Consider the following 72,089-nt stretch of genomic DNA (forward strand, 5'->3'; position numbering starts at 1 on the left):
TAACTTATGGAACTAATTAAGGTTACACTTTTTTTTTTAATTTAATGAAGAGACTCTTCATTTTGTAACCTTTGCCAACTTTTATGAGTTTTATGATTCTTAAATGTGACTTTTCATATAACTTGAGGACAAGTTACAAAAACACACTTTGGAATCAACTCTTAGATTAAAATGGATTGAAAACAACTATTTCACACAACTTTTCTATTAATCTAAGAACCTCATAAGAACAAGATAATTCAAATCATCAATCTTCAAGAAATTAGCATGAACATACAAACTAATACAAATCTTGAAATTATGACAATTATCTTAGAAATTGGATTAGCATGAACATTACCACATCAGAAACAATATTATAAGTCCAAAAACATCTTAGGGTAATGTTCCTAGTCCAATTCCAGCCAAAACAATCGAATATATGCATCCAACTCGATTTTTCAGCTACTTTTGCAAGTATAACAAGAAAACAAGCCTAGGCTCTGATACCACTGTTGGGTTGTGAGCATTCTAACACTCCTAAGTGTACATGCAACCCTAAATACCTTGGATCTATGTTTTCTCTATTATACATACAATTATGAACATCCAAGGTATTATCCTAATCTAGCATACAAAATAATAAATATAACAAGATAGAATACATACCTCTTTGATGTAGAATGTCTTCATGAAGCTTGAGTGCCTAGTGCCCCAAGTGTGACACCTCAAATGGTTCACACAACACCAAATACACTTGGAATAACTTGAGAGAAACTTGAACACTCCTTGAAATCGTCTAGCCCTCACACTCACACATTAGTGCACGATTTCTTGAGCCATGGGATTCTTTTATATGGTGGCTATTAGGGTTACACCATGTAACTCATAACTTTTCTCATTCCTTATGCTCCATGGATTTTAACCTCCATGGAGTATCCATGGGTCACCCCATGGACTTAGTCTAACATAAGGAATCTTGGATCAGAAGCCCACATATATAAGAATGAATGATTTACACAATCAACCCATATATTTAATTAGTCTCCTTTTGATCACTTAATTAATTCCAAATTAATTCTTGATCAATACTAATTAAATAACCTTATTAATATATTAGAACTTATAATATATTAACCAACCTTAGGTGTTATTTCTCTCATTATAGTCTATCCAAATGCATGATGCCATGCAACCCAAATGGACCATGACGGGTGGGGTCAAGTCTTACCAATTATAGTTATGGACTTAGACATTAATCCAACAGTTAATGAGGTGCCCAAGGAACTGGACCTTTCGTAACAAAAATTCACACTTCGAGAACTTGGCATAAAGTCGTTCCCGCCTAAAAAACCCAAAAGCTCACGAAGGTGCTCCTCATGTTGCTTTCTGGTCTTGGAATACACCAAGATATCATCAATAAACACCATGACAGATCGCTCGAGCATCGGCCTGCATAGCCGATTCATTAAATCCATGAATACATCAGGCGCATTGGTGAGCCCAAATGACATCACCACAAACTCGTAATGCCCATACCGAGTTCGGAATGAGGTCTTCTCCACGTCCTCCTCTCTCACTCTCACCTGATGATACCCAGACATCAGATCTATCATAGAGAACCAAGATGCAACCTGCAACTGAACAAAGTGGTCAACAAACCATAGAAGGGGATAACGGTTCTTCACTGTTAACTTGTTCAACTCCCGGTAATAAATGCACATCCGGTGTGAACCATCCTTCTTCTTGACGAACAGTATCAGCGCTCCCCACGGAGAACTGGTCTGTCTGATGAACTGCTTGCCTAGCAACTCCTCAAGTTGAGATGACAACTCCTACATCTCAGGCGGTGCCAAGCGGTACAACGCCATGGAAATCAAGTCCGCCAGTGGCACAAGATCAATCCTGAACTCAACCTACCTCTCAGGAGGCACACCAGGTAACTCATCCGGGAAAATATCAGCAAACTCCCTGACAACTGGTACATCTGAAACTGATGTCTGCCCCCAACCCGAGTATCAACCACATAAGCCATATAACATGCACACCCGTGCTGAATATACTTTCGAGCCCTGGCTGTCGAACAGAATCTTGAACCAACCCTGGTGCCCTGTTCATAGATGATCAGTTATCCCCCATACATCCCCATGGGGATAGGGATCAAATCAATCAAATATGGCACCTCGAAGATCTCCAATACACAACCCTGATACACTGCCGATGTAGAAACCCCATGTTCATTGGCGATAGAAACCCGCAACGGACACTCTAACTCCCCAATAGTCATATCAAACTTCCTACTGAAAGATCAAGATACAAAGGACCAACTCGTGACCGAGTCAAATAACACAAGAGCAGCCAAAGAGTTCACTAAAAATGTACCTATTAGTAGCATATACATGAACATAACATAAAACATAATCAACAGAACAATAAATAGAAACATACCAGTCATGACGTCTAGAGCTGTTCTGGCCTCCTCGGTGGTGGGCAGAAAAGCACAACCTCGAGCCCTCGGGGGCTCCGCCCTCCCCTGGCAGCCATCGGTGATCCTCAAAGTAGCCGGCTGGCGACAATCCCTCTCATAGTGCCCCTTTTTGGCAAAGTTTTAACATACACCGACAGATCGGAAAGCCCCCTCATGAACCTTGCCGAACTTCTCACAAGTGCGTCCCCTCTGACTCCCAGATCTAGTATCAGCGTCCTTGAACCGCTTCGGCGCTGGCTGCGACCGTGTCGGGCCCTGTCTCTGCTCCCTCATCTGGAGCTCCATCTCAATCTCTCACCGCCTGGTAGTCTCCTACAATTCCAAAAATGAAGCATAACGGTGCATGGACACAAACTGCCTGATGTCCATCTTGATCATGCTCAAGTAACGGTTCATCTGAGTTTGCTCAGAAGTAGCAAACTCAGGACAAAACATGGCCACCTCCGTACACATCTTGGTGATCTCCGTCACCGAATCAGTCCCATGTCTCAAATCCAACTACTCCTAGGCTGACCTCTCACGCTCCACCAGCGGAACATATCTAGAACGGAACATCTCCAAGAACTGCTCTCAAGTCACAGTAGCCCTCTACTAAGAAGAATACGAGCTAGTAACAAGTCTCTACAAATCCTTCGCCTCGGACCGTAGAAGGCTCAAAGTGCACTTCACCTTATGTTCAGCTGGGCAAGAGTAAGTGAAGAAACATCCGTCGATGTCAGACAGCCACCTCATGGATATGATCGGATGCTGAACTCCATCAAATGTCGGGGGCTTGTATTATCGAAGTCCCGATACTGGAAGGCTCTCCCAACACCGATTCGGCAGCAACAACGACTATGGTGGTTGCAGCAGCAACAGTCTCAGAAAGTGCAGCGTAACCCTCATCAAAGTACTCCACCATGGCAGTCTTAATAGACCCAAACATCTCCGGTAACTGCGCCCGAAAGAGGGAAGCAACTTCCTCCTACATGATCTCCCTAACTCGCTCCTTAGTCAAAGTTGGCCTATCCTGGCCACCAGCTCCCGATCTTGATCCAGATCCTGCCTGAAATCATCACGTCATCACCATACTAAAAATAAACCAGGGAGATATCAGATAAAATGCATATCATACCAGGGGTACCAACTCCCAACAAAGCCCTAGGCGTTGTGACTTCCCTGCTATGCGTACAGGTCATGTGCTTCCAGTAGTACGGGCCCATACTACCTTCCACACCTACACGTATTTGTCTTAGAGGATCATCACAACAACCCTAACAATACACACTAGCATACACATACACTCCATCCTCACTTCCTAGAGGAAGGCTAAACATTGCACGACTTGTCGGCAGACCCCTCACAACTGATCCATGAAATTTCCACCAACCCTGAAGCACTCGTGTATACTAATCATACATAACATTGGATCCTATAGACAGTCGAATACTCGATTCTAACCTAAGCCCCTCATGAAACAAGAACAAGAAATAAGGCTAAATCAAACAATCTCAGTCTATAAAATCTTAGTTTTGTATAATTCTGATGCATACACTAAGCAACTACAGTAATGATGTCAATTTCATATAAGGAAGAACCATAGGCTATCAGTGTGAGAAGAATAAATAACGATAGATTCTATATTTATCAGATTAATTGAAGACTAGAAACAATGATGATAAAAAAAAGGTGCTGAAAAATTGTATTAATCACTGCTCTAGAAGAGTTCTTGAAGATGGAACTTTTATGTAAGAGCTTCAAAAAAGTAACCCTAAAAGTTACATGCACACTATTTATAGACTAACATAATGACACTAATATTGATAATGGACATGCCCATTTCGAAATAAACAAAAATTTAATAGCATACATTTGACACAACACATTATTAGACCTAACGATCTCCCCCATTGTGTCAAATCGGAAGAGAGTCTTCACTGTTGTCTTTGCGCTTCAAAAACCTTAGGCGTTATTTTCAGAAGGGATGCCCTAACTGCCAGATACCACTGAACCATATCAGACACGCATTTAAATCCGAATCAGTGTTGGCCTTGTTCTCTTTAGCCCTTGCCAGAATCTGATTCATTGCGCTTGTGGAATACAAGTGTTTGTCCCCTAAAAAGAACATGTGATTCTTTAGAACACCACCTTCCTTCTTCTTATACACGATGCTCCAATATTACTAGTCGATCAATCCACCTGGCAGATCTTGGATGTTCTCAGGTTCATCAAATGACTTAATTATGGGTCTTTTATTCAAAACTGAGGCGTTCTTAATATCCATCTTCACAATCTCCAGGATGTAGCATTTAATCATCCTCTTTAGATGGTTGAAAATTGGCTTGTATTTATTCATGTCCTTCACAACTATGTTGAATAACAAAATCCAATCATATGGATTCATGAAAGGAAAATAATCCAAAGTAAACTCATGAAGCACATGATTCGAACCCCCATATCCTTTGAAGTGAATATTCGGAAAATCTTCAGTTTCCACAGGAAGTCTAACCTTCAAACCTACAATCCTCTTTAGACTCCAAGACTCGTACTGAGGCTTCCCATGCTTAAGATAAAAGTTGAAGATTTTTCTGTTGATCGTGTTATTGGAGATTTGAGTCTTCTCAATCTTTTAGAAGCATCGAAAAATAAATGCTCGTGAGGTGAGGGGAAAGTCCAACTGACATTCGATATCATTGCAGGTATCAAATGATGTCTTTAGTTCCAACCAGTATAGTTGTTGAACTTCAATGGTTTCCTTATGAATTCGCTGAATAGTCCAAACAGGAAACAAGGACTTTTGACTTTCTGAAATGAAAGCTGAATTTTTGACTTCAGCGTCTTCTGCATCAAGCTTCTGTCCAAGAGCATTGAGATCATCAAGCTCTTTATCCCATTACTTTCTTACAAGCTTCTCTGATTTGGACAAATCTTCTTCTTCATCGTCTTCATCAATTTCTTTTCCTTCATCCTTCGTTGATCTAGAAGCTACATTATCCTTCTGATCAATATCTTCTTTCACCTTAACCTCCTCTTCTCCCCCTTGTTTCGAAGAAGCACTGCTTCCCGAAACACCAAGGAGTTGATTCAGTAGAGCGAACACCAGCTTAAGTTTTTTAGATAGAGCAAGGCGTATTGTATCGTTGAATGGAGGAGACTTGGTCTCAACGATTCTCAACAGTTGTTGATAAATTTCGGAATTTTGAGCCTTGACAAAAAACTTCTCCTCTTGCAGCCTAGTGACCTCAGATTTAGCTATCTTCAATTTTTCAGTCAACACTTTTGCCTTCTGAGTTTACTCCGCTAAGGCATCCATGATCTTAATTTTTTGCTGCCAAGTCAGCCTTTAACTTATCAAGCTGAGTGGTGATGGGTGAGTTCAGATCGACATTATCAAGCTTGATATCTGCACGGATTTTGGATCGAGTTTTTTTCTCAAATTTTAACGAAGAACTGATACCTTGAATAACCTTATTCATGTCTGTTGTGCTCTTGTTCGAAGAGGTCCTAAAATCTTCCATGAAGTCTTTAACTTTGGTTTGTAGGAGTAGAACCTTTTCCACAACTTCGTTTATCTTCTTGTCTGAAGCTTGAGCAGCCTTAATGTATTCTTCAATGAACTTTGAATTTTCAGATGTGAGCATCTCCACAGTTTCTCGATGAGTGGTTGGAATATTTTCCCACTTAGAAGAAGAAAAGGCTTGAGAGTGTTCTAGAGGGAGTCAAGCTTTTTCTGTTAACTGCTTTACCTGAACCTTTGTCATGGGAGCTTTGTCTTCATCACTATTGATGTTAAGATTGAATGGCTGAAAAACGAAGTCCTCTATTGGTTCTTGTTCATCTCCGAACAGTATTTCTTCATCCACACCGAAAGGAGAAGTTGTTGATGTACCAGGTTCGGAAGTCACACCACTATTTGCATTTCCCCGTATCAGATACGTTGACATGGATACCTGAAGTTTGTTCCGAAACACATTTGATTATAGTGAATTCTGATAGAGTTAAGACTAATGATGTAGTAGGAGTGATTGAATCAGTAAAGATGGGTGAGGATAGAGGGATTGAAATCTGAGAGAGATAAATTCCAATAGAACTCATTGGTGGTAGAGAAGCGACAGATGAGATCGGAATTGTGGATGTAGAGGGTGTGGATGTCATTGGTAACGTTGGTGGAATAACAGGTGGTGATGATGGAGTAGTAGTAAGGTTCTGAAATGGTTCTTTTAGGATGTTGCCAAAAATATCAGAAGTTGGAACAGAGGAAGTTGGTGGAGAAGATACCTTCGGAATGTTGTCAGTAAGGGTGGGCTGTGAAGTTGCAGCTGTATCTTCCTCCTCATCTCGGAGTATGTCATCCTCTTCAACTTCAGTGATGTTCTTTCTTATGACTCCTCTTGAAATACTGGAGATGGAGATCTCGGTTTCTTTGCTTGCTTCTTCATTTTCTTCGGAACTCTGACACTTTGAGACGAGCAGCCTTTGCCTTCCTTTTACCACCACGCTTCGGTTTGTTGAATTCATCGATCAACTTCCTTAGTTCAGTAGGCATTGGTTGAACACTAGAAGATGGTAGTTTCCGATACTCCCTCACAATAGCGTTGTCTAAAGGAACCCTTTCCAATATTTCATCTGGAATTAAACCATCAAAATTGAAGTTTCTAGGATCCGACATCACAAATGTAGAAGTTTGAAGTGTTAGAATGCCTGCCATCATGTAATCTTTCAGTAGAGGAACTTTGAAATGAACAAGAGCACGGTTTACTACTATCGACCAGAATCGGGCACACGAGGTTTCTATGTTGCGAGAAAAGGAAAGTCTGTTCTCAATAAGTTGAGTCTAAATAACTTCCCCAAAGTCAATATTGATACCCTGTTATAAGCTATAGATTAGAGTGTAGAACATCTTGCTTGCACTTTCAGACCCAGAAACTCTCTCTCACTTGCTCTTGAACAGTAAAGTAAATAACCCATTCCACATCGGAGGAAAGAAGGGTTTCTTGAACTTGGATAACAGAGTGGTGCCGCCATTGTAGCCCATTTGGTAAAACATCTCAATAATAGAAGTGGTTGGAATCGACTCAGGATCAACAATGACTTCTAGCAAAGCAAGCCCTAGAAGTTTGCGAAAATGGGCTTTGTGATTGAGGTCTTGTGATTAAGAGACTTCAAAGTGGATTACATCGCCTGTTTTTTTGTAGATAGCAGTGGAAAATGCTTTGGAAAGATGAACGAAGGGTACCTCTTCAGCCAATGTTAACGCCTTCACCAGTGGCGAGAACTTGAGGCACTCAATCATAGGCCTGATTTGTTCATCGTAGTGTGTGGCATCTAGGTGGATGGTCATGTTCTGGTTGGATTTGACAAACAGCATGATGACAAAGGCAGACTGGTCGGCGAACAAGATATTTTCAGATTAACTCGCCATTGTTGTTGTGTGAGAGACGATGAATAATAGAGAGAAAGAGGGTTTTTGCTTTAAGACTTTGATAATTGTGTTTGCAGTAAGAGAAAGTGAACCGTTTGAAAACCCTTTTATATCGTATATGATGAGTAGTGAGAGAAACAACCGTTTCATATTCGTGCATGCTGAGAAATCATCCAATAAAATCGTGCCAGCTATTCAATGATTGTCAGAAACCGTTACAACACCCACATGGTGTCAGGGAAATTCAAAAATCGCAACAAGATTTCAAGTTATCCAAAAGTAATTAGACGTTTTGTAACATCCACAAATTTCATGAAAAATTTGAGCGTCTAAACAACCCATAAATCATCATTGTTTACAAATAGTTTTCAAAACAGGTTTAATATCAAAGTTTTCCCTGAATCATAAAATCAAAACTCGAGGAGGTGCACCATCATGCCTTCGCCTTCCCGCGATCCTCTAAGGTACCTGAAACATAATCAAAAACTATAAGCCCAAAGCTTAGTGAGTTCCCCCAAAATACCAATTCACATACAAATAGCACATATACAATAACAACATTCAATGGGTCCACATCTAACAGACTGGATTATCCCTAAACCCACAACATAAGTCTAGCTTGCCCTTGGCCTACAACTTATGTCTGGCTTGCTCCCTGAGCCCACAACATATGTTTGGATTGCCCTGGGGCCCACAGTTTATGTTTGTCTTGCTTCACGACTTGATTAGTCCTTGGACTGAATACCACTAAGCCCTTAGTTTGAGTCTGGCATGCCCTTCCCGGCCCTCAACTCGTATCTGGAATGCTCATGAGCCATCAGTATGAGTCTGGCATGCCCTCCCCGGCCCTCAGCTCATCTCTAGTTTGCTCTAGGGTTTGTTAGCTACGGCTTAGAGAAGTACAACCTCAACCCAACCCACACAATATGTAAACATCTAACAGATAATAACTTATACAGATAAACAGACAGTATCACAGGTAGTCCTACAAATCTACCAGACTAGCATATCAAAACTAGCATGCATATCTATTCCATACTCAACATCTTGATGCATGCAAATAGCTACACCTAATTTTATATTTATAACCTAACTAACTTAACTAACTAAATTGCACCTAGGCAGTATACCTAGTCAAATTATAGAATAGTCGGGTAAGTCGGTTGTCGATCACAGGGAACGGTTTTGACTAATTAATTTATCTACTACTAAATTAACCTAATTACTAACAAAGAAATGGGATTTATCTAATTTTCCAATTTTAGATGAAATTAATTCTTTAACACAAATTCAATCAATAAACAAAACACTTCTGTTAGTTCGAATCCACTTTCCCTTAATGGTTTATAAATTAGCTATGACAAGTACTGTTGGTTACCAATTAAGATAGTATTAGCAATTTAGTTCTAAATCTACTAATATTAATTAATTCATGTAAATCAAAGTATGTTCACACTTAAGTTAACACAGAATCAATTATTTTATGAATTGGAGCTATGTAAGATTGATTAACAAAACACAATTATGGTCATAATATGAGTTCTCTAGCACAACCTAATTCAATATTTAACTGCTTAACTAAGAATGGTGATCCTAGCTCTAATAATTTAATGTTCACTAAATTACCAGGTATTCTAATTCATGCAGATTAATAATCACTAACTACACAGAACAAGAATTAAAAGCAATCAAATAATAAATCAAATGTGCTATGTAAAATCAATCAACACAAGTCATAACCAACAAGTACATCAAATCAAAAATATTAAATCCAGGAGTTCCAGCTTCATCTAGCTAAAAGAAGCAGCTAGATTTAGCTGGACATCCTAGCAAAAAAGTTAACACAAATCATATTCATAAGCATGTTGAAAAGTACCAAATCTAAAGTGAAATTATGACCTTCTCTTCTCCTTTGTTGTTGAAATCCTATTCCAGACCTTCTCCTCTTCTGAGAATCGTCTCCAGGAACTTCTTCAATCAGCCAAAAGTCTCCAAAGTCGTAATGATCACGAGTTTATATAATCATCTCAAAATTTGCTCCTCACGCCGTGAATGGGAAATTCACGTCGTGACTTAACAAGAATCCTTATCGGGCAAGGATTATTACTTCGCGCATACTTATCTTCCAGAATTCTCATGTCACGTCGTGAACTTGTGGTTCAGGTCGTGAATATATCTGATATCATGGGTTTTTTTTTTCCAAATCTCCAAAGTTCCATGTTTTGTCATTTTTAGTCCTTTTCTCCAAAACACTTCTATTTGGCTGCAAAATATAAATTAATCTTATAAGTACCATTATTCTATGCAAATAACCAAAATATTAATAAAATTGTAAATAAATATTGCCTAAAAACATGTATAAATATGGCAATATCAATATACCCCACACTTATTCTTTGCTTGCCCTGAAGCAAATCTAATTATTTTTAATTCAAACCTTCATCACCAACATCACATAGAACAATCCATTTCAAACTCAGCCATTATGCCAAGACCACAACGCGTGCATTTGTGTCTATAATTTTCCAAAAGACCCCCCCCTAATTCTAAATACTCACAATCCTCATAAACATTCGCCCACTTCTTTTGAACAATGCTCATTTTATGCATCCCTCCGAATCCATCTGCATAAAACTTTCTAACCTCAAGGTATTTTTGTAAAGCTACCCAAGCATACATAATATAGAGAATTACAACTTTATCATACCACAATATGGATCTCTTGAATTCTTCACTTTCTTTGATATTTGATCTTCAATTTCCTTGAATTTACCACCTTTTTGTGTGATTTTTGGTATCTTCAACTTTTAATTTTTCAGAATTTTTGATCTTCGATCTTCAAACTTTATACTTTGATTGCTCCAAAAATTCTTCAACTTTTCGATAATTTCTCTCTTTTTTTTTACATGTACTCACTTTTTTTTCACTCAAAGACCTACATGCTTAAGCAGGGGCACTTAACTTCAACCCTTATTGGTTAAGGCATTAGTCTATGTGCAATGACTACATAAGCTTTCCTGGATACATTTCAGGTACAGGCTGTTAAACATATTGCATTCCTAAAACTAAGTGAGATTGTGTTTTTGTCCAATGATTTCACTAGAATAAAGGAGGCAACAAATGCACTATAACGTATATTGGCTAACTAAACATTTGAGCTCTCATCGGATCATCCCATACAATACGAGCAACTAAAGTTCAAATTATTATTACTAGATTAATTATTATTATTTCAAACCTTTTAAAATTTATTACTAAATTTTTAAATTTTTAAAATTTTTCTAGCAATTTACTTTTTCGACCCCCTACCCCACACTTATTACATACAATGCCCTCATTGTATGCATAATATAAATTAAAAGCAAGAAAATGGAGAAAAAGGAACAGACTCCCCTGGGATAGTAGTGGCGAGATATAACTACAATCGTGCGGATGAAATGTGCATCTCGAATATGGACTTCTTCTAGAAAGGAACTTGGATCTTGAACTCACAAAATATGTAGATGTGCCATGGAATCGAAACTTCAATCTTCAACAAATGTGGTGGAAATCGCATGATGGTGAAGAACAATGTGGGAAAGCATACGCCACATTGCATAATAAAGAAAACGAGCCATAATAATATTCATAATAATCCCAAGAAGAAACGTGGAGAATCATGAAGTAAAATGCAGCAACGGACTTCATTTTTTGTGAAACATACGGATCCACGACGTGACGATAAGTATCACGACGTAAGGTTGCTAAAAAGTGTATTCTGATTATCCATAGAACTCCGGTTCACGATGTGAACAGGTATGTCACGTTGTGAAAACTGGGCGAACAGGAAAAATATATTCCCTTTCTTCTTTCAACTGGGAACTTTCACCATTGTCTTAGTGGATTAAGACTCTTCCAAAACAATTTTTTTATGACTCTTCTCTAACTCTACTCTCTTGACTCACCCCACACTTATTTCTAATCGTGGGTCTCGACTCTCGACTCTAGACTCTAAACGACGTTTGGCTAGACGTTTACGCTCATATCGACTTTCCTTTCCAGTGACTCTGTAAGCAAATCTGGAAATAAAAACCAGAAGAAAAAGAAAAGTAACATAATAACTTAACAAGTCTTACAAACCAAATCAAAATTAAAAAACTAAAGAAAAAGTGAATCAACTAAAAATTAAAAACTAAGCAAAATAAATCGATCAATCGTCATCTTCATCTTCTTGAGCTCCACTCGTTCCTGCTCCATCCCCCCTTGGCATGCAAAGTTCTTCCCACGTCGGGATATACGGGTACTGAGGTGGCACGGTGGGTGGTCACACCACATTCATATGAGAGAACATGGTTTCTAGGATTTGAGTGTTGTAAGTTATCCCACCGCGAAGATTATCTAAATAAGAACCAACCCGACTTTGAAACGGGTCAGTGGGTACTCCACCTGCATATTGTTGACCCGCTCTACGATCTCTCTCCATGTCTCCCCGGGCTCTCATATTTCTCATTCGGGGTCTTGGTTGAGGTTGTTGCCCATGTTGTTGCTCATCATCCTCCAGGGGTATCACATATCCTCCCCCTACATTCACTACAACCCTCATAATATCCAAGAATTAAATGGTCAAATCATTTTCCGGGAAGCGAGTAATGTTCCTAATAAAATTAGGAGACAAAATCCCGTAAGACCAGGAAAGGCGGGTGACTAAATGTCCACCCGTGATAGGACTCTCGGGCTTAGAACTAGCTGCCTTCTTTCCCAAAAACTTCGCCAGAATATAAGGAATATCACAACAAATCCAGGGTGTGATGATGCTCCACAAGTAGAACAAATTTTGGGTTGGTACCTTGTCTCCATGATGGTTGTGATTGATGGAAAAAGTGATGAGGCGATGCAAAAATCGATGAACGGGACTCCTAATTTTTCCTTCACATCTTCATCTCCAGAATCCTTGGAGACATGAGATTGATTTTTGTTGACCACTGGCACTGCTTCTTCATTGACTGGAACCTTAATGGCTGTCACTACTATGATATTTGAAGGCATGTTTTCCCCCTCAACCGGTGAAGTGGAAGTCACGTGCGAAGAGTCTTCAGATAGTGGTGGGCTGGAGGCTTCAATGAGTTGAAGTTAAGCGGTAGGTGAGATAATGATTTATGAAAGTATAATAGTCTCCGGAGAATGAAAGAGAGTTTCAGATTTTACTTCAAATATGTTGAGGGATCCAAATTCTTATTGGAATATCATTCTCCATGACGTATTTTTTTTTCGATCGCTGGAGCAACTTTCCAGTCATAGAAATTATCAAACTTCACCTCAAAACATTCTTCTATCAATCTTGTTCTTCGGAGCAGAACTCTGTATGCAACTTTGGTTATAGAGTATCCCAAGAAAATTCATTCGTTTGACTTGGGTGCGAACTTGGATAAGTGATACTTTTTGTTTTTCACAAAACAAATTGTTATATCCAAGATATTCATCCCTATTCAGGATCCCGAATCTTCAAGAAGTCTCAAGATTCCGAAGCATATCTCACGATCCTAACCATTATCATTATCATTTGTTAACATTTTTAATGGATATATTTGTAGTCTTATTCTCACATGTGCAAAAATAGTCAACATTAGACTCATTCTCGACGAAGAAACATTTTAATCAGGTAGAAGACCTGGGAATACCAAGTCAAACCAATGTTTTCATATTTATTCAAGAGGATCCCAGAAATATCAAACTTATGATTACTTAGACTAGACTATAAAAACATGTGTACTATGCACACTACACATGACTAGACTTAGTGCAATACTTGTACTCATTTACTTACTTCCATTTCTGTAATTCACATTCCAATCAATACAAGTAAACAAGGTAGGTGATCATTTTCACCCCCCAAGGTTTTTTATCGGAGATCCTAACAAGCATCAAAGGCTTTCCTTGTAAATCACTTGTGCAACATTGTTCTAATTTCGTTAATCACTTCAAATACAACACTACAACCTCTCATTCACTTTGGTTGATATGCATTTGATCGATTTTTTACCAAAACACACATACAACCAAAAATATGAAAGAAACAAATATTTGTTTTAGGATTCTTCAAACTTTCATATGGAGTTTTATTGAGGCGCTTGGTGACGATGCTTATGTTTTAGACAAAGCAAGCAGTTGCAACAAATTCAACCCAAAAATAAAGAGGCGATCTCGCGAAGTTTAACATGGATCTCCCAGCTTCTACTAGAATTTTATTCTCTCTTTCTACCACAACATTCTATTGTGGTGTGTAGGGTCCTGAGAAATTGTACGTCGTCCTAGGGTTTCTTGATATTCATAGTTAGTTGTTATCAATAGATAAAACATAGATCCTTTCTAGGTTACATGTGAACTTAATGGTTTAAGTGTTTTTCCGCCACATGAATTTTTATAGCCTAGAAAACTCATCAGTGGTATCAGGCCTTAGTTTTCTAATTGATTGCGCATTAAAATGAATTAATCAAAATCAGGGTTTATGTAAATTAAACCCTAAGGCTTAAATTTTGACTTGGCTATGGTATTCTGAAATACCAGCCACAATCCCCTAATTTTCAAAATTTGATATATATCCCTAGGGTTTCTGGTTTCCTTAATTATTATTTTAATATGACTTAAATTTTGAATAATTAAAGCATGATAAACCCTAACCTTTTCGAAAATTAGAAGGCCAAGGGATTAGGATTAAATTTGAATTATTTAATTAATTGTTTAATTGGTAAATAGTATGATTTAAATTTAATTAATTAACTGCTTAATCAGGATAAAAGATTAAATCATCATTTAGTTTAAAATAATTAATTATTAATTGTTTAATTAGAAAATTAATTTTATACCCTAATATTTTGAAAAGTTTAAAATACACCTTATTCTATATATATATATATATATATATATATATATATATATATATATATATAAGTTATATATATATATATATATATATATATATATATATATATATATATATATATATATATATATATAAGACAAGTCAGTCGAATCTTCAGTACGCCTCATTCATGAAGCCATACTCTAAAGGGCGGGGGGTATAAGGAAACAGCCTATAAAATGACCGTTGATTGGATGTCCTCTCTCACCCACCGCTCCCTTGTTTGTTGGAGGTCGTTAGCCGAACGGATTTGATTGGACATAAAATCTTAACAGTATGACACTAATAAAGTACTAGAACCTTTATTGAATAAATCCCAACTCTAGTTACTTTAGGACAAAATGTGAATTGTATGATAAGCCATGAAAACGCACATCACTCTTTATATGTCGTTAGTTGAGCGTGCGTGGTTAAGAGGTACACTAATTTGGGACTATAAAGTTGAGTGATGAACAATCGAAAATCACCATTGTTAATGGAGCATGTGTGGTTTACCGGCACATTAATTTGAGATGATAAATGACATCAAGGTTTTCAAGCAAGTTTTCATGGTTATTCACATCTTATTTGTGATCTTCGGCATCCCAGTCACAAATTTGAAGAGCATAATATGATATTAAACATGTCATTGATCAGATTCAATAAAGCTCAAACGATCTATGAGTTTCACACTAGATTCAAAGTAGTAATTTTTTATTACCTACCTTGTTAAATTTTCAATTAGATTACCACATCCCTCTTCTTTATTATGAATTGTGGATCGTAGCCTTGAATATTTATATTTGGTGAAATATAAAGAATTTACATCACTAACTAAAAACTATGTTTCTTTATATAGATGTCTAGAAACGATGATCTCGCTACTACTAAATCCGACCCCCCCCCCAACTCAAACTTCTCACTACTCTCGATTCTGTCAAAAGAAAAGCTCACTGGTCCTAACTACATGTATTGGATGAGAAACTCGAAGATGACTCTTCGTTACAAGGCAAGGAATATATCCTTGAAATGTCTCTTATTGAAATTGATCATTCCACCGCTACTCCTGAGGAGATCGTCTCCTGCAACAAACACTCTGATGATGCCATAAAGGTTGCTAGCATCATCGTGGCCACTATGGCACCTAAGTTGGATAAGTTATATGAAGAATACTGGCCATATGATATGGATCTCGACCTTTCTAGAAAGTTTCACAAGAAGGCGAGACAAGAGTACTTCGAAGTAGTCAAGTCTCTTATGGAATGCAAGCTCTAGGAAGTAGAATCAATTTTCCCTCACATACAAAAGATGGAAAAGCACGTGGAAAATATACAAAGGCTCAATGTGTCGTTTGACGAGGAGTTGGTCATTGAATCCTAATTATGATCAGTTCATTCTGGCTTATCATTTAAACAACATGGAAATGACATTGACCCATCTCCATAATTTGTTGTAAACTGTTAAGTCGGGAATGAACAAAAAATCATGCTCTTTCTGCAACGAGTGCTCCTGTCCTGTCCATTGGATCTGGCAAAGGGAAAAAGAGAAAGGCTCTTTCCCAATCCAACAGGAAAGGGAAGTACCATGATAGAGGGTCTAGCAATTGGTCCAAGTCTAAGCCTAATTTTGATATCCCTACGATCAGTGATCCAAAAGAGGCCACTTGCTTCCATAGCTTGTGCTCGGTAGTGATCTTATGGTTAATTTGATTAATTGATGTTATTTATCGGATATGATGCAAAACATTATTTCATTTCATGTATTTTTCAGACAAGGTTTTAGATATTCATTTGATAATTATATTTGATCTATTTCTGTTTTTCATAATTGTCTTTTTTATATTTAACGCTTTATATTGTAATGGTGTGTATGAAATTTTGACTTGTGTTGATAATCTAGGCAATAGTGTCTTTTATACTGATTCGTCCAATGGTGTGGACAAGGCATGTTTGTGACATTGTCGTCTTGGGCACATAAACATGAAAAACATCACCCAACTCCAATAGGAAAGGGTGTTAGAATCATTTGATCTTAGGATAAATGATGAATGTGAATCTTGTCTCTTGGGAAAGATGAAAAATCACCGTTCACTGGATCATGAGAAAGAGGTGAAGGGTTATTGGACCTAATCCATACGGATGTATGTGGTACATTTAGATCCACTACAAAGGATGCTAATCGATATTACATGACATTTACGAATGATTATAGCCGATATGGTTATATCTACCTAATCAAACATAAATCGGAAACCTTGGAAAGGTTCAAAGAGTTTAAGCACGAAGTCAAGAATCAATTAGGTAGGAAGGTAAAGATGCTCAAGTCTAATACAAGTGGTGAGTATCTTAGTATCGATTTCCACGACAATCTTAAGGAATGTGGAATCGTTTCACAATTGACTCCTGCTAGAACACCACAAGTTAATGGTGTGGCTGAGAGGCGTAATCGAAGCTTACTTGATATGGTTTTTTCGATGATGAGTCAAGATTCTCTTCCTATTCATTTACGGGGTATTCCTTAGAGACAGTCGCCCATATCGTGAATATTGTTCCAAAAAATAAGGTCGCCAAAACACCTCATGAGATGTGGACAGGGAACGCTCCCTCGCTCGCACATATCAAGGTATGGGGTTGCCAAAACACCTCATGAGATGTGGACAGGGAAGGTTGCCTCACTTGAACATATCAAGGTCTGGGTTGTGAAGTACTCGTAAGACGAGATAGGCATGACAAACTTGAACCTAGAGCCGGAAAGTGTTATTTCATTGGCTACCCACAAAATCCCTTTAGATATTTGTTCTACAGACCTAGTAAAAACGTGGTCTTCATAGCTTGAAGAGGAGTCTTTCATGGCATAGAGCTCATCTTCAAAGAGGACAGTGAGAGTGCTACTAATCTTGAAGAAATTCAAGAGTCATCCAATGAAGGAAGCTCATCAAACACTAGCACTCAACATGAGGAAGAAGTTCCATTTGAGCCAGTGGACAACTCATTACCCCATCTTCATTCTAGTAGGGTTAGCATGCCACCTGCATTCTATGGTTTCCATATTACATCATATTGTGATACGTTTATTAGTGATAAAACTCTAGTAAATTTGGATGAGCCAGCTAACTACAAGGAAGCAATGGCAGACCTGAGGCTGCAAAATGGAAGGATTAATCTAGCAAGCACAAGTAAAAATCATTAACATACAATCAATGGCTATTTAACTACACATAATTTAAAGGCAATGTAATAGAGATAGAAACATTAACATGAAAGGATTGATCTAGCAAACACAAGTAAAAACCAACATTAATAATCCATATATCTAATATTAACACATAGTAAATTGAGGTTCATCTACACTAAATGAAAACTAAGGGTATTAGCCCATGATTGGAATAGAAAAACAACCAATCAAATGGTAGATAAAACTAAACATCATGCAAACTGAATGCTTAAGTCTATTTCGTGCTAATTATTCTTCTTGTCTCTATCTCCTGGCCAAAATCAGGTCTTCTATGGTTTCTTAGAAGTATTCTCTCCGAAAATTCCCGTCCCCGTGGCATTTTAATTCGTCCTTTATATAGGAGGAAAAATTACCATAAATTAGCCACCACGACGTGGCCAATTGCTTGCTACATCCTGGTAACAATTTCCTTATCGTAATCAGCAAGGTAATCTACTTTAGTCGAGATCTTACCGCGCCGTGGTCATTGCCCTGAAACATGTTTTTGAAGCTTCTTTGTTCTTTATTCGCTAACTTCACCCTCCAACTTCCAGTTTTTTCCAGTTTGGTCCCTTTTCTTCAAAAATGTCTTCTTTTGTCTGAAATATGTAATTTATACAAATAAGTACCAAAAGTCCTTGTATTTAGACCAAAATACTACTAAAATTTAATGAAATAATTCATAAAAATATGTATAAATATGACAATATTAATTGCCATCATTAAGATGGGTAGTTCTTCATTGCCTTGTGAGAGGTTCGCCTCCTCACCGTGGTTCTTTTCCAGGCACGCTGATGCATAATGACCAAACTTCTCATATTTAAAGCATTTTACTTTTCTTTTATCCTTCTTGTGGACATTCCGTTTTGCATTTGATTCGTAGACACGTCATCGACCACACCCTCGTCTTCATCCTCTTCCTTGACCTCGACCACCATGAATATCTCTATCCTTTAAGGTGTTTGACGAGCTTCCCTTGTCGGTTTTCTTGGATCATGATTCCCATATGGAATGCGTAAGTAACAAGGAAGGTTCATCTCCTTGTATTCCATAACTCCGAAGCCTCTCTTCATGATATTTTAGACGACCCACAACCTCCTCCATAGTCATGTATTTTAACTCTCCAAATTGTTCGATAGATGTCACAATTTTCATAAATCGAGATGGGACTACTCAAAGAAATTTCTTCACTACAGTAATCTCCTCAATTTTCTCACTTAGAGATCGAATATCGGTCACATTGGTAGTTAATCTCATTTAAAAATCATCCATCGATTCACCGTCTTGCATTTGGATAACCACAAAGTCACTTCTCAAGGTTTTTACTTTAGCCTCTTTTACTCGATCGACGCCCATGTGCACCACCTTAAGTGTTTCCCATGCTTCTTTAGTTGTGTCCTTCTCAGCTAATAGAAGTAGCACATCTTCTGGAATTGCTTGGTAGATAGAAGCTAGAGCCATTCGATCTTTCTATTCGTTTACATCATTATCTTGAATTGCACACCACACTCCTTGTTCTTGCAAATTCACTCGCATCTTTATCGCCCATACTGAGTAATTTAAATTTTTAAGCATTGGATAGTGTAACATAACAATACCATTTTTCTCATATTTTTGAACACCTTCACCTTTATCTGCCATCAGTACCGCTATCATATACTTTGGCATACAATCACATTGCTCCGACACCACTTGTTGGGATATAAAGATCTAACTATATACAATATTAAAGGTAAATTATTGTTCAAACGTGTGAACCGGAAAAAATGCAAAGAGGCAGAAGAAATAAATGAGACAAAGTATTATAAGTTTAAAGCTTAAGTCTTTATTTAAGGAAAACAGACGGTTGCATTAGTTGTAATAAAAGGCTGACCACGTCTACTATTTATAGCCAATGACAACTAATATAATAATAAAAATATCTAAGAGAGATCCCGCACATCTCTTAAAATCAAGAACATGTCTACCTATTCTATTAAGAAAATAGTCACAAAGACGTATCTCACTTGCTTTTCTGACATACAATTAGAAATAGCTTTAAACAGTTGTACCCATAAAAAAACTTTAAATAATTGTACCATACAATTTTTTATTAATAAGAAAATATATCCAGGAAAGTGAAACCATTTTTTCTATCATATCCTTCATTTTCTATCCTTTGGGTAAGAGAAAAAGCTACCTTCCTTTCTATCCTTCCATAAAGCTATATTTCCCATCCAAACTTTTAACTGAAAAAGCTATCCCGCAAATTTTTTACTATTATTATTATTACTATCCAGTTTAATGTCACAACACATTTATATTAAAATATTATATATAAATATTTGCTAGCAACTATGATTAAATAAAGTAATATTTTTATTACATCATTTTTTTACTATCAACCGTGTGTGTTATAACACACATATCATAATCTAATTATCTTTACAATGTTGATTATGTTGATGTTGGTTTAGTATTTCATTTAAATTGATTTAAAAGTAAGTAGAGAAGGCGTGGAGAATCAAGTTATCATTTCAAAATTCTATATATTAAATAAAAATATGGTCATATTTTATGGAAAGTGTTGAAGTGGTGGAGAATCAAATATGTGTTTTATATTAGAAACGAATAATAATCAATTTTTTTATAAAATTTATGTATCTTAGTTTAATCACGTGCATGAGGAATTTTCCCTTGTTCGACCGGAGAATTAGTAAAGAGTCTATGTAAAATAGCTTAAAACCCAAATATCAAATTTAAAAATAACCTAAAATATTAACTTACTAATGAAGGTTATTGGCTTCAAATTTCAATTGATGTGTTGGATCATTAAAAAAGTATAAACTCAATCTCCGCAGCATCTTATTTATTTTTGTAATGGAACAAGTTTGAAAAATATTTCCACTTATACGAGATCACATGGACATACATATTTTAGTTTTTTGGGGGCACGGCATCTTTTTATATTATCAAATTATATAATTCTTTTTTTTTCCTTATTCAACCTTTGAACATTATAAATACCACACGTTCACACTTAACAAAACCATTCATCTCTTTAATTCCTTACTTATCCTCTCTTGCAAATTGGCTGACAATGGTTGTTATCACATCTGAACTTGAGGTCACTTCTTCTCTTCCCGCGGCTAAACTTTTCAAGGTCTATGGAGACTTTGACACCCTCGCACCTAAGGTAGACCCTCAAACTTTCAAATCTGTCAATATTATCGAAGGTGATGGTGGTGTTGGAAGCATTAAGAGAATTACCTTCGGTGATGGTAAGTATTACATAGATAAAGAACATTTTGTATTTAATATGATTCATGTACTCTAAGGATCGTATATAATATATCAATAGTTTTGTCATAAATGGTTCCCTAATGTTTGGTGTAATACGTGTGTAGGTGTTCCGTACAAAAATTCCAAGCATAGAGTCGATGCCATAGACATAAGCAATCTAAGTGTCAGCTATACAATCTTTGAAGGCGACGCCTTGTTAGGTATTATTGACTCAGCCACTCATCATATTAAGTTCGTACCTTCTGCTGATGGTGGATCGGTATACAAGCACTCGACTGAGTTTAATTGCAAACCTGATGCCCAACTATCTGAAGATATTCTTAACTTAGCCAAAGAAGCATTCAAGAACACCTTTAAGGCAATAGAGGCCTATGCAATCGCACATCCCCAAGCTTACTAGTTCTTCTTTAATAACCATCGTTTTCAATTTCATTATTGTGTGCTAAAAATGGAAAAGATTTGCTGCTTGTGTTTTTTCACTTTTTTCACCTAAATAAATGGATACTTGTTTGTTTTTGTCATGGGAAGTGATTCTTCCACGACTTTTTTTTTATCCCTCCATATATTTTTATAGTAAAAGGACAATTATGCCCTTATTTAAATTTGGAGAAATTAAAGAGAGAGAAATATCACATATTTCCAAAAGATGTCAGTCCTTCTTCCTTCTTCCTTCTTCGTTGCTCCAAGCCTGCAGATCTCCAATTCTTTTCCTGTGCAAATGTCTAATATCTATTCACTTAGTTCTAACAATAATGTTCACAGTTGATAAACTCTTCAGAGCGTATGATTCCCTATGTATGTGTTTGATTAGAAACAAATTCCTCTCGCTCAACTTTAAGGTTAATTTACACCCTCCGGGAAGAACTGCAACTACACCCAAAATTATTTTCCGGGAAGACTCCGCTAGAGATCACCGTCATCGGAGCTCTGCAATACTATCACACAAACTTCATGTACTACTTCACAAATAACTTCTGGTCCGAACCGGTAATATCATGCACATTCAGGTCGAAAAAGACTGTGTTACTTCAACACCTGAGTAATTGTAATGGATAAGAGAACATGGAGAAAAAAAAAGCGACTACTGGAAAATCGAAAACCCGATGGAAATCCAGAGGAAAAGGAGGATCTACGAACTGGGTTTGATAGCCGGGAATATTGAACAGATTGATCATCGGTGGTACAACATGGATTCGGAGGGGAAAATGTGAAGATCAATTTTCGGTTATTGCATTCTGTTGAGACGAGTTTATTACACTCCAGCTTTCAAGGAGGAAGATTTAGCGTCTTGTGTTTATGTGTTGAAAGAGAATGAAATCAGCTCCCAAAAAATAGATTAAAACAGAGAGCTATTAAATGACTATCTACAAATCTTCTATTAGAGAGATGCATATTCAAAAAATAGATTAATGTTAAGAATCTCATGCTTGTTAACAGAATGAATCATTTTTAGAGATGCTTGTTAAGATAAATACACAGAGTCACAGGGAACTAATATAATCAAACACATACATAGGGAATCATACGCTCTGAAGAGATTATCAACTGTGAACATTATTGTTAGAACTAACTGAATAGATATTAGGCATTTGCACAGGAAAAGAATTGGAGATCGCAGGCTTGGAGCAACGAAGAAGGAAGAAGGAAGAAGGAACGACATCTTTTGGAAACATGGGATATTTCTCTCTCTTTAACTTCTTCAAATTTAAATAAGGTCATAATTGTCCTTTTACTATAAAAATCTGTGGAGGAATAAAAAAAAGTCGAGGAAGAATCACTTCCCTTTTGTCATTGGTGATCATGTCATCGTTAATTTGCTTCGTTTTTTTTACAGGTGTGATGATAAAAATTAGATATGCAGTTAATAATGTTTCATGAAGACCTATAGTATTATTAGATACAACAAAAAGTAAAACCTGAATCGAAAAGGAAAACATTAAATGCTAAAATATAAGGCATTTTTTAAAGTAATAACTTGGTAGAGAATAAATATTTTACTGGAAAAACTCATTACAATAACTAGAAGGTTACGTATTGATTCATATTATTAGATTCCTTATTCATTGTTTCACGTACTTCGTCCTACTATAATTTATTGATCAATAAGCATTTTATAAATTGTTAGTCTAATTTTGACATCATAAATGTTGTCTATGGTTGGCTCGGTAGGGGCGTCCATAGCTCTATGCCCATTAAGCACCGATGCTCGAGACACCCGACCAAACAATTCTCGTCTCAAAGGGTTCGAATAATCATTTTTAGTTTTTTTTTTTCGGATTCCGAACTTAAAGATTTTGTGTTGGATCGTGTTTGTGACAAATAATAGATGGCTCTTTGTGACAATTTTTGAGCAACTACGGACCGAAATACTAACTACATATGATCTGTTTACCAACAAATAATCGACACATCTTTTTTCCAACAAACATCCGTTGGTATTCCCGGTCCATATTGTACAATCAAATTTCTAATTATCCTTTAAATTGCGAACAATAAAATTTTCACGCCAACCTTTACAATAAAGGATAATAATCAGGGCCGGCTCAACAAATTTGGGGGCTCTAAGCGAACCAAAAATTTGGGGCCTTTTGAATAAAAAATTGATAACCGAACAAATAAGAAACTGAAATCTAAAAAGTTCATAAGCTATTTTTTGGTTTGTCAAAAAATAGACAACTAATTTAATATTTAATTTATAAAAGCAAAAATATCTTAAAAAATAAGATATATAAAACGAAAAACACAATTTAAGTCTCTTTCCTCTCTCCTAATCTTGTCAATTATTTTTAGGTTATATTTGTTAGGGTTTGTTAATTGTAATTAATAATTATTAACTATTAACGTTTGTATAAATTACTAATTGTTTTGGATCTGTCATGCATGCACCATTAAAATCTAGAAAATTTGTTTGTGTCTAATTTCCACAGTCCATGTTGAATGTATAAGCAAGACTAAGGGTAGTTTCGTCAATGATCTTTAAAGATCGTTATTTATGACAGTTTTTTGGTGGTTAATCATCACCCACCATTGTGTTGGTTCAAAAGTTGTCATGTACTACATATTGTTGGCTACAAACTACAAAGTTATCAATATGAGGTCGGTTGGAAAGATACAATATATCCAAGTTTTGTTAATTCAAGGTAAATCTACCAGAAAATACAGATGGAACATGGAACTTGGAAGAAATAGTTTATTACCGTTTATGGAGTTTGGGGAATGCATGCTTCAATGGAGACGGAAGAAACCTGAAACCATATGCAGTGGAGAAGGAAGAAACTGTAAGTGTATGCAGTTGTGCGGCACAACTTGTGCTGTGAATCAGAAGTCAGAAGTCAGAAGTCAGAAGAAGAAGATTAGAAGAAGATTAGAAGAAAATTGAGCAGATCAGCAGAGCAGGCGATGAGGGATTGAGGGCGCAAACACAGAAATCGTATGCAGTGGAACTATGGAAGAAGAAACGTCGTTTTTTTTAGCCGTTTAGAGCCTTAGCCGATTAGGGATATAATACATGGACTCCTTGGTTTGTGGGGCCCTCTTGATGTGGGGCCCTAAGCCCTAACTTTGATTTACTATGCATTAAGCCGGAATATGTTGTATCATCTTGAACATATGATATTATTACAATAATATTTATCTATTTATTACAATAATATTTGTTTGATTTAACTATTAAATTATAATATTTGTTTCAGCATCTACAACATAAGAATATCATTCGTTATGTATACAATTAAAAGGGAACATACTTATGAATATTAACCGACTGAATCAGATATTATCGATCCAAGTTCATAATAGAATGAAGAGTCCAGACTTACGAATTGAAATGACCGATTTACAAATTCAATTTAAAGAATATCCCGTCATTACCGTCTCCCCCTACCTTGCGTCGTTAGCTCCCGCTCACCATCCCTCTTTCTTCATTCGTCGTTGTTTCTTCGTTCTCACCCCAATCAATCAGTGTTTTTTTTTTCTTTTCTCCTTGCTCGACACACAACACCTGCAACACCAGTTTATTGATTCGGCTCTAGTACACACATAATAGTCCCAAGAGAAGAAACCGATGCATTGAAGAAATCATGTAGATACAAGTTCATGGTGGTTATGCACGACTTTGCAAACAAATCTCTCCAATTTTGATTTTGCACACTCCCCACCCCAAACCTAGATACATAACAATTTAAGTTAGTTTTATTAACATTTTAACCCCTCTACGTCATTCATAGACTATTTAATGAATTATATTTGCACTACAAGAAATACAGTCATTAGCGGCGACGCCTACTTTTAGCGGCGACACGTCAAATAGTCGCCGCTAAAAGTAGGCGTCGTCGCTATTGGCGTCGCCGCTAGTGGCTCATGACACGGATCCGCGCTTTCACGTTCTGGTAAATTAAGACCGTTCGATCGTGTTTCTAATCCAACGGTGAGGATAATCGAGGAATGCACAAAAGCAATACCGGCGACAAAAGTCGCCGCTAAAAACCTAACCGAGTCGCCGCTAATTGTCGAAAAATGGCGCGGATAATGTTTCCCTCCTAAGTGTCGCCGGTATTGAGATAAGTCGCCGCTAAAGCCAAAATTGTCGCTGGTAAAGGCGTCGCTGCTAAAGGTCAACGCAGTTAACAAAAAAAATCGACGCCCTTTTCCTTTTCTCTTCTGTTCGCTTCCATCTTGCGCTGCTGCTGCGTTTTTTCTTTCATCTTCTTCGTCGATTCACAGATAACACCCTCCGACAAAACCGAGATTATGGATTCCGGCCTCATAGAAGAAGATACCAGCGGTCAAAGTTGAGATTGACCGGTGAGGCTCCTCCATTTCCGTCGACAGCCACTACTTTCCGGTAACAATAGGTATTTCCAGCAAAAGATTCATTTCCCTTTTGTCTTGTAACATCGATTTTAGCTTACTTTAGTTATTAATTGCAAAATCTTTACAATTTCAGTTTTTGATTGACTTTTCCGACCACCACCGGCGACTACCGCCACCACCGCACCTTTTGATTTCCACCACAGGTTCTATTTCCACCACCACCATTTCTTTGATTTCCAATATAATTTTTTTTTAATGTTAGAATGAAAAAAATGCTATTACATAATTTGAATAAAGGTTTAATTAGGAAATATTTATATGCGAAGCAGATGAGATACATCAGGTATACCTATATGGGCTTTGTGAGGGGTAACTCAAATATAATATGGATATATAACCAACGTTGATGATTTTGTTCTTAAAAAAAATTATCCCAAAGTTTTGTCCACATGTTTATGGATATCCAATTATCCATTGTAGATAGTCCTTTAAATTCGTATTCAATTCCCATTGGTGGACCTACATTTCGTAATTAGGTTTTTGTCCCAAATGCAAAAAATAACAACGTACTTTGGTTTTTTGTCTTAGTTTAAAAATAGTAATCTACTTTAGCATCGTAAAATGCATGTTTATTTGATAATTTTGGTTTTGTGGTGATTATTTGCTAAAAAGTTTGGTAATTATGTTTTTGTCCCAAGTGCAAAAAATAACAACGTACTTTGGTTTTTTTGTCTTAGTTTAAAAATAGTAATCTACTTTAGCATCGTAAAATGCATGTTGATTTGGTAATTTTGGTTTTGTGGTGATTATTTGCTAAAAACTTTGGTAATTAGGTTTTTGTCCCAAGTGCAAAAAATAACAACGTACTTTGGTTTTTTGTCTTAGTTTAAAAATATCAATCTACTTTAGCATCGTAAAATGCATGTTGATTTGGTAATTTTGGTTTTGTGGTGATTATTTGCTAAAAACTTTGGTAATTAGGTTTTTGTCCCAAGTGCAAAAAATAACAACGTACTTTGGTTTTTTGTCTTAGTTTAAAAATAACAATATATTTTGATAGTTTTTGTTTATGTTTGATAATTTAACTTATAAGTTTATATATGTTGTTATTAATTATGTAGGAAAATCTTCGTGCAATGCTCAACGACCCGGCATGTAGGGATGAGCTTTATTCGTTTTTTCAATCCCAAAATAATCGAGGAAACGATAGGAACGAAGATGATGGATGTTATGTAATTACCGGACGACATTATTACTTTTTATATTTAATCGGATATTATGACTTTTGACATTTAATTAATTATAATCGGATGTTTGTTTTGTAATTAGCTTCGACATTATTATTTTTGATATTTAATCGAATGTTGTTATGTAATTACCGAGGACATTATTACCGGCAACCAAAATCGTTAATTAAAAAAATGAAAATTGTTATTACCGGCGACTTCGTTATTAATTAGCGGCGACACACCTCATTACCAGCGACAGGGTCATTAGCGGCGGCATCTCTCATTAGCGGCGACAAGTTGATTAATAGCGACAAAGCAGTAGCGGCGACTTATTAATTACCGGCGACGCGTCGCCGCTATAACTATTACCGGCGACAACTTGACTTATTACCGGCGACTTTTGTCGCCGCTAATGATCGTTTTCCTTGTAGTGTTGCCTTATTTTTCCACAAAGTCATTTAATTCGAAATATTTCCTCTTAACTATTGTAATTCATTAAAATATTAAATAACATCATTTTTATTTTATTTATTTCATTATATTACCTTTAAACCGGAATAATCCTATGAAAATATACATTCGTTATACGAAAGCTAACATCACTTACGGAAGTAAATTTAGGTCCTTACAAGTTGGGTTGGGCCCATGAACTATTGGGTTGGGCCCATTGTATATGATGCATGTATGTGGATAGGAATTTTATTTACTTGACGCTAGAGTCGAGTTTTTTTTATGGATGCATTTTATGAATAGCGGAATATGTGGTATGCTGAGGAACTCATAAGCTTTATGTTTATGGTTGTGGAATAAACATTTTGCAAGTCGCTCGCGAGAAGAGCTCAGCAATATTGTACACACGTATCGAAGATATTTTTTTCCGCAGTTTTGTAAATTTAACTCCGATAATGTGTGGATTCAATCAATCAAATAATACTCAACGTTTTTTTTTTGAAGAAAAGGTTAATTGGTTATTATATTTTAAAATTGAAAAATCTATTTATATTTTTTGGGATGTTACAACTTTAAACTCTCCATTGGGAAAGACGGTCTGACGATCAATGGAAAAGATAGAGTAGACGCACGACAGGTATGGCGACCGATTTCTGCGCAACAAAATAACTGATAATAACTACTATTCAATTTTATGGAACCGCCCTGGAAATCAAAGCAATCGACGAGAGAGAATGAGAGATAAGGTGGTCGCAACGCCCAATAACCGAAATCGGAGAAAGAAAGAAATCTAATCATTTAGGGTAAATTACACCAATCGTCTCTCATGCACATGCCAGAAAGCGTGTTTAGTCCCTATTTTCAAAAATTAACTCGGACCGTCCCTCATGTCATAAAAAGTTGCATGTTTCGTCCCTGGTGTCATAAAAAGACTATTTTACCCTTATCATTTTTCTTTTTTCATTTATTTATTATATATTTCTTATTAATCTATTAAAAAATTATATAATAAATTATTTTGGCCCACCCATTTTAGAACACCAGTTGACCATCTTTTTCGTATATTTAAAACCTACACCCAACCACCGCCCACCACTTATCATCGCCGCTCCGTCGGAAAACGCGACAATGTCGACGGACTTCCAACCACCTCTATAGACTCAAACAACCCTCTATCTCAACTTACCATCCTCACTCCACCAGAAACAACCAACATGTTAAATGACTTGACACGATCTACACAGTTAATGATGATGATGGTGTAGATCTGAAGCAGCATCGTAGATTGGGACGGTGGCATGGATCTGAGATGATAAAGGTTTTTAAACGAATAGCTGGCAATGATGGCTCTAGGGTTTCATGCGAACAGGTAGTGGTGGTCGCGCACAAGGTGTGAGACTCTAGGAGGCGGTGACTTTGACGATTAGGGAGGCAAAGTAGTTCCCGACGATGGCTTTCACGATCCACACCCTTTAAAACCCTCCTCTAAGACACATATGCAAGAATGTTGTATGAAGATCTTCTCTGGATGTTATTCTAGAGATCGTGTCAAGGGTTTTGTTAGTCGGGGTAACAGAGTCGTTTTTCCGGCGGCAAGGATGTCACCTGATTCGTTTTTCCGACGACAAAGATTCACCACATTTGTTTATGTTCATCGGGGTTCCCACCACCACCACCATCATTTTCGATCACCATCGTCATCAAGGTAGGAATCGTCACCACACCACCATCAACAGTTCTGCTGATGCTCTTCTTCTTTCTCTGCCTATCTTCTTCTCGTCCCACTCTCTGCGCCTCGATGGAAGGTTTGATTTCCAGGTACGATTTATGGGTTTGATTTCGGGTTAGATTGTGGGTTTGGAAATCAAAACTATTTGGGTTTCAGGTTGAATCTTCGTTTGATTTTGATTTCTAATTGATTTCCAAATTCTAAAACCATTTCGTACATGTTTCAGATTTGGGAACTACATGTGAAAAGTGAAAATTAGGGTGGTCGGAGATGATGATCGGAATAGGATCAGATGAAGGCGGAGAAGAGCAGATCGGGAGAGGAGGATAACGGGTGTGTGGGGTGGGGTGGGGTGGGGTGAGGGGTGTTGGGAGAGGGGTCCATTTATTTTTTAAATTTTAAATAAGAATAAATATTATCAGACTAACTGAAAAACAAATACATAAGGGCATTATGGTCATTTCAAATATGGAATGGACTAAAACTGCAACAAATTCGTCTTTGAGGGATGAAACGTGTAAGTTTTAAGCAACTGAGGGACGGTCCGAGTTAATTTTTGAAAATAGGGACTAAACACGCTTTCTGACATGTGCATGAGGGACGATTGGTGTAATTTACCCAATCATTTAAAACATACCTTCTAAATTCAACAAAAAGAATTGATATTGATTATCTTGATTCAAAATTACAAGGAGAAAAAGGGGCAACAATATATAGAAACAAGAAAGCAATAAAACAAGAGAAAGTCCACTAAAACAGGAGATCAATATGGAGAGAATATAAGAAAACCAATACTTTCCGTCAAGTTAAGGCGTGTAAATTGACAATGCCCAGCTTGTCAAGTAAGAAACGAAGCTCCGAAGCTCCATGCCCCTTTGTGAGGAGATCAACAAGTTGAAGTTTTAAGTCGATCATCATAGGAAAAATTTCCTCCAATTCAACACGTTCACGAAAAAAGAAACAGTCCATTTCAACATGATTAGTGCGTTCGAGAAAAACTGGATTGTTGGCAATATGTCGAGCTGCTAGGTTGTCACAGAAAAAAGTAGTGAAGCCAAGTTGTGCAGGACCCAGCTGTAGTAAAAGCCATCGCAACCAGATGATTTCACTAACAGCTGTAAACATGGCATGATATCAGCTTCAACGGATGAGCGTGAGACAACGGAATGCCTTTCGGTTTTTCATGAAATGGGGGCACCACCGAGATGGACCAGGTAACCGGTTCGAGAAACACCTAGTAAGAGGACAACCAAGCCACTCTGAATCAGCATATGTAACCAAATTCGTGCCACCCTCTTTCCATAAAAGTATGTCCCGACCGGGATTAGCCTTGAGATATCAAAGAACTCTAAACATGGCATTCATATGATTCTAACGACAATCCGAGACAAATTGATTAAGAGTATTAACCGAGTATGCTATGTCCGGATGAGTACCCTGGAGGTAAAGAAGACGCCCAAAAAGGAGTCGATAGGTACTATCATCAACCTTGGGTTCTTGGTCATCCATAACGAGCTTGAGATTTTGTTCAATAGGAAATGAACTCGGGCGACAACCTTCCATGCCACTGTCCTTTAAAATATCAAGAATGTACTTCCGTTGACTTAAAACAAGACCACAAGTGATCCGGGCCACCTCTATCCCAAGAAAATATTTCAGTTCCCCAAGATCTTTGATGTTGAATTTGTCATATAAACATTGTTTGACTTCATGTATCTTCTTAGAATTGTTTCCAACAATGATGACGTCATCGACGTATATGAGAATAGAAAGGAAAGTATCGTAATTTTTGTAGAGAATGAGGGAATGATCTGCTTTGGATGATGTGAAGCCAAGACTGAGAAAGGCAGAAGTAAATATTTTATAATAGTTTCGAGAGGCCTGTTTGATACCTTAGAGAGAGATGTTCGTTGTCGGCAAACATGATCGTCTTTCTCTGTGGAAAAACCATGTGAAATCTTCATGTATACTTCTTCATCAAGATCACCATGAAGAAAATAGTTGTTGACATTGAGCTGGTGGATGAACCAATTGTTTTTAGTAGCCACAGACAATAACGTTCGAACTGTAGCTAATTTAGCCACCGATGCAAAAGTGTCATGAAAGTCTTCTCCTTCGATTTAAATGAACCCTTTTGCGACGAGTCTCGCTTTATATCTTTTGATATCCCCATTTGGCTTGTATTGGATCTTGTAAATCCATTTAGAGTCAATGGCTCGTTTTCCCTCTGGCAAAGACTCAATAGTCCATGTGTTGTTTTTTTCAAGAGTTTGAATCTCCTTTTTCATCGCTTCAATACATTTTGGGTCTTGCGTGCCTTGTTTAAAGTTTTTGGGCTCATCAGTGGTGGTGATGGCCGCCAAGAAAGTTTTGTGAGTATTAGAAAAATATTATAAGAAAGATAGTTGGTAATTGGATGTACGGTTGAGGCGCCTTGAGTTGATGTGGTATGTGCATGGTCAACCAAAGGGGGAAGTTCAATAATGAAATCATTAGGGCGTTTGGGTTGCGTCTGGTCCCTCTTTGATCGAGAATGTCCTAGATCAGTGGGTGTTTCAAGATTTTGAGGAGGTATCTCTTCTTGACTAGTGTCTGGAGCACTCCCATCGTTATCCATTATGTGTCTACCCAAGTTCTGTAGGCTAGAGTCAGGCCCATTATCTTCCACCTCATTAGGTATAGTAATCTGCTCATGATTTGGCCCTTCAATACTGTAGGATTCTATGGGAATAAAGATGTCAAAATCATCTTTTGAAGCTTGGGTTTGAACTGCAAAAGTAAAGTGATTTCATGGAACTTTACATCTAGTGACACCACAATTTTCTTGCTATTAATATCAAATATTTTGTAGCCTTTTATTCCTTGAGGTTAATCAAGGAATATTCCAGGCCTCCCCCTTTCTTCCAGTTTGTCACCCTTTGTTTTGATACTCCAAAAGTACGTAAGACAGCCTAAGACCCTCATGTGATCATATTCATGTTTTTGATTGTATAGCAATTCATATGGAGTTTTATCACCAAGAGTTTTAGAGGGTAATCGGTTGATAATATATGTAGCCGTTAGAACACATTCCCCCCAAAAACGCTTTGGAAAATTAGCTTCGAAACGTAGAGCTCGAGCAGTGTCAAGTAAGTGCTGATGCTTGCGCTCAACAACCCCATTTTGTTGAGGCGTATGAGGACATGTGGTTTCTAACAAAATGCCTTGCTTGGTGTAAAAATTCAACATAAGATTTGATGTGAATTCCCCACCATTGTCACATCTTATTCTTTTGATTGTTTTTCTGAACTGCTTTTCAATCATTTTGCAAAAATTCACCAAACAAGTACTAGTATCACTTTTATAATTAAGGAGAAAAATATAAACATTTCTACTGAAATCATCCACAACAGTTAAAAAATACTTTGCTCCATAAAATGAAGGAATACAATATTTTCCCCACATATCACAATGTAATAACTCAAAACATTCTTTGGTTTTAATTTCACTTAACGAAAAAGGAGATCTCGTATGTTTAGCCTTGGAACAAGAATCACAAACACTATTTCTAACATTAAAAGAAACCCCTTTGAGAAAATCGACTTTAGCTAGTTTTTCTTGAGATGTGTGACCCAACCTCTTATGCCATTTTTCAACAGTAACCGCCATAGTTTTACTTTCTCCAAACATCCCTATTCGGTATAGACCTCCCTTGCACTTACCCGCACCAATCAAGTTCTTCGAACAAAGACACTGCATTACACAAAAATCTACAAAAAATGTCACAAAACATTGAAGATTTTTTGTTAATCATCTAACGAATAAGAGATTTCAAGTAAAGTTCGGAACATGCAATATCCATTCGATTTTGGTGCCTCGCCGTAAAGTGTAATCACCCTTACCCTCAACCTAGATGGTATCTCCATTAGGAATAATCACAGGCATTTCAAGTGGGTCTTTTCTTTTGTTAACAAGAATGTTACTTAGATAGGTTGTGTGGTCGGTGGCCCATGAATCAATAATCCAATCAACCTTATTAGTAAATCTACCTGTCATGTTGGGTACTCGTTGCTTCCCTTCATCACATGTGTTGGTTCCTTATTCAAAATGTTTCAAGAAGGCATTGTATTACTCAACAGTGAGTCATGGAATGGGAATCGAACCACCTTCAATGTAGGAGGCCCTTGGATTTTTCTTGTCTTCATTTGCTTTCCCTGGCCACCACTCCGGATAACCAATTCGTTTGAAGCAACCCTCTCGATTATGTCCATCATGATTACAGTGACTACAGTGTTGTACCTCTTCTTCTTGTTTTTTTGTCGTTTTTGAATGGACCTTTGTTTTCTGTTATGGAAAGGAAGAGTTGCCACGTTTTGGAGGAAGAAAACCTTAAAGGCGGCGACTTCTATAGCAGGTTTCTTGTCTTCGGTTATCAGTTTTTGTTGTTGATCTTCTGCAACGAGATGGTACGCTGTTCCGAGACCCGAGTTGGACACAATAACTCCGAACCCGTTTGTAAGATCCTAGAAATATAGATAACATTTTGTTTTTAAATTTAATCAATTCATAAGAATATGATATCCAAATAGTCAAATGCGTATAAATGTCTCATGTTATCAAAGTACAATTCATAAAATCACTAGTGCGAAAAAACATAGACTGATGCGGTACGATCACGTCATGCCCTTCCATCCTCGAACTGGAAGTACCTAAAACATAAACTAAAAACTATAAGCACGAATCTTAGTGAATTTCCTTAAAATACCACATACAAAATAAACATACCACCATGCATATCTAGGTGCTGGCCTGCCCCTTCGGTCTATTTCAACTGGATACTGCCAAGCATATCTGGGTGCTTGCCTACCCCTTTGGTCTTTCTCAACCAGATACTATCAAGCATATTTGGGTGCTTGCACTCCCCTTCGGTCTATTTCAATCGGATACCTGGTCTATTTCACCCCTACCACTACCACATAATATCATAATATAAATCACAGAGTCATCAAGCAAATACAGACATAACTCATAGTTGTCACAAAGACAATCAACATACTACAACATAAACTAGTGGGTAGGACTTGGTGCCTTCGACCTACGGATAATGCGAAGGAAAACTCACCTCAGACTATGAGTATCAAATCGTACTCAACGGATGACTCGCGAACTCCTCCCCATATCGCACAAACATAAAACCCTAATTAGAAATTAGGCCACATTCTAACCCAAAGGTCCAAAACCCTAATTATTGAATAAAGGAAAAAGGGCTCCCTTACCTTTGCCTTATTGGGTCTCCTATCCTCCAAGACCCGTTTCCAAAAAAATCCAAAAAGGCATCCACACCCACAATGGGGCCACAAAGGCCGAAGAACAACTAACTTGGCTTAAAGCCCAAAAAAATGATATGCTACATTAGGTGGGTCTGAGGCCCAACTTACTCAAGTCCAAAGGCCAACACCAAGCATGCCCAAAAATCTTCTAGGCCCACTTATTGCGTACATGTGGTGTACTTGGCTTGTACGCCCAGCGTATGCTGGTGTTGACCAGGGGTCGAGGCGCTGACCCAGTACGTGCAACAGACACTGGAGAATGCATGGCATAATGGTCTGCCAACCCATATTCGCTTCCATATCTTAATCCATTAAGACCTAACATTCAAAACTTAGATCGAGGTCCCTAAAAACGTCCTAAGCCATAAAGTTGCAAACTTTATGCTTTTGCATGCAAGTATGGGGCCCAAAACATGAATCAAGTCTATAAATACACTTGGATGGTTCCTAACACTTGCATGGTTGAGGCTTAACCATCAAGGTCTGATTTTTATGATTCAAAACACCTCCAAGAGCTCAAAAGGATAGCTCATATGGTCTGACTTTGCTCAACTCCGAGAATCCAAACTATGGGACTAAAAGATACCATTTTCTACCCTAAAACTTGATCTAATCATGCAATGATCAAGGATTAAACTTTATACCTTCAATAGGTCAGAAATGGTGCCAAACGTATGGATCTATAAGCTCTTCCCACGTCCTTGCTTTTCCCAAGCTTCCTTCTTCTTCAAAGACTCTAAAGAACAACAAAAACTCTCAAGAAAGCTCATAAATGCACTCAAGGTGGCTTAAGGTTCGAGATTATCACAACAAGGGAAATGGAGGCTGAAAATGTATAGGGCTTGGGGGACTTAATGTCTTTAAATAGGGTGCAAACCCTAAAAGCTAGGGTTTTCTCAAACTCACATACGCCATGGGTACTCTAGGTACGCCCCATGTACGTGGTTAAGTCCTGTGACCAGATATATGGCTCATACGTTTAGCGTACCCATTGAGTACACCCCGCGTACTAAGCAAGGGACCAATTTTGAACGAATTTTGCATTAGGGCTAAAAGAGGAACTTAACAAAACTTGAATGTTACATTTCTCCCCTACTTGAATCAAACTTCGTCCTCAAAGTCCGATGCTCCAAATAACTTCGGGTAATGCTCCCTCATCTCATCCTCCGGCTTCCACGTCTACTCTGAACCCTTGCGTTGTCGCCACTGGACTTTCACCAATACAACAACCTTGTACCTCAAGGTTTTCGTCTTCCAGTCAAGGATCACCACCGATCTCTCAATATAGTTCAGGCGGTCATCCACTTGAATATCCTCTAATTGAACCACTGCGGAATCATTTGCCAAACATTCTCGCGGCTGCGAGACATGGAAAGTATTGTGAGTCTGAATAAGCTCCTCTGGAAGATCCAGTCGATATGCCACCCAGCCCACCCGAGCTGTAACCCTGAGTGGACCGATATACGTAGGGCCCAGCTTGTCGTGCTTCCTGAATCGAATGACAGCTTTCTAAGGTGACAACTTCAGGAGAACCATGTCCCTGACCTGAAACTCCAAGTCTGATTAGCGCTTGTCGGCATACCTTTTCTGCCAACTCTGAGGTGTCTGAAGTCTGCTACGAACCTGCTGAGTCAACTCGGTCGTCTTGAGTACCACCTTGGTACTCCCCATAACTCGCTGACCGACCTCACCCCAGTATATCAGGTTCTTGCATTACCTCCCATAGAGCATCTCAAAAGGAGGTCGATCGATGTTGGCATGGTAGCTATTGCTATAAGAGAATTCCGCTAACGGAAGATACGAATCGTAGCTACCACCAAAATCCAGAACACACGCTCGCAACATATCCTCCAATGTTTGGATGGTTCGCTCGCTCTGACCATCTGTTATGGAGTGAAAGGTCGTGCTGAAATGCAGACGAGCAACCAACTCGTCGTGAAATTTCTTCCAAAATCTGGAACTAAACCGAACGTCCCTGTCAGAATCCACAGAAACCGGCACCCCATGTCGTGCCACAACCTCCCTGATGTATGCCTCAGCCAACTTCTCCGCAGAGATACTCTCCCGGATCGGGATAAAATGCATGCTCTTGGTCAATCGAACCATGATGACCTAAATGGATTCCACACCGTGCGCAGTCCGAGGCAACTTCGTAATGAAGTCCATGGTAATTTCCTCCCACTTCCAAATGGGAATATCCAATGGCTGCATCTTGCTGTGAGGTCGCTGATGCTCGGCCTTGACTTTTAAGAAAGTCAAGCACCTCTCCACGTACCAAACTACATCCCACTTCATGCAGGGCCACCAATAGTCAGGACGAAGATCCCTATACATCTTCGTCGCAATGGGATGAATGGAGAATCTCGATTTGTACGCCTCCTCCATCAGAACCTGATGCACACCACCCTGATATGGAACCCACACTCTCCAACGGAGAGTCAACAAACGCCAACTATCATAGTCGTAGGAATCCACCTAACCCACGATGCACTCACTCTTTCAGTGCTCTTCCTTCAAAGCCTCAATCTATCCCTCTCGAATCCGCTCCAGAATTTGAGTAATCATTGTCATCCTTAGATAAATATCCTGGATCGAAGCCACGACCAGCTTGCGGCTAAGAGCATCAGCCACCACATTGGCCTTCCCCGGGTGGTCAAGGATCTCACAATCATAATCCTTTACCACATCCAACCACCGACGCTGCCTCGTGTTCAGATTCGGCTGATCCATCAAGTACCTCAGGCTCTTGAGATCCGTGTAAATAGTACAATGGAACCCATAGAGATAATGTCGCCAAATCATGAAGGCGGAAACCACCGCCCCCAGCTCCAAATCGTACGTCGGATAATTCGCATCATGAGGCTACAGCTGCCTCGAGGCGTAAGCAATAACATGACGCCTCTACATCAAGACCGTGCATAATCCCATGATAGACACATCATAGTAAACCACAAAGTCAAAATCGACACATCGCATAATCTCTGTCTTAGGGTCTCAAACGATGCTTGCTGCTCAAGCCCCCAGCAAAAAGTGGCAGTCTTCTTCCTCAGCTGGGTCAGTGGAACCGCTATCTTAGAGAAATCCTGAATAAATCTCAAGTAATATCCTACCAACCCAAGGAAACTCCGAATCTCAGATGGAGATTTCGGAACTTCCCACCCCATCACGACCTCCACTTTGGTCGGATCGACCAGAATACCACTCTAGTTGACAAGGTGCCCCAGAAATTGCACCTCGCCCAACTAGAACTCGCACTTATAGAACTTCGCATACAGTCTCTCCCTCCTCAGGGTCTCCAACACTTCTCGCAAGTGCTCCTCATGCTACTACTGGGTCTTGGAATAAACCAGGATTTCATCGATGAATACAATCACGGACTGATCCAACATCGGTCAACACACACGATTCATGTGGTCCATGAACATGGTTGGAGCATTGGTGAGCCCGAAGGGAATCATAACGAACTCGTAATGACCATAGCAATTCCAAAAGGTTGTCTTCTATACATCGTCCTCTCTTACCCTCATCTGATGAAAACCCGAACGTAGATCAATCTTGGAAAACCAAGACGCACCCTGAAGTTGGTCGAACAAGTCATCAATCCTCGGGAGTGGGTAATGGTTCTTCACCGTTAACTTATTCAGCTCCCGATAGTCAATACACATCCGATGCGACCCATCCTTCTCTTTACAAACAGGATCGGAGCACCCCATGGTGAGCTACTTGGTCGGATGAATCCCTTGTCTAACAGCTCCTGTAGCTGTGTAGACAACTCATGCATCTCTCGTGGAGCTAACCGATATGGTGCCTTGGCTATCAGAGCCGCACCATGAACCAAATCAACTCAGAACTCCACCTGTCTCTCTGGAGGCACCCCATGCAAATCCTATGGAAACATGTCTGGGTACTCCCACACAATTGGCACATCATCGACCGACGCCTTACCCTTATACTGGGTATCCATAACATAGGCGACGAAGCTGGAACAACCCTGATGAAGATAGTGTCTGGCCCTAGCGGCTGAGCATAGGACGGCCCGCGTTGAGCTCCCTCTCCATAAACCACCAACTCCCCCCCCCCCACTTGGGGTCCGAACACATACCATCAGGCGCTCATAATTAATCACTGCCCCATTAGGGCTCAGTTAATCCATCTCCACTACAAACTTGTTCCCACACAAATGAAATGGAATTAAATCGATCGGATACTGCTCGTTAAACATCTCTAGAACACAATCCCGATGAACCCTCGATGCCCAGACAGATTGGTCATCCATAATCTCCACTTCTAATGGATGATCCAGCTCGATCAGAGCTCCAACAAAGCTCTTGCTGAGTGCAAGAGACACGAACAATCAGGTAGCCCCCGAATCAAATAATACCAACACAGGGATACCTTTCACAAGGAATTATCCTAAAATAAAAAATATAAAATATAAGCAAAAAACTCGACATTAATAAAGAGTTAAGGGGAAGAGACATACTCGTCACCACATCTGGTGTAGCTCGCGCCTCCTCGGCGGTCAACTAAAAGCCACGGCTCCTCACCACAGGAGCATCCGCCTTGACCTGACGGCCATCTGTGATTCGTAAGGTCGTTGGAACTGGTGCTACCACTGGTCCTCTTGATGCCAGACTCGGGCAGTTGGCCTTTTTGTGACCCTTCTGATTGTAATGAAATCAAATTTGGTCTGATTTCTGTGAAGTGGTGATAGAAGCAATATAATCCTTTCTAAAGTGCCCCGTCTGTTTGTACTTGTAGCAGCCCTAACCCCCTGCTCTGTAAACCCCATCATTATACCTTCCGCATTTGCCACAGCGACTCTGACCCTGCTGGCCCTTCGACCTAGAGTTGAATCCCTTGGGCTTCTTTGTTGATTCCCTTGTCTGCCCACGCTCCACCTTCCTTTTTCCTAAATGCTCCAGATCAATCTCTCGCTCCTGCGCCCTGGCTATCATGTCATACGGTGTCGGGCAGGCTGCAAAACTAACGAACTCCCAGATTCCAGATCTCAACATATCATGGTATCGGGTCTTCCTCATCAGCTCATCAGCTACATACTGGGGTACCAACAATGCCCTCTCTCTGAACTTGGCGGTGATTTCCGCCACGGTCTCAGTCTTTTGCCTCATGTCAAGAAACTCTCTGTCTAGCTATTGTACCTCAACAGCCGGTGCAAACTCTACTTGAAACCTAGTAAAAAAGTATGGCCAGGTCATGGCCTCAATGGTCGGGGCTCCCAAAGCATAGCTGACCTCCTCCCACCAATCTCGGGCTTGCTCCCTCAAACATCCTGCAGCGAACCTGACCTTTGACCCCTCGGGGCAGAAGCTCGTCATCTGAGCACACTCGATGTCGGCTATCTAATGCCTGGCTTCGATGGGGTCCTTCACCCTAAAGAAATCTGGTGCCCCACATCCCCTGAATTCCTTGAAGGAGAGTGTGTGCCCCCCCGACTGGCTAGCGGCCAGGTCGGCCCTAAAGCTCAGAAGATGATCCTCCATCAACTCCATGATACCCTCCTTGATCGACCCGAACATCACAAGGGTCGCATCAAGGATGCCTCTCATAATCTCACAAGCAATGAACTCTCCCAAACCCTCGTCAATTGGTTCGGAGCCCGTGCCCGAACCAGATCCAGATCCTAAACCTCCTGCTCCATGACCTGTCATCACCATACTGAAGCATAACCACATAAATAATTAGCATGCACACGAGAAGGTTCACACTCACGAGTTCCCTATCTTCACTGAGGTCTTCCTAGCATCGGGTATAAATCCTGTGCTTTCAGTAGTACGGGTCCAACATTACCTTCCACACGTATTTATACCCTCCTCAAGGACTACCCCAACTCCTCCAAGTCACTCTTCCCAACTAATACGTGCTTAAAGTATAAGGCGTCCTACGCACCAAACATCTCACAGGGACTCGCTAAGACACATGTCCTCACCCCTCTCTGCTATCAGTTGCAGAAGGAACTTCTAAAAGTACTACCTAACTACCACATGAACACCGTTACATACTACTAGTACCAGATAATTCTTCGAATGACAGGTTCCACACTACAAGGGTTGGACTCAAACAATAGTTGCGTAATATAGTTAAACCTCCCTTTCTAAAATTATCCAATCGCAATAATATGTAACCCAATGCATTCATCCACTAGTTATTTAGTACCAATAGAACATCCTAAAGCACAAAGCATGTAGTATTTGAGCATCAGGTAATTCAACTCAAAACATACCCTATACATGTCATCCTAAAAATTAACTGATCTAATACTGGCATACAAATCTAAAAGCACATACGTATAGTCACATAAAGCCATCTCTCCTAGCATTCTATCATATAATGTTGAGTAGATCCTTAGCTCCTAATCTAACATGCAGTTCTCATATCATAGCATAAAACATATAACTTATATGGGTATTTTGGGAAGAGTTACTTGAGCTCGGCCGATTGCACGCATCATACCCCTTGTATTTTATTAAAATCCTTAGATTTAAATGTTTTTTTTGTGAAAAACCTACCAAACACTCGATTTGAGTCCAGGCACACCTGAGAGTCCAAGGCTTTGATACCAACTTGTAACATCTCAAAAATACAGATAAAATTTTGTTTTTTAAATTCATTCAATTCATAAGAATCTGATATCCAAATAGTCAAAAGAGTATAAATGTATCATGTTATCAAAGTATAATTCCTAAAATCACTAAGTGCGGAAAAACATAGAGTTATGTGGTGCGATGAGGTCGGGCCCTTCCCCCTTGAAGTTGAAGTACCTGAAACATAAACTGAAAATTTTAAGCACAAAGCTTAATGAGTTCCCCCAAAATACCACATACAAAACAAACATACTGACAAGCATATCTAGGTGTTGGCCTGCCACTTCGATCTATTTCAACCGGATACTGCCAAGCATATCTGGGTGCTTGCCTACCCCTCCGGTCTATCTCAACCGGATACTATCAAGCATATATGGGTGCTTGCACTCCCCTTCGGTCTATTTCAACAGGCTACTAGGTCTATTTCACCCCTATTACTATCACATAATATCATAACATAAATCACAGAGTCATCAAGCAAATACAGACATAACTGACAATTGTCACAAAGACAATCATCATACTACAACATAAACTAGTGGGCCGGCCTTGGTGCCTTTAACCCACGGATACTGCGAAGGAAGACTGACCTCAGATTGTGGGTATAAAACCGCACTCAACGGATGACTCGCAGACTCTTCTCCCTATCGTACAAACATAAAACCCTAATTAGAAATTAGGCCACATTCTAACCCGAAGGTCCAAAACCCTAATTATTGACTTAAGGCAAAAGGGCTCCCTTACCTTTGCCTTATTGGGCCCCCAATCCTCCAAGGCCGAACTCCACAAAAATCCAAAAAGGCATCCAAGCCCACAATGCGCCCTCTAAGGCCCAAGAACATCTAACTTGGCCTAAGGCCCAAAAAAATGACCTGCTTGAATCAGGTGGGCACGAGGCCCCACTTACTCAAGTCTAAAGCCCAACACCAAGCGTGCCCAAAGATCTTCTAGGCCCATTAACTATGTATGCGCGATGCAATTGGCTTGTACGCACAACATACGCTGGTGTTGACAAGGTGTGACAACCCGAAACTTTTTCCGTTATCCTTACCCAGTTTCCGTTAATAAAATTTGGGTTTTTTATTTAATTCCGTCAAATTCCTTAGTTTGGGAAGGACTTCGCGTTTTAAATAAATCAATTCGGATTTATTTCCGTTCACGTTAGTATTATTTTTGGTCTAACGGAATATTCTAAGCTCAGTTCAATCGAGTTTTGGATTCAAAAACGAGGTTTTCTAAGTCAAAGCATAGCATCCGGGCCAAACAACCCTTCGACAGGAGTTTACGGCCACAAACTCAGTTTACGACCGTAAACCCTGTTCACGGCCGTAAACCCTCCACCCCACCCCTTGGCCGTAAACTCACCCCTATATAAGGGATGAGTGGCCTTCATTTCTCACTTTACACACTCCAGAAGCTTTCTCTCCCTCTCTCTCTCTACAAACTTCGAATTTGCTCAAGGATCCTCAAGAATGCAAGTAATTCTTCACTTTGATTGTGTTTCTATCCTTATTCTAGTGATGAATCCATGTCTCATCTCCTAAATCTCATCTTTTTCTAGATTTTCTCTCTTACCAAGAACACCAAGAACACACACTAGTTCTTGGTGGCTAAAAACCTCATTCAAAGCTTCTTAACAGTAAGTAACTACCATCTGTACTTGTTATCTACTAGAAACCATCGATTTTCGCCTAAAAATCGACCTGAAACGCATGAACTGGGTGTTTACGTCCGTACACCCTTCAATGGCCGTAAACTCTATTTTTGGTCGATTATTGACCTTTAAACTCTTCCTTGAGCTGGGCACGAGGCTTAGAACACTTCCAGAACGCTAGAAAGGACCTTGAAACACCGAAAATCACACTTTTCGCTAAGTTTTTACAGTCGTAAACCCATGGGCCGTAAACCCATGGACCGTAAACACTTGGGCCGTAACCATATGGGCCGTAAACCCTATTGGGCCGCAAACCCTTGGCCTTACACTCCTTTTACGACCGCAAACTCCTCATTTTCAAATCATATGTGATTCTAACACTTAGTTTTAAGTGTTTCCTGGTCCCTAGGATGATTTCCTTCCATAACAAATAGTGTTAAGCCCTCACCTAATGCATATATGTACTTTTACATGCTAAATAGGATCCGTTTGTGCCCGAGGCTTTATTTGACACTCAGCAATTCCTAGCAACTTACACTCGAATCCCACGTCAAACAGTGAGTTTATACCCCTACGCTTTTTCCAAGTTTTTTTCATGTTTTCAGGGGGGGGGGGGGGAATACAAGCAAAAGTACAAGGAAACTTGTGCTCAAAGTATATTATTTGTTTAAAATAATTATATGTTCTGTATGCTTTTAACACAGAAAACAGTTTTACCAAACGATTAAGAAATCAACTCATAGAAACAGTTTTCAAAACTAAAGCAATGAACTTGTGAATCTTATCATAAAATGTGATATTTTATAAAGGATTTATACAAAACATAAACAAGATTTTCAGTATTATTACATGCAAATTGTTAGTCTAAAGTTGGAGACACTTCCTTGGTAACACTCCCACCGGATTCAAGAGTGTAGGACTAACACTTGTAACCAAAATCTCTTATAGGGAGAGCGTGACTATTGTGTATAGATCTATACGGGACTGACTATCCCGCACCTCGCTGCTAGCTACAGTTGGACCGTCAGGTCTACGGGTGACAAATTCATAAAAGATACTGGCCTCGTTACGTGTCATATCAAGTCTAAGTACAGTTATGACACTCGCAACCTAGATAACAGAATTTACTTTTGTAATAATGAAACAAGTGAACTAACCTCAAAGTAATAACCGATTTGATTACTATAGGGTATTAATAATACCCTTAGGATTTAGTTCACCACATATTTATTAGTTTTATTTATGTAATAAGGGTAATACACCTCATAGGGAACAAACAGGGTTTTTCAAGGAAACTACATCTAACGATACAAGTATGGTAGATACTTGTACACCTCAGACAAGAACAGATAACCAACTATCAACTTTTAAGGAAAATATAGGATTTTCCTGGGATAACTCAACCTTACATAAACAGACTGTTTAACATACAACTAACGGATAATCGAACATCTTTCATAAGAAAATATAGGATTTTCTTGGGAAACACTTTTCAAAGGATCAAAGAAACATTTCTTTCACCAGAACTAAACTCTTATGAACTCACCAACTTTATGCTGATATTTAAAAACGGCTTGTATTCTCGGGGCAACAATAGGCAGGTACTCTTGCCAACTTTTGGAGAAGACGGAGCATTTTGGAGTCACGTCTTTTACTTTTGTTATATACTGATGCGAACAAACTATGTTTTCAAACAATGTAAATATTCATATTACAATGTAATGGTTGTGTTTACTACGCTTACTATGATACAACTGTTGTGATACTACGCATGATGTTACCCGCCCCCGGACGTTTCCGCCGTCCGTTCCGACGGTTCGGGGGTGTGACAGATTGGTATCAGAGCTATTATTTATAGTGAACTAGGTATACCGAACCTTACATGGTATACAACTATAAACACTAAGGGCCGAAGCGCTCTGAACTAAAAGTATACTTTTAAAATACAAGTATTTTTGCAAAAAGTATACAAGTATACCTACACACCAGAAACAATATCATGAGTAGAACAAAACAAAAGTATTTTGGATGTTGAACACTGCGGTTAAACCTGGGCAGTTATGTAAACATGTCTAGGGTCAATATAGCCTGATCAACTATATTTATTCGAGACATGACCAACATGTGCTTGGGAGTGACTTTGGTGTTACAACAGGCCTAAAACTTACCTAGTATCCATACAACAAGGTATCAAAAGAACAAAACATACAACTTAAAATATTATAGGAGTATTTTAGCCAGAGCCGAATACATTGTAGAAATTCATTCCTAGTGTTGCTACCTATTCGTTTCTTAGCGATAACTTACTTGCATTGGTAACCTTTCTTTGCTTATCGCTTGGTAGAACACTTTATTATCAGGATGGGATATATTTTGTTTCATATATCTTGAGGACTTACCATCCTCTTCTTCCTGGTTGTTTTTAGAACAAGATGCCTCCTCGAAAAAGACCCATCAGAAGAAATGATGACACTCTACCACCACCACCCCCTTAGTTCGATCCCGTTATGTTCCAGGCAGTTGTTACTACTGTTGTGGCTGCCGCGATGTCACAGATTAATCTTGGCGGATCTGGCGGGCAGGGAGGTGGTACTCATCCCCAAAATCATGAAGGTAGTCAGGGAAACCAGAAGGATGCTCTTATAAGGACTTCATGAACGCGAAACCCACATCTTTCGACGGCAAAGGAGGGGTTATTGCCCTGACCCAATGGTTCGAGAAGATCGAGTCCATTTTCGAAATCTGTTCCTGTTCTGAAGTCAACAAAGTAAAATTCGCTGCTTGCACTTTCGCCAACAGGGCACTGACCTGGTGGAATGGTCGAGTCAAATCCCTAACCCTGCCAGTGGCGAATGCTATGGGTTGGGAAAGTTTAAAGGAACTCATGCTAGCTAAGTACTGCCCACGGGGCGAGATGCAGAAACTGGAGCACGAACTATGGAACTGGAAGATGAAAAGTTCCGACATTGCTGCCTACACTTCTAGGTTTGAAGACCTAGCACTTCTTTGCCCGGGAATGGTCACCCCGGAAAGCAAAAAGATTGAGAGATACATTTGGGGACTAACACAACCCACCAAAGGAAATGTCTTGGCTGCTAGGCCAAACACCTTTGACAGCGCTAAGTGTCCGGCGCAGACTCTCATAGATCACGGAGTTGATCTTGATGATGTAAGAGCCGCTCCTGAGCCAGCAAAGGTGAGCAGTGAGAAAAGAAAATTCTGGAAGCAGCGCAAGGGCCAATCTTCGCAGGAGCCCTCAAAGAAACAGCAAACGATGGCAGTCCACGCTGCTACTACTCCTTCCGCTGCTCCTGCCAGTCAAGCGCCTACCAGTAAATATGTTGCTACCCTTTCTCGGTGCGACAAGTGTAACTATCATCATAATCCCGGCCCATGCCGAGAAATGTCATGCACCAGCTGTGGCAAAAAGGGGCACACAGCTCGAGTTTGCAAGACACCAGTCCAACCAACCAATCAGGCATCTGGAGCAGGCGTCGGTCAAGCCTGTTATGGTTGTAGGGAAGTCGGGCACTACAAGAGAAACTGCCCCAAGGCAACAACAACAGGTAGCACAGGGAGAGTACTAGCGATGGGGCAAGAAGAGGCAGTCACTGATCCCACTGTTGTTTTGGGTACGTTCCTCCTCGACAACTCTTATGCATGCATTCTTTTCGATTCTGGTGCGGAGAGAAGTTTTATTACCCATTCATTCAAACATCTCCTCAAACATAAACCTCAACCACTAACTGAAACATTTACCGTCGAGATGGCTAACGGTGAGAAAGAGAGCACTAAGGATATATACGTAGGCTATACCCTTACCTTGAACGATCATTATTTTCCTATCGACCTTATGCCAATCTCCATAAAAAGCTTTGATGTCATCATCGGCATGGATTGGTTGAGCCCCAATCATGCTGATATCCTTTGTTACGAAAAAGCTATCCGTCTCAATCTTTCCTCTGATGAAACTCTCATGATTTACGGCAATAAACTCAGTTCAAACCTCCGTATCATTTCGTGCATCAAAGCCCAAAAATTTATGCGAAAGGAGTGTCATGCATTCCTAGCCCATGTCCTTAACAAGAAGCAGGAAGTTAAAGACCTCAAGAGCATCCCCAAAGTCTGCAACTTTCCCGATGTTTTTCCCGGGAATCCCTCCTGAGCGCCAAGTCGAGTTTCGCATCGACTTAGTCCCCGGAGCTACCCCCGTAGCTAAATCCCCATACCGATTAGCGCCGGCAGAAATGCAGGAGTTATCCAGTCAGCTCAATGAGCTGCTCAGCAAAGGATTCATCAGACCGAGTTCCTCACCCTGGGGAGCCCTGATCTTATTTGTGAAAAAGAAGGATGGATCCTTTCGGATGTGCATTGACTATCGCGAACTCAACAAGCTTACTGTCAAAAACCGTTACCCTCTTCCTCGAATCGACGACCTCTTCGATCAACTTCAGGGAGCCAGTTACTTCTCCAAAATAGAGCTAAGATCAGTGTACCATCAGTTGCGAGTTCACGAGAATGATGTGCCCAAGACAACATTCCGAACTCGTTATGGACACTACGAATTTGTAGTAATGCCCTTTGGTCTAACCAACGCACCGGCGGTATTCATGGACCTGATGAATCGGGTGTGCCGTTCTTTCCTGGACAAGTTCGTAATCGTGTTCATCGACGATATACTTTTCTACTCCAGAAGTGAGGAAGATCATCGACAACACTTGAGATCGGTGCTGGAAACCCGAAGGACGGAGAAGCTGTACGCGAAATTCTCCAAGTGCGAATTCTGGATTCGAAAAGTAACCTTCCTAGGCCACGTGGTAAGCGAGGAAGGCATACACGTGGACCCCTCCAAAATCAAAGCGATAGAGAACTGGTCAGCACCGAAGACGCCCACAGCAATCCGTCAATATTTGGGTCTCGCTGGCTATTATCGCAGATTTATCCAAAATTTTTCCAGAATTGCCAAACCCTTAACCACTCTGACTTAGAAAGGCGTACGCTTTTGTTGGAGTGAAAAGCAAGACACTATGTTCCAAACGTTTAAGCGGGCCCTATGCAGCGCACCTATCTTGTCTCTGCCCGAAGGGACGGAGGATTTCGTTGTCTACTGTGATGCATCCAATCAGGGCCTTGGCTTTATGCTCATGCAACGGGGAAAAGTCATTTCTTATGCCTCAAGACAGCTGAAAGCACACGAAGTCAACTACACAACGTACGACCTGGAATTGGGAGCAGTGGTGGCAGATGCCCTCAGCCGGAAGGAGTACTCAGGTCGTAGAGTGAAGGCACTGACCATGACTATCCATCCCCATTTATCCGTGCAAATCAAGGAGGCTCAGCTGGAAGCCTTAAAACCAGAGAACATGTCGGGTGAAGCCTTGAGAGGAATGGAAAAGAACCTAGAAATCAAGGGAGACGGAGTCTATTATTTTATAGACCGGATCTGGACCCCAAAGTCTGGTGGTTACAGAGAGGTTGTAATGAACGAATCTCACAAGACTAGATACTCCGTTCAACCAGGCTCGGACAAGATGTACCTTGATCTCAAGAAACTGTATTGGTGGCCGAACATGAAAGCAGAGATCGCTACCTTCGTGGGCAAGTGCCTGACTTGCGCCAAGGTGAAGGTCGAATATCAGAAGCCCTAAGGTCTACTCCACCAGCCGGAGATACCTGAGTGGAAGTAGGAGATAATTACTATGGATTTTATCACCAAATTACCCAAGTCTCCGAGTAGGCACGACGCCATCTGGGTAATTGTCGACCGACTGACTAAATCCTCCCACTTCCTGCAGATCAAGGAAAACTTTAAAATGGAGACTCACGCGAATCTACATCCGGGAGATAGTTCGACTGCATGGTGTGCCTGTGTCTATTATCTCCGATCGAGATAGCAGGTTCACTTCGAGGTTTTGGCGGTCACTGCAGAAAGCTCTTGGAACTAAGCTGGATATTAGCACAGCTTACTATCCCCAGACAGATGGGCAGAGTGAGAGAACCATCCAGACCTTGGAAGACATGTTGAGAGCATGTGTCATTGACTTCGGTGAGTCGTGGGACACCCATTTGCCCTTGGTCGAGTTTTCCTACAACAACAGTTACCATACCAGCATCAAGGCTGCGCCTTTCGAAGCCCTCTATGGTCGCAAGTGCAGATCCCCTCTGTGCTAGGCTGAGGTGGGCGGCACGCAACTAGCCAAGGGGCAAGTCCCTGACAACACTCTCACTTGCCCAGAAATCATCCGCAAAACCACCGAAAAGATCGTACAAATCCGGGAACGACTTAAGGCCTCACGAGATAGACAAAAGAGCTACGCCGATAAACGACGAAAACCCTTGGAGTTCCAGGTTGGAGACCGTGTTCTGTTGAAGGTCTCGCCCTGGAAAGGCATGATACGCTTTGGAAAGCATGGAAATCTAAATCCAAGATACATAGGACCCTTCGAGATCCTCGTTAGGATCGGTCCCGTAGCCTACAAACTTCGTTTACCACAAGAACTCAGCAACATTTATCCTATATTCCACGTTTCGAATCTTAAGAAATGCGTATCTGACGAAACCCTTACCAGTCCTCTCGACGAGATTGAGATCAACGAGAACCTGAACTTCGTGGAAGAACCAGTCGAAATCATGGATAGAGAGATCAAACGAACGAAACAAAGTCGCAACCCGATAGTGAAGGTTCGCTGGAATGCCAAGCGGGGACCCGAATTCACTTGGGAGCGCGGAGATCAGATGAAACAGAAGTATCCGCATCTCTTTCCTAATCCATGATTTGTATTCTATGTTTGAATTTCGGGACGAAATTCCCTCTAACGGGGGGATGATGTGACAACCCGAAACTTTTTCCGTTATCCTTACCCAGTTTCCGTTAATAAAATTTGGGTTTTTAATTTAATTCCGTCAAATTCCTTAGTTTGGGAAGGACTTCGCGTTTTAAATAAATCAATTTGGATTTATTTCCGTTCACATTAGTATTATTTTTGGTCTAACGGAATATTCTAAGCTCAGTTCAATCGAGTTTTGGATTCAAAAACGAGGTTTTCTAAGTCAAAGCATAGCATCCGGGCCAAACAACCCTTCGAGAGGAGTTTACGGCCGCAAACTCAGTTTACGACCGTAAACCCTGTTTACGACCGTAAACCCTGTTCACGGCCGTAAACCCTCCACCCCACCCTTTCGCCATAAACTCACCCCTATATAAGGGATGAGTGGCCTTCATTTCTCACTTTACACACTCCAGAAGCTTTCTCTCTCTCTCTCTCTCTACAAACTTCGAATTTGCTCAAGGATCCTCAAGAAGATTGTGTTTCTATCCTTATTCTAGTGATGAATCCATGTCTCATCTCCTAAATCTCATCTTTTTCTAGATTTTCTCTCTCACCAAGAACACCAAGAACACGCACTAGTGCTTGGTGGCTAAAAACCTCATTCAAAACTTCTTAACGGTAAGTAACTACCATCTGTACTTGTTATCTACTAGAAACCATCGATTTTCGCCAAAAAATCGACCTGAAACGCATGAACTGGGTGTTTACGGCCGTACACCCTTCAATGGCCGTAAACTCTATTTTTGGTCGATTATTGACCTTTAAACTCTTCCTTGAGCTGGGCACGAGGCTTAGAACACTTCCAGAAGGCTAGAAAGGACCTTGAACCACCGAAAATCGTACTTTTCGCCAAGTGTTTACGACCGTAAACCCATGGACCGTAAACACTTGGGACGTAAACATATGGGTCGTAAACCCTATTGGGCCGCAAACCCTTGACCGTACACTCCTTTTACGACTGCAAACTCCCCATTTTCAAATCATATGTGATTCTAACAGTTAGTTTTAAGTGTTTCCTGGTCCCTAGGATGATTTCCGTCCATAACAAATAGTGTTAAGCCCTCACCTAATGAATATATGTACTTTTACATGCTAAATGGGATCCGTTTGTGCCCGAGGCTTTATTTGACACTCAGCAATTCCTAGCAACTTACACTCGAATCCCACGTCAAACAGTGAGTTCATACCCCTACGCTTTTTCCAAGTTTTTTTCATGTTTTCAGGGGGAATACAAGCAAAAGTACAAGGAAACTTGTGCTCAAAGTATATTATTTGTTTAAAATAATTATATGTTCTGTATGCTTTTAACACAGAAAACAGTTTTACCAAACGATTAAGAAATCAACTCATAGAAACAATTTTCAAAACTAAAGCAATGAACTTGTGAATCTTATCATAAAATGTGATATTTTATAAAGGATTTATACAAAACATAAACAGGATTTTCGGTATTATTACATGCAAATTGTTAGTCTAAAGTTGGAGACACGTCCTTGGTAACACTCCCACCGGATTCGAGAGTGTAGGACTAACACTTGTAACCAGAATCTCTTGTAGGGAGAGCGTGACTATTGTGTATAGATCTATACGGGACTGACTATCCCGCACCTTGCTGCTAGCTACTGTTGGACCGTCAGGTCTACGGGTGACAAAGTCATAAAAGATACTGGCCCCGTTACGTGCCATATCAAGTCTAAGTACGGTTATGACACTCGCAACCTAGATAACAAAATTTACTTTTGTAATAATGAAACAAGTGAACTAACCTCAAAGTAATAACCGATTTGATTACTAGAGGGTATTAATAATACCCTTAGGATTTAGTTCACCACATATTTAATAGTTTTATTTATGTAATAAGGCTAATACACCTCACAGGGAACAAACAGGGTTTTTCAAGGAAACTACATCTAACGATACAAGTATGGTAGATACTTGTACACCTCAGACAAGAACAGATAACCAACTATCAACTTTTAAGGAAAATATAGGATTTTCCTGGGATAACTCAACCTTACATAAACAGGCTGTTTAACATACAACTAACGGATAATCAAACATCTTTCATAAGAAAATATAGGATTTTCTTGGGAAACACTTTTCAAAGGATCAAAGAAACATTTTTTTTCACCAGAACTAAAGGCTTATGAACTCACCAGCTTTATGCTGATATTTTAAAACGGCTTGTATTCTCAGGGCAACAATAGGCAGGTACTCTTGCCAACTTTTGGAGAAGACGGAGCATTTTGGAGTCACGTCTTTTACTTTTGTTATATACTGATGCGAACAAACTATGTTTTCAAACAATGTAAATATTCATATTACAATGTAATTGTTGTGTTTACTACGCTTACTATGATACAACTGTTGTGATACTACGCATGACGTCACCCGCCCCCGGACGTTTCCGTCGTCCGTTCCGACGGTTCAGGGGTGTGACACAAGGGGTCGAGGCGCTGACCTAGTACGCGCAGCGTACATTGGAGTACGCATGGCGTACTGGTCTACCAACCCATATTCACTTCCATGTCTTAATCCATTAAGACCTAACGTTCAAAACTTAGATCCAAGCCCCTAAAAACGTCCTAAGCCATAAAGTTGCAAACGTTATGATTTTACATGCAAGGATAGGGCCTAAAACATGAATCAAGTCCATAAACACACTTGGATGGTTGTTAACACTTGCATGGTTGAGGCTTAACCATCAAGGTCCGATTTTTATGACTCAAAACACCTCCAAGAGCTCAAAAAGACAGCTCATATGGTTTGAAGTTGCTCGACTCCAAGAATCCAAACCATGGGACCAAAATATACCATTTTCTACCCTAAACCTAGATCTAATCATGCAATGATCAAGGTTTAAACTTTATACCTTCAATGGGTTAGAAATGGTGCCAAACTTCTGAATCTACAAGCTCTTCCCACGTCATTGCTTCTTCCCAAGCTTCCTTCTTTTTCAAAGACTCTAAAGAACAGCAAAAACTCTCAAGAAATCTCACAAATGCACTCAAGGTGGCTTAGGGTTCGAAATTAGCACAACAAAGGAAATTGAGACTGAAATGGTAAAGCCTTGGAGGAATTAAGTTCCTTAAATAGGGTGAAAACCATAAAAACTAGGGTTTTTCTCAGACTCACGTACGCCCCATGTACATGGTTAAGTCCCGCGACCAGATGTATGATTAGTACGCTAAGCGTACCCATTGATTACGCCCTGCATACTAACCAAGGGACCAATTTTGAAAGAATTTTGCATTAGGGCTATAAGAGGAACTTACAAATACCTGAATGTTACACAGTTATCGAGACCCATAAGGAACTCATACAACCTCTCTTTCTCTTGATGCCCAACAAGGCGCTTGCCAATGTCACACGTACACCCGTTACATGTGCACCGTGGAGTGGGGAACACCGACTGGATTTCATCCCATAGTGATCGAAGCTTTGTGTAGTAGGCTAAAACAGTGGCACCATCTTGACGTGTGACATCGATCTTGTTTTTCAGTTCGTATCCCCTTGGTGCGCTCTCTTTCCCAAATCGTTCATGAAGATTGGACCACATCTCTGGAGCGGTGTACGCGTATTTGACACTGTCGCTTATCTCCCTTTCAATGGCGGTGGTAAGCCACCCTTTAATCATCGCATCAACTCTCATCCATGGCATGTAATCCTTGGATGTCTTTTTTGGTTTTTCAATAGACCCGTTGATGAAGCCGATTTTATTCTTGGCGAATAGGAAATTCTCCATCTCCTATGCCCAATCCGCATAGTTTTTGTCCGACAATGCGTCATTGACCAACATTTGTCTGGGATGATCGGAAGGATGAAGGTAATATAGTGAGTTGTAATCAACGACATTGCTACCGCTATCTTCTGGTGGTGTTTCTGCCTTGTCGGCCATGTGTTTTTTCGGAGCAGTAGGATCACTGCTCTGATACCGTTATAAATTCAAGATAAGAATTAATATTGATTATCTTGATTCAAAATTACAAGGAGAAAAATGGGAAACAATATATAGAAACGATAAAGCAATAAAACAAGAGGAAGTCCACTAAAACATAAGATAAATATGGACAGGATATGGGTCAAATACAAGAAAACCAATAACACCGCAAAACAAACCTCTAGCAGTCGGAAGCGAGAGGAGAAAACGAAACCTTCCTCTGGAATTCGAACCAGTCGACTAATCTAATTGAGAAGGAAGAAATTAATCGAAAGGAGAAGTACATGATGTGCAGAGGCGGTGGAGGAAAACTATTGATATACGAAGGCGGTGGAGTAGAAAGCCGACAAGTTTAAAGGTTTTAGCCGAAGCCGATGAGCAATATTGTTCATAAGTTGCCATGTGTTTTCAGAGTATGTATAATAACTATAAACATAATTTCCACACTATCTAATTTATTTTTATTTATTTTTAAAAGTATTTATTCTTATTTATTTTTAAAAGGAATAACTTTGAAAATTAATAAATTTCCATTTACATAAACGTGATCACATGGATATATATTTTAGGTTTTTTATGGGGAACGGCATCTGTTTATATTTTCTAATTGTATTTATATGATTCTTGTTTTTTCAAGCCTTTAATATTATAAATACCACCACGTTCGTTCAACAAAGCATTCATCTTCTTTAATTACTTACTTACCCACTTTTACAAATTGTTTGACAATGGCTGTTATAACATCCGAACTTGAGGTCACTTCTACTCTTCCCGCTGATAAACTTTTCAAGGTCTATGGAGACTTTGACACCCTTGCACCTAAGGTAGATCCTCAAACTTTCAAATCTATCAATATTATCGAAGGTGATGGCGGTGTTGGAAGCATTATAAGCATTACCTTCGGTGATGGTAAGTATTATGTTGATTAAAAAAACATTTTGTATTTAATATGATTCATGTACTCTTAGGATCGTATAAAATATATCATTAGTTTTCTCACAAATGGTTCCCTAATGCTTGGTGTAATATACGTGTGTAGGTGTTCCGTACAAAAATTCCAAGCATAGAGTCGATGCCATAGACATAAGCAATCTTAGCGTCAGCTACACGATCTTTGAAGGTGACGCCTTGTTAGGTATTATTGTCTCAGTCACTCATCATGTTAAGTTCGTACCTTCTGCTGATGGTGGATCTGTGTACAAACACACGACTGAGTTTAATTGCAAACCTGATGCCCAACTACCTGATGGTATTCTTAACTTTCTCAAAGAAGCATTCAAGAACACCTTTAAGGCAATAGAGGCCTATGCAATCGCACATCCCGAAGCTTACTAGTTCTTCTCGAATAACTATGGTTTTCAATTTCATTATTGTGTGCTAAAATGGAAATGATTTGATGCTCGTGTTTTCCACTTTTTTTCACCTAAATAAATGGATACCTGTCTGCTTTTGTCATTCGTGATGTCATCGTTAATTTGATTTGTTTTTTAACTGGATGTGATGATAAAAATTAGATATTGGTTGTTAGTTAATAAAGTTTCACGCACGTATACGTATTGATTCATATTAGATTCTCTATTCAGTGTTTCACGTACATCGTCCTACTATAACTTATTCGTAAATAAACATTTTATAAATCGTTAGTCTAATTTCAACATCATAAATGTGGTCTATAGTTGGCTCGGTAGGGCCGGGAGTCCATTGCTCTATGCCCGCTAAGGACCGATGCTGGAGAGGCCCGGCCAAACAATTCTCGTCTTAAAGGGTTCAAATGATCATTTTTCTTGGTTTGGTTTAGATTCCCAACTCAATGATTTTTTGTTGGATCGTGTTTGTGACAAATAATAGATGGCTCTTTGTGACAATTTCTGAGCAACTACGAACCGGAATATTTACAACATATCTGTTTACCAACAAATAATCGACACATCTTTTTTCCAACAAACTTCCTACCAAATTCCATTTATAATTAGTAACACCATTTACATCCATTGGTATTCCCGGTCCATATTTTACAAATTAACAATTTTCTAATTATCCTTTAACTTACGAACAATAAAATTTTAAAGCCAACCTTTACAATAAAGGATAATAGTATGTTTTATCATCTTGAACATATGATATTATAACATCCTCGTCAACTGAACAACCTCGTCAACTCAAGAAGGAGCCATAGGATGATACTGTAACATCCCAAGAATCATAACCAAAAAATTCATTTTGAATTATTAAATAAACCATAGTTACCAAAACCATTTCATCCAAAAACATATGTCATCATATCAAATCAGATTATCATATCAAAACATACGTCAATATATGAGAGTAAAACATCTCAGGCTAAACAAAATGGTGTGTGCACTGCAGTCATCCCGAACTCTTCCCTTTGCTACCGGAAGTACCTGAAACCAAAACTGAAAACTCTAAGCACGAAGCTTATTAAGTCTCCCTCAACTACCACATACCATACACATAATCACATAATCACGTAATTACATAATATGGGCCATGCCCGCTACATCGGGCCCCGCCCGGCATCGGACCGAAGTCCGGCATCCGGCCGCGCCCGGCATCGAGCAAAGCTCGGTTGTAACATTATAAATTTTCAAACAAATTTTTCATTTTAAAATCACATAATTCTCATAACACATTTCACAAAAATCTCATTTATTTAATTTACAAAACACAACTCCATAATTGTTTGATTAATAATCCAGGATCCTCGAAACATAACTCTTTCTCTGGTGTGTACAATCAAACCGGTGCCCTCCCGCGATCCTGATAAAAACCTGAAACACATATCACATAACACGGTAAGCACGAAGCTTAGTGAGTTCCCCAATATACCACGCACAAATAACTAGCCACTCGAGGCTATAGCTCTGTAAGACCCTCCGGTCAACGTGTCTCAGCGGGACTCTCCAGTCCCACGGCTTGTTGGACCCTCCGGTCCAGTCTGGTTGGGACCCTCCAGTCCCATGGCTCGTTGGACCCTTTGGTCCGGTCTGGTTGAGAACCTTCCGGTCTCATAGTACGTTAGACCCTCCGGTCCGGTCTATGTATCACATAATATAACATACATCACATATATCACACAACAAATGCATAACTCAAGCAAGCATATAAGACCCTATGGTCACACATATTTACCACTCTAGGTAAAGTATAATGAGAAGACTTACCTCGCAAGCCGGTGAGCAGATAATCTCGCGCTCGGATCTCGAACTAGCCTCCGCCTAACACAAAGGATGAATATCTCTAATTAATACTTTTTTCACGACTCAAGTAACCGAAGGCTACTCTTTCTCTCTCTAACTCTTTGAAGTGGATAAAAGACCATTTTACCCCTCTATGGTCTCTATTACTCATGTTGACCAAAACCCCAAAGTCAACAGAAATCAACTCGAGTCAACAGTCCATGTTTGACCCGACTCGTCGAGTGCACTCCTGCGACTCGTCGAGTCCCCTCGTATCCTCAGAAGACTCAAAAAGTCCAGCTCAACTCGTTGAGTTGACCCCCAACTCGATGAGTTATCACACAATCAACCCATCAGGACAAACCCTCACCGACTCGTCGAGTCAGTCCATGGACTCGGTGAGTCCCTTCGATCAGATTCCTCATTCAGACGATTTAAGGCAGATCCATCACTCCAAACACTAGATCTACCATCCTGAGGGTCGATTGTCACGTAAAGCTGCAAGCTTTACATTTAAACATGGCATATAAGACTCATAATGCCAAAACATGCTCCCACAAGGGCTAGATGCACAAAAGCTAGACTCTAGCTCAAATAAAGCTTGGATCTTTGGTCTCTCAAGTCCTTCTACAGTCTAGATATGAGGTTCAACCCTCTCTATGAGCATGAAACATTCAAGGCCCTCATATTTGGGTGGAAAAACCCTAGATTCACAAAATCATGAGATCTATACAAAATAAGAAGAAAGTTACAAGCTTTATACCTTTCCTAGAAGCTTTGAAGTGAGACAACCCCAGATCTAGCTGCACCCTCTTGTCCCTTGGCTTGGAAATCTTCTCTTCTCTTCACAAGATGCACCAAACACTCATAAATAGAAAGGCACTCTCTCTCTAAGTTCATAGGTCGTTTAGGGTTTGCTCTCAAGGAAAGGTAGCCGCAAATGAGGCTATAAATGTCTTTAAATAGGTCCCAAGCCTGGAAGATTAGGGTTTCTCTGCCCAACACCTACTAGGCGAGTCCCTCCTCTGACTCGTCGAGTCCACTAATTAAATCCACGCGAGCAACTCGACTCGACTCGGCGAGTTGGACCCTTAACTCGTCGAGTCTCTCTTTCAATCTCAAGATTAACATACACAATAATATCAATGAAAATCCGGATGTTACATTGTAACACCGTAAATTTTCAAACAAATTTTTCATTTTAAAATCACATAATTCTCATAACACATTTCACAAAAATCCCATTTATTTAATTTACAAAACGCAACTCCATAATTGTTTGATTAATAATTCAGGATCCTCAAAACATAACTCTTTCTCTGGTGTGTACCATCAAACAGGCGCCCTCCCGCGATCCTGAGAAGAACCTGAAACACATATCACATAACACGGTAAGCACGAAGCTTAGTAAGTTCCCCAAAATACCACACATATCTCATTAGCTTCTCATGGCTATACTCAGATAAGACCCTCCGGTCAATGTGTTTCAGTGGGACCATCCGGTCGCACAGCTCGGGTGGACCCTCCAGCCCTAACTCAGCAAGCTCAGAATAATACACAGCATAAATCACATAGACATAATGCAGGATATCACAATACTCAATATAAGCACATAAGACCCTCCGATCACACAAAGGTTACCACACTATGTAAGTATAGTGAGAAGACTCACCTCGGATGATGAACAGCTCCTATAGATGTTGCTGCTGCACACCGGCCTCTAACACTGGACCAAAATCCATAATTACCCAATTAAGATCTAAGTCCAAACCCTCACTCTTTAGGTCTAAAGGTAGTCCACTAACTAGCCCATCAATAACCTAAAACTCATTGGGCCCAAAAAGGCCCAATAATGAATGGGCTCTCCCGAGGCCCAACCCTCAAGTCCAAATGACAAGCCCAACAAAAGGGCCCAAGGCATATATATAATATTTCTCTGCTCAAAATCTCTAGTACGCAAGCCCAAAGATCCAGGCCCAACCCTTACGGCCCAAAAAAGATTTAGCCTAAAAATCCCACAACGAGGTTACGTGGGGTGTACCTCCCTTGGTACGCTCAACGTACACAAGCATGCACGAAATCAGATCGAGGACACCAACCCAGTACGCAAGGCGTACTAGGATTACGCTCGACGTACGTCCAGTATGGCTTTTCTCACTTTCTTGGTCTTAACCTGTTAAGACCTTAGCTCATCTCACAGATTTGGACTCCCTAGAGGCTCGTACTCCATAAAGTCTGTGACTTAAGCCTTTGCATGGCTGGTAAAGTCACAAACACCAAAAACCCTCATATTCTCATCTCAAAGTACACATATCTCTTGCATGGGTTGAATCAAACGTTCAAGTCTCAATTTTTATAACTCCACACCACTAAAGACACTCAAAGAAGCTGATAATAATCTCTAGAGCTCAATATCTCATAAAGTCTCCAACTTTCGGACTAAAACCCTAAAATACACTAAAATGATGCACAAATCAAAAGAGTGAGAAAGCTTTGAGCTTTATACCTCAACATGAAGCTTCGAACTCAGATAAGCTCAGATCCAAAGCCTGGAATCCCACTCCTTCTTCTTCAAGGCTCCTTTTTCACTCCAAAGAAACACAAGATCACTTAATAGCTCACAAATGGTCACACAAGCTCCATGGACGAGTATTTAGGGTTTGAGAGCGTTTATTGTCTGAGGATGGTGGCCAGGAATGAGGCTATCTTATTCTTTATATAGGGACACCCCCTCATTTAGGGTTTCATTTTGTGCCTAGTACGCCCAGCGTACTAGGTGGCTACGCTTAAAAGTCACGCACATGAGTACGCTAAGCGTACACACACGTACGCCCAGCGTACTCAGCTGCCACCTTTCTCAAATAAGGGACCTATCTTGTCAAAACTTCAAACTTCCATAGTTTCCTCGATATAACTTCGTTTTCAATGATCCTCAGATCCACGGAAAGGTGACGAGAATCCCTACGCTTCTAGCAACTCGTCATGCCCGGGTTGCAGCCTACGAACCCTAAATCACGGACGATCCGAAACAGGATGTTACATCGGTATACATATAAACATATCAACAATACACATAAATAATCACTTAACATAAACATATAAACATTCCTTGGGCCCCGCCCGGCATCAGACCGAAGTCCAGAAACATATGAACATTCCTCGGGCTTTCCCCGGCATCGGACCGAAGTCCGGAACATACAAACAAACACATGCAAGAATCACAAGGACATCAAGCATACAAACATTCATCGGGTTTTCCCCGGCATCGGACCGAAGTACGGAAACATATAAACATATAATCCTACATCGGGCACTTCCCGACATCAGACCGAAGTCCGGCACATGCTAACATACATAAACGGGTCGGCATTGGTGCCTTAGACCCGTTCCTAGGAAGAAACTCACCTCGCAATGTTGAATGCAGAATCTCACGGTAAGGAATCTCTAACTGCTGCTCCAACGACTTCCCAACTATCATGATCAAAATGACACTTAGTCAAAATCCAAAATAATCATTCTTAAGAAAAAAACAACCATTTTACCCCTGATCAAATTTGGACCATAACCTAGACCCAACTCCATAACATCCATGGTCCAACCTTTCCAAGCCCACTAATGGCCCAATTTTCTAAATTGGGCCCAACTCCTCAAATGGGCCTTCACTTAAGCCTAAATATGTCCTTAGCCCAAAAACTGACTTCTAATGGCCTACTAAGGCCCAATAACTAAGAAGTCCATAGATTGGCTCAAACCGAGGCCCAATCGTCGAAGAGTCTGAATCCAGTGAGTACGCGGGGTGTACTCCTCTGTACGCTAAGCGTACACGCTGCATGGCTTGTACGCTGCGTGTACGGGCTTGTACGCCCATCATAGTACCCTGTTAAGCCATAAACTTCAAAAGGGCTTAATCCCTTAAGACTTCAAGCTCCAAACACATATCTGAGTCCACTAAGGTGTCTTAATCCATAAAGTCGATTACTTTGTGGCTTGCAACCCACCAAATGGACCCAAACTTGAAATATGACAACTATCTTCCATGGAAATGTCTAGAACTCATGCATGATCACAAAAGGACCTTCAAGATTGAAACTTTAATAGCTCTTGGGACTCATATAGCACTAAGGGTGGCAACCCTTAGTCTAGAAACGGATTTGAACCATACAAATCCATTCTTGGGACCTAAAAAGGTCCAAAACACCAACAACATAGATATAAGCATTCATGAGGCAAGTTGAGAGCTTTTTACCTCAAATAAGTGCTAAATGGTGAGGTTATCTCAGATCCTTTAACTCAAGCTACTCAAGTTCTTCTTCTTCAACTTCTTCGTTCTCCTTCCAAGCTTGTAAACACCACACGGAGCTTCACAAGGCCAAAAAAACACAAGGAGGAGGAATGAAAGGCTATCTAGGGTTTTTGAGTCGTGGTGGCTGGTAAGGTGATGAGTTTGAGCCATAAGAACTTTCCTATGTGCACATACAAACCCTAATTCTTGGATCTAGGTTTCTCTAATTGAACATGCAATGTATCCAAGACTTGCAAACCTTAGATCTAGTGTAAAAATTCAAATTGATACAATAATTCAGATCTAGATGATTACCTTTAGTTGCTTGCTTGAATCTTCTTGTTCTTGGAGCTTAGAGTCACAATTGTCACTCCTCTAATGGCTTACAAACACCAACTAGCAAGAGGATGATTTGGAGAGAGGAGAGAGAAGTAGAAATCGGCTCTAGGGTTCCCAAGGAAGCAAGGTAGTCGATTTCCACAACCCAAGGGGTTTATTTATACTGTGAGCTTCTAGGGTTTCACCCAAAACCCTAATAGAATAACTTAGGCCCTAAGTAATCCAAAGATCCTTCTAGACTGAGGCTTGGACGAATTTAAGGAGTCCATACACCTTAATTTTGTCCACCCTATACTCCATAAGGATCCATAGCCCAAAAACCAACTATCACACAATTGACAGTTCCAGTCCCCTTTATTTAATTAACCTCTTTTAGTCACCAAATTAATTCCTAATTAATCTATGACTAATATTAATTAAATAATATAATTATTCCTTTAATATATTATTCTAATAATATATTAATATAATAATATCTTCTCTCTCTTCATAAATCACCCTGTCAAGTTGCTATGGTGAAGGCAACCCAAAAGGACCATGCACAACCGGGTCAAGTACTTACCAAATATAGTTACGGGCTTAGACACTAATCCAACAGTCTCCCACTTGGATAAGTCTAGTAACTATAAATGCAAGCCTAATCCGATTAGCAATCGTATCTCTCAAAGACGCTGTCAAGCCTAATTCGATTAGCAATCGTGCGGACAATTACATGGAACATTGTCATACTCATTGTCCAACAATTGGTTTCTCGATCTCAGATTCATTTGACTTAGAACTTAATTGAACACATCAATTCAGTCCTGAACGGGCCCGACACATAAGTCAAATCAAATCATCGAGGGGCCCTGATATCGCTTTTACCCTCTTAGGATAAAAGGAACAGATAAACTTCGACTTATATGCATTTATTATCCATTAATCAAATCATACACAACAATGTGTTTTATAACATCAAGTTACTGATGCGTTTACACATTATCAATTCACAACCAATTAGCAAACAATAAACCATATATCTAGGTTTTAAGACCATATGATATTACCATCTTGCGATCACTCGTGATAAATTCCATGAAGTGATTCCAGCAAGTGTGGGTTTATTCCAATGCTCAAATCAAATTCATAAGCACTCATGAACGTTGTAGCAAACTTTTGCTATGTCTAATATACTTTAGACAATCTACACACCAATTCATGGCAGTCTTCATTCATACCTACTTCCAACATATGAACGAATGTGGACCGTTCGAATAATTTGATTATTATCAAATAACTCAATTATTTAGGAAGTCAAAACATGCAAAATGAAACAATAGGTAAATAATTAACATAAGACAGTAACATTACTAATAAATAATACTCTTTTATTTAATCATCGAATGTTAATAACAATTTATCTATTACACGTCTCTAAACTATCTAATCTAAACTAATATCGTCCTTCATCCCAATGCTCCTAGCGTGCTGCAAGTGCTTAACCCTGCTCAGTCCCTTCGTAAGCGTATCTGCTGGGTTATCCTCTGACGATACCCTCTTCACTACGAAGAGTCCTTCTTCCACCCGATGTCGAATAAAGTGATATTTTCTGTCAATATGTCGAGATCTACCGTGATCTCTTGGTTCCTTGGTCAAGGCAACCGCTCCTTCATTATCACAGAAAATTTCCATAGGCTCCTTTATGGCTGGCACAACTCCAAGGTCTCCAATGAAGTTCTTCAACCATATCGCCTCCTTTGACGCTTCGCTCGCCGCTATATACTCTGATTCGCACATTGAATCAGCTATGGTCTCCTATTTGGAACTTTTCCAAGTCACTACTCCTCCATTGAGGGTAAAGACCCAGCCCGACTGCGAATGATAGTTGTCCCTGTCGGTCTGAAAACTGGCATCACTGTACCCTCACACCTTTAAGTCATCACTCCCACCGAAGACTAGAAACCATTCCTTGGTCCTCCGAAGGTACTTAAGAATATTCTTGACTGCAATCCAATGCGCTCTGCCAGGGTTCCCTTGATATCTGCTGACCATGCTCAAAGCGAAGGCCACTTCAGGGTGAGTACAAGTCATAGCATACATGATTGAGCCAACTGCGGAAGCGTAAGGTACTTGGCTCATCTCTGCTATCTCGACTTCAGTACTCGGACTTTGAGTCTTACTCAACTTGGCATTATTTTGGATTGGTAACTCCCCTTTCTTTGAATTCTCCATACTAAAACGTTTTAGTACCTTGTCCAAGTAAGTATTATGACTAAGTCCTATTAGTCTCTTACTTCTGTTTCTCACTATCCTTATTCCCACAATATAGGAAGCCTCTCTAAGGTCCTTCATAGCGAAGCACTTCCCGAGCCAGGATTTAACCTCCTGCAGTGTCGGGATGTTGTTTCCTATGAGTAGTATGTCGTCGACATACAATACGAGAAAGCTCACTACACTCCCACTGGCCTTGACATATATACATGATTCATCTTCGCTTCTCATAAAACCAAACTCTTTGACCTTCTCATCAAAACAAAGATTCCATCTGCGAGACGCTTGCTTAAGTCCATAAATAGACTTCTCAAGCTTACACACTCTATTGGGGTGCTTCTCATTGACAAAACCCTCTGGCTGATCCATGTAAACATCCTCAACCAACTTCCCATTTAGGAAAGCGGTTTTGACATCCATCTACCATATTTCATAGTCATGAAATGCAGCAACGACCAACATCACCCTGATAGATTTTATCTTCGCAACTGGTGAGAAGGTTTCGTTGTAGTCAACTCCAGGAGTTTGAGTGAAACCCTTCGCAACCAATCGTGCCTTATAAGTGTGAACATTTCCATCCACGTCAGTCTTCTTCTTGAAGATCCACTTGCACCCGACCATCTTACGACCTGGTACATTGTCAACCAAATTCCAAACTTGGTTGTCATACATGGACTGGATCTCGCTATCCATAGCCTCTTTCCATTTTGCAGATTTTGGGCCTGCCATGGCTTCCTTATAGCTGTTAGGTTCGTCCATATTCACTAGTGTACTATCACTAATGAACGTATCCCCTTCCATAGTAATATGAAAACCATAAAATTGGGGTGGAACACAAATCCTTTCAGAACGTCTAAGAGGTAAGGACTCGTCAATCGGTTCAACCGGAGTTTCCTCCTCGGGTTGAGCGCCAGTGTTAGAGGTTCCTTCATCTCTCGAGTCTTGAAGCTCTTCAAGATCGATTTGCCTCCCACTGTCTCCTTGGCTTATGAGTTCTCGCTTTCGGAAAACCCCTCTCCTCACAACGAAGACAACATTGTCACTCGGTCTGTAGAAGAGATATCCAAAGGATTTTTGCGGCTAGCCGATGAAAATACACCGCTCACTACGAGGTTCGAGCTTGTCGTGAGTCTCTCGTCTTATGAAAGCCTCGCAACCCCAAACCTTGATATGTGCCAACGAGGGAACCTTCCCTGTCCACATCTCGTGAGGTGTTTTGGCAACCTTCTTTGTAGGTACTAAGTTAAGGACATGGGCGGCAGTCTCTAAGGCATACCCCTAGAATGAGATAGGTAGTGAAGCACGACTCATCATGGAACGAACCATGTCTAGCAAGGTTCGATTACGCCTCTCAGCTACACCATTCAATTATGGTGTCCTAGGTGGCGTCAATTGCGAAACTATTCCGCATTCCTTGAGGTAGTCGTGGAATTCAAGACTTAGGTACTCTCCACCTCGATCAGATCGAAGCATCTTGATTTTCCTGCCCAACTGATTCTCCACTTCTTGTTTAAACTCTTTGAACTTTTCAAAGGTTTCTGACTTGTGTTTGATTAAGTAGATATACCCATATCTACTATAATCGTCTGTGAAAGTCACATGAAAGCGATTCGCATCCCTTGTGGTGGATCTAAAGGGTCCACATACATCTGTATGTATGAGATCCAATAAACCCTCACCCCTCGCACAAGTGTCAGTGAAGGGTGACTTGGTCATCTTTCCAAGAAAACAAGACTCACATACGTCATCGTCCCTAAGGTCGAATGACTCCAACACTCCATCCTTTTGGAGTTGGTCTATGCGTTTCTTGTTGACATGTCAAAGACGATAATGCCACAAGCATGCTTTATCCATACTATTGGAAGAATCCACACACAACACATCATTTCCTAAGTTATCTACAACCATCACAGTTTCATATATTCCATTACAAGGCAATGCTTCAAAATATAAAACATTATTAAAATAAGCATAAATAGAACCCTTTTCATTATCAAATGAATATCTAAAACCTTGTCTATATAAACCATGAAATAAAATGATGTTTCTAGCCATATCTGGCGAATAGCAACAATTATTCAAATTTAAATCTAAACCATTACTAAGCACTAAGGAATAAACTCCAATCTTGGTCACAGGCAACGATCTTCTGTTTCCTATGATCAGATTCATCCTTCCACGCTCCACATCCCTATTTCCTTTTAGTCCCTGCAAATCAGAACATATGTGAAAACCACATCCTGTATCAAGAACCCAAGAAGTATCATGTGATAAATTATTAGATTTAATTGTGTAAATACATGCGAAAGATGGCTTGATCTTTCCATCCTTGATGGCCTGCAGATATTCTGGGCAGCTTCTCTTCCAATGCCCTATCTTGTGGCAGTAGTGGCACTCTGCCTCTTTAGGGTTTGAGTTGGGCTTAGCAGAACCAATTTTGGTTCCACTAGAAGAGGTGTCATCATGGGACTTTCCCTTGTAGTGGCCCCTTGAGGGAGCCTTCCTCTTCTTACCCTTCCCTTGCCCTATTGCCAAGACAGGGGTAGCAGCTGGAGTTGGAGGTGATGCAACAGATTTATCCTTGAGGTTGCTCTCAGCAGTCCTCAACAAGCCCTGAAGCTTGCTCAAGGAGACCTCTTCCTTATTCATGTGGTAGGTCATGCGGAACTGGCTATAGCAGGAAGGCAATGAGTGAAGGATGATGTCAATTGCCAGCTCTTCATCGAAGTTCACATTCAACTTCAGCATGCGATCGACATATCTCTGCATCTTCTGCAGATGAGCGGTAAGGGACTCTCCATTACCCATTTTGGTAGTGATCATCGAGGTGATGATCTCGTACCTCTCTTGCCTAGCGCTCTGGTGGTAGCGTTCCAGCAGATCCTGATGCATCTCATAGGGGTACTTGTCCTCATAGGACTTCTGGAATTCAGCAGTCATAGTCGCTCGCATGATGCAATGGAATTTCGTGGCATCACGCTCGTGGGCTTCATAGGCCGCGATCTCTTCGGCGGTAGCAGTGTCGATGTCAATCTCCTTTAGCTTCTCATCGAGGACATATTCTTTGTCCTCGTAGCGAGTGACCATGCGAATGTTGCAGATCCAATTACTGAAATTGGTCCCATCAAAGATCACTTTCCCACACAAGTTCATGAGTGAGAATGAACCAGAGGAGTTTGACCCAGAAGCGTTGTTGTTTGTGTTCGACATCTGAAAAGGAAAAAGAACAAAGCTGATTAGAAATGAATTTCCCCAATTAATCACCCAAATAAGAAATTAGGGCTAGGAACCAACAACATTATTCACAAATTATAAAAGGGATGCCGTAATCTAACAAGTAAATAATTTGAAGGCAAGTGAATGTCGATTCACTAATTCTCCACCATGAAAAACGAAAAGGAAATTAGGTTTTAAATGTATTGAAAACTCCTAGATACTTTGAGATTCATTGAACTTTTCAATGGCATGTTTAAATCTCGATATGCCCCTCTAGTTTGTGACTGTGATGCCGAGGATCACAAAGTGGGTGTGAATAACCATGCAAATGTACATGGTGCCCTTATTGTTACAGTCACCTATTCAATGTGACGGTTAACCACACACGCTCCATCGAACTATGACAAACAACGAGTCACCCTTTGCCACCTATGCTTAGAACCCAATTAATGTGCCGGTTAACCACACACGCTCCATTAACATCTTAGCAAGGGTACAAAGTGTAATTTCATGGAATTGCATCAAATTCACTTTTGACTAAAGTAACTAAGATTGGGAATTTTGTAAAAAACATTTAGTTACTTTATATAGATTCATTATACTTTTAATGAGGAAATGTTTGCCCTATCCTACCCGTTCGGCTAACGACCCTCCACCAATCAAGGAAGCGGTGGGTGAGAATGGACACCCATTAAACGGCCATTTTATAGGCCATAACCTTATACCCCCCTTATAGACCGGCTTCGTGAATGAGGCCTACTAACGGTAAGACTAGCATTTAAGTTATATATATATATATATATATATATATATATATATATATATATATGTATTAATGTTATAATATTATAAGTATAGGGTTGAATTTTAAAACTTGTAAAATTCTAAGGTTTGAAATTTAAATGGTTCAAATTAAAACTTTTAATCACAAAACTTAAATTTCAAAACTTGAGGACAAGTTTTGAACTTTTCAAAACATAAAGGATCAAATAGCAAATAATATAAATTAAACAATTAATTTATTGATTATCTAAATTTGACCTAGTCAATATTATTTGCAAGACAATTCAACAATTAATTCAAATAATCAATTATTATCAAATAAGGAAATTATTATTTAAACAATTGGTAATTATCTTTTGTTTTGATGGGGATATTGACAAAAGGATGATAAAATTCGGATTTTAATGAACCAAAATGATTTAGGTAAGTATCCTCAAGCAAAACAACAAGAAATCCCGAAAATCACTCTGACAGACGCTCCGACTCGCCGAGTCCCCTTATGGACTCGTCGAGTTCATCCTACTCGTCGAGTCCACAATGGGACTCGCCGAGTCAGTCAGACGGAAAGAAGAAAAACGATTTTTTCAAAGCTAGAACAATCAAACAATGCATCAATTCAATAGAAATCAATCAAAGCTCTGATACCACTGATGGGTTTGAGCCATAAGAACTTTCCTATGTGCACATGCAAACCCTAATGCTTGGATCTAGGTTTCTCTAATTGAACATGCAATATATCCAAGACTTGCAAACCTTAGATCTAGTGTAAACAATTCAAATTGATACAATAATTCAGATCTAGATGATTACCTTTAGTTGCTTGCTTGAATCTTCTTGTTCTTGGAGCTTAGAGTCACAATTGTCACTCCTTTAATGGCTTACAAACACCAACTAGCAAGAGGATGATTTGGAGAGAGGAGAGAGAAGTAGAAATCGGCTCTAGGGTTCCCAAGGAAGCAAGGTAGTCGATTTCCACAACCCAAGGGGTTTATTTATATTGTGAGCTTCTAGGGTTTCACCCAAAACCCTAATGGAATAACTTAGGCCCTAAGTAATCCAAAGATCCTTCTAGACTGAGGCTTGGACGAATTTAAGGAGTACATACACCTTAACTTCGTCCACCCTATAATCCATAAGGATCCATAGCCCAAAAACCAACTATCACACAATTGACAGTTGCAGTCCCCTTTATTTAATTAACCTCTTTTAGTCACCAAATTAAATCCTAATTAATATATGACTAATATTAATTAAATCATATAATTATTCCTTTAATATATTATTCTCATAATATATTAATATAATAATATCTTCTCTCTCTTCATAAATCACTCTGTCAAGTTGCTATGGTGAAGGCAACCCAAAAGGACCATGCACAACCGGGTCAAGTACTTACCAAATATAGTTACGGGCTTAGACACTAATCCAACATAAGGAGGCTAGCGTTTGAGTCATAATGTTGTATTTATATGGCTTAAACCCTAAAAATTAGGGTTTTGAGTCTGCTTGCGTACGCTGCACGTACACATTGGTACGCTGCGCGTACGCACCTCCGCCCCCCGCATCCAATGTTGCATTTACGCCCCGCGTACGCCAAGCTTACGCCCATCGTACGTCTTCAGGCAACCCAAATATAATGGCCCACTAGCTAAGGCCCACTCAATAATCCACTACTTAACCCATAACCCAACAATTAATTACAAATATATTAAATAGTTATTATTACCTGAAGTGACGGATGTTACAGATACCGTTCCTGGTGAAGGTGCTACATGCAAGGAGCCTGAGGTTGAGTTTCAAACTGCCTCTGATTTTACTTCGCGTCTGGCGAAGGATAATGTTATTGCAGGTTCCTCTTCTTTGCCCCCAGCGACCGTTGGAGTTTGTATCCTGGAGTGGGGGCTCACTCGAGAGTCCCTTCTCATACAACGTCCTATTGCTTATTATTGGGGCCGCCATGATTTCCCTTCGGCCACGATCGAAGCTCTAGAGCTCCTCTCCAGTTATCACATGTTTAACAGTCTCCAGTATGCGGCGGCTCAGGTCGCTCCTTATTTGGTGGTCGCCTCTTGGTGCCTAGGTCAAGTTAGTTCAGATTCAACATAACTTGTTTCTGTTAGGGCCTAGCGAGATGATCTAAGGGCGAGGGTGCAAGGGCTGGAGGAGGAGAAGCGCAAGTTTCAAGAGCGTTATGATCTTTTGGCTGGTGAGAAGGCGTCCGTGGAGGAACAAGTTGCAAGTTTGGATGGGTGTGAGGAGCATTTGGCGAGGAGAGTGGATACTCTGGTGGGGTAGAAAGGATTATTAGAAGAGCAGGTGAAGGGGAAAGCTGGACAACTGGCTGTTGAGGAATCCAAGAGGCGGGATGTAGAGGGGGATATGGGGTGGTTGCTCCGGAGGGTATTCTAAGGGTAGTTGATCGGGTCATTGAGAGTCCTGAGTTCTCAATTGGGGTCCAGCGTATGAAGGTTACATGTGTCACAACTGGTGTGGAGGGAGGCAGGCAGGTGGTGAATGAACAGGTAGCCTCCGGGAGGTTCGATACGCAGGAGCCAAGTACTATGGTGGAATTGAGTCAGGTCGTGCATGCTTCTGTGAAGAAGTTCATGGAGACAGATTTTGCCTTCCTCCTTTATTTGTGCGAGCTAGACTTGGAGGGCCTTCGCCAGTTGTGTCGTGATCCTGACGCCGCGGAAAACCGTCCTGAGGGTGACCCTCTCAAAGTTGGATCTTCCTCCACTACTCTCGGTAAGTGATTCTCCTTTCTTCCTGGTTTGTTTATGTGAAACAATAATTGAACTTGTAATGTGTCTGAGACGATGTATCAAAGATAATATTTTTAATGGCTATTTGGCCCTGCGCGGTGCTTTCATGTATGGGGGTTGTCCGATCGGGAAGGCTCCCTCGCTCGCACATATCAAGGTATGGGGTTGTGAAGTACTCGTAAGACGAGAGACACATTACAAACTTGAACCTAGAGCTGAGAAGTGTTATTTCATTGGCCACACACATAATTCCTTTGGACATTTGTTCTACAGACCTAGTGAGAACGTGGTCGTCATAGCTCGAAGAGTAGTATTTCACGACAGAGAGCTCATCTTCAAAGTGGACAGTGAGAGTGTTATTGATCTTGAAGAAATTCAAGAGTCGTCCAATGATGGAAGCTCAGACAACACTAGCACTCACCATGAGGAAGAAGTTCCAGTTGAGCCAGTTGAAAACTCATTACTCCTTCGTTCTAGTAGGGTTAGCATGCCACCTGCTTTCTATAGATTCCATATTACGTCATATTGTGATACGTTTATCAGTGATAGAACTCTGGTAAATTTGGATGAGCCAGCTAACTACAAGGAAGAAATGGCAGACCTAAGGCTGCAAATTGGAAGGATTTATCTAGCAAACACAAGTAAAAACCATTAACATGCAATCAATGGCTATTTAACTACACATAATTTATAGACAATGTAATAAAGATAGAAACATTAACATGCAAGGATTGATCTAGCAAACACAAGTAAAAACTAACATTAATAATCCATGGATCTAATATTAACTCATAGAAAATTGAGGTTCGTCTACACTAAACGAAAGCTAAGGGTATTAGCCCATGATTGGAATAGAAAAACAACCAATCAAATAGTATATTAAACTAAACATCATGCAAACCAAATGCTTGAGTCTATTTCGTGCTAATTATTCTTCTTCTCTCTTTCTCCTGGCCGAAATCAGGTCTTCTATGGTTTCTCAAAAGTATTCTTTTCAAAAACTCCTGTCCTCGTGGCATTTTAATTCGTCCTTTATATAGGAGAAAAAATTACCATAAACTAGCCACCACGACGTGGCCAATTGCTTGCTACGCCCTGGTAACAGTTTCCTTGTCGTAATCAGCAAGGTAATCTACTTTAGTCGAGATCCTTCCAGACGCCACTGCGTGGGCCAGAATTTACCGCGCCGTGGTTATTTCCCTGAAACACGCTTTTGAAGCTTCATTGTTCTTTATTCGCAAACTTCACCCTCCAACTTCCAGTTTTTTCCATTTTGGTCCCTTTTCTTCAAAAATGTCTTCTTCTGGCTGAAATATGTAATTTATAAAAGTAAGTACCAAAAGTCCTTGTATTTAGACCAAAAAACTACTAAAATATAATGAAATTATTCATAAAAGTATGTATAAATATAACAATATCAATTGCCACCATTAATATGGGTAGTTCTTCATTGGATTGT

At 39.8% G+C, this 72,089-nt stretch overlaps 2 protein-coding genes across 2 annotated transcripts; both read left to right on the forward strand.

The window, feature by feature from the left end:
• The first annotated feature begins 20,987 nt into the window (after positions 1-20,987).
• LOC145118725 (root allergen protein-like) lies at positions 20,988-21,761 on the forward strand. The gene is made up of 2 exons (XM_079054410.1): positions 20,988-21,218; positions 21,345-21,761. The coding sequence occupies exons 1-2, from the start codon at positions 21,038-21,040 to the stop codon at positions 21,638-21,640; spliced, it is 477 nt and encodes a 158-aa protein (XP_078910536.1). The 5' UTR covers positions 20,988-21,037; the 3' UTR covers positions 21,641-21,761.
• Positions 21,762-54,471: 32,710 nt separating this feature from the next.
• On the forward strand, positions 54,472-55,253 carry LOC145120251 (root allergen protein-like). The gene is made up of 2 exons (XM_079056067.1): positions 54,472-54,707; positions 54,838-55,253. The coding sequence occupies exons 1-2, from the start codon at positions 54,527-54,529 to the stop codon at positions 55,131-55,133; spliced, it is 477 nt and encodes a 158-aa protein (XP_078912193.1). The 5' UTR covers positions 54,472-54,526; the 3' UTR covers positions 55,134-55,253.
• Positions 55,254-72,089: the final 16,836 nt, after the last annotated feature.

The sequence above is a fragment of the Lactuca virosa genome, chromosome 6, assembly GCF_052849685.1.
Source record: "Lactuca virosa cultivar CGN04683 chromosome 6, Lactuca_virosa_CGN04683_v6, whole genome shotgun sequence".
In the NCBI taxonomy this organism is placed as follows: Eukaryota; Viridiplantae; Streptophyta; class Magnoliopsida; order Asterales; family Asteraceae; genus Lactuca; species Lactuca virosa.

What these genes read in the sequence shown, in the direction of transcription:
- LOC145120251 (XM_079056067.1), top strand. Translation starts at nt 54,527, where the DNA reads ATGGCTGTTATAACATCCGAACTTGAGGTCACTTCTACTCTTCCCGCT. An exon ending in AAGCATTACCTTCGGTGATG is followed by an intron (nt 54,708 to 54,837) that starts GTAAGTATTATG and finishes ATACGTGTGTAG; the next exon opens with GTGTTCCGTACAAAAATTCC.
- LOC145118725 (XM_079054410.1), top strand. Translation starts at nt 21,038, where the DNA reads ATGGTTGTTATCACATCTGAACTTGAGGTCACTTCTTCTCTTCCCGCG. An exon ending in GAGAATTACCTTCGGTGATG is followed by an intron (nt 21,219 to 21,344) that starts GTAAGTATTACA and finishes ATACGTGTGTAG; the next exon opens with GTGTTCCGTACAAAAATTCC.